Source organism: Squalius cephalus, assembly GCF_949319135.1.
Source record: "Squalius cephalus genome assembly, chromosome: 10".
NCBI classification, from domain to species: domain Eukaryota; kingdom Metazoa; phylum Chordata; class Actinopteri; order Cypriniformes; family Leuciscidae; genus Squalius; species Squalius cephalus.
In genome coordinates, this window is record NC_137131.1 from 21,045,123 (window position 1) to 21,117,211 (window position 72,089).

A 72,089-nucleotide genomic window follows, 5' to 3' on the forward strand; every position below is an offset into this window, starting at 1 on the left:
AACGTTAAATCTGGTGTTAACTCGAGGTTCTAGCGTTTGGCGCCATATGACCGAGATTAAACGCATTGAGACCAGGGATGCAAACAGCGCGCTTTTCGTCGCCTCCCGCTTTTTTCACGTCAGTTTGGGTGACAAAGTCATCTGAAGTCATTCCATAGCTTAATGTGAGGGACAGAAGTCTATTTACATAATTAAAGTATATTGAAACTCGTTTTCCCTCCTCTGCGGCTGTCAATCATTCTCCATTCAGTATTCAAACAGGTTGGATGCACGGTAAAACTCTCTCCAATATGATATTAAATTGACAGACCCAGACAGACTTAATATTCACATATAATGCATAAGTAGATAAAAGGCTGTTGATTTGCATAAAATGACTTTATTTTGTTGGAGTTTGTTTTTAAACGAAGTCACTGCCGTGTGCTTGTTAGATCACACATATCATAAGGACTATGAATCGGCATCAAACGCACAATAACTGGAATTTAAAACTGTGAAAAAAATGATCAATAAAATGTTGGACAGATATACACTAGACTAGGATTTGTGCGCTCGACATTTCTTCACTTTGTGCCGTGAACTTCTAAATGCGCACTTTTGCGCAGCGCTGCACACTGTTACTCCATGTTGCTTTGAGCACATCATTCTGCACCCGCTATGCGCATACGCGCTTTGTGCACTCTGTTTTGAAGCGTTTCATATTATCATGGTTTTGGGCATTGAAAGATAATTAAAAGCCTATATTTTTTATACCTAGCCAGCTCAATACATTTAAAATAAGCATAATTTAATTGTAGCCTATATTATTTCTCTGTAGTGTAGGCTATATAAATATATACACTTCTGAATTCTTGACATTAAAATATAAATAATAAAATTGTGAAATGTATGATTGCCTGATTAAATTTTATAAGAGTGCTAATAGTAATTTGTTTTTATTAATGTTTAGATTTTAGTAATTTTCAAGAATTACTTTTTGCTGCTGATTTATACACTCATTAAGTTTAATAAAAATACATAATACATTCATGTAATATTTAAAGGTGTTAACTGTAATCTTACACTGCAAAGTAATAACTTAAAAAGGATTAAATTCATCACATTTATGTAAGTATCTGGAAATTTGCCGCAGGGCGAGTGCTTCGATAACCTCTCTCTTTTTTGACCATACGTGTGTTTGCATCCCTGCGACTAATGTTTTGCTTTATGTGATTAATGCTTATTTTTCTGCTAACTGTAGTTTAACCATGGAAAAAAAGTGGGAGGAAATTTTCAATTACCTTTTAAAGGGTTCATACCCTGAATAAAGGGCAGAAGCAAAGCCTAAGGAAATACTCCTCGAAATTCAGGATTCACGGTCAGTATTTACCATCAAAATACGTCTATAATACTGACAGGAATATGCACGTGTACATATTTTGTATTATTTATTATTGGTTATGTCAATATTTCTTAAAGATGGAGAACTACTCTTTGGCAGTCACAGAAGAGTCATAAAGACAAAGGAGGAGGCTATGAATTTATTTAAAGAATTTCATGCCTCACCAATTGGAGGACATACAGGAACCTTAAAAACACGAGCTGCCATGTGTTCACGGTTCTACTGGTATGGCATGACAGTGGACATTGACAAATGGGTATGTAGTTTATCTGTTCATCCATAAGCTAAAATTTGGATTTTTTTATACGTCTTTATCTATATTAAAGGGGTGATGAACTGAGAAATCAAAATTTCCTTGAGCTTTTGACATATAAGAGATCATCATACTATAATAATATCCTGTAAGTTTCAGAACTGAAAACTACCTTGTTAGTCCAATAAAAGCTTTTATAGACATCAGGCTCAGCAAACGACTCGTTTTTCAAAGTGGGGAGCTATGACGTCAAAGAGGATAAAACACCGCCTCCACAAAAGAAGATCAACGCCTACTTCAACACGGCCTGTTTAGCCCCGCCCACTGATTCGCCCAAACATGCTAAATAACATAGGACGACATGATGATTGCTAAACCGGATCGAGCTACTTCCAAGCAATAAACATGCTGTTTACTAAATATTGTGCAGCGCCTGTTTGTGGAAGAAGACAGTCTGCATAAGCTTCCTTCGGATTCCAGCATGGTTAAACTTTATTAAATCAGTCAATCACAATTTCCCGACACGGATCTGCCAGCAACATGTAAGTAACCATGTGTACTCTAATGCCTGATCTGCGATCAGTGATTTCTGTGTAATTATTCAAGTTCAGATTCTCTTAAAATCGTTCAATACTGTTTATGCATCAGTGACTAAACGATCAACTTCACATAATTTCTCGTAGTATTATGAAAATAATCTTTTTTAAACTGTTATTAAATTATATACAGAAAGCGATCAAAGAACGATCCCTTTCGCCCAAGCTGTCAATCAAACAGCACAGCGCGAGCCGCGAGAGCTTATCTGGACACTTACCAAACTCGTGATGAAATAATGACACTGTTACACTACACAACGAAGCTTTTACTGTGTATTCACATCGTGTTTGCATTGTGATTTGGTGTAAGCATTTGTGAGAGTGCAAAAATTGCGTTGCAATGATAAGATCTTTATTCAGGCGATCGACTGTCTGTCATCTGCTCAGTCAGTGCTCATCATGCTGCAACCTTTCATGTGATGGAATAGATTTAAATATGCTTTAAACGATACTTTTCACGATTTGTTAATCTCGATAGCTGTAATAGTAAAAACGTAGTAAAAGTTTTCGAGAGAGTTCATATAATACTAGCTATTTCATATGCAAGCATGTCAGCCAATCACAGCAGTGGGCGATTGCACTGCAGTCTCACAGCAGACACGCCCCTTAAAACAGAGCGTTCAAATCTGAGGCTGAAATCAGGCTTGGAAAAATGGCTTTTATTTATAAATTATGACAATTTTTGATGTAAAAATCATACTAACATTATAAGGGCACCCCAGGCAACATTATAAAATAATAAAACAATCCAGTTCATGACCCCTTTAATATTAGATATTAATATTATTAATAGATATGTGAAACTTACGGTTTGTAATTTGAGCTTCTTTTTTTTTTTTTAAGATATCTGAATGTGACCAATGTCAACGGGTGGGACCACCCCTGAATGCAGTTAAAACTCTGGACTGCATCAAGGTCACCATCTTTTGTAATCGACTAAATTTCGACAATGCTAAGCATCATTTTATTTAATCTATTATGCATTCAAATCACTAATAGGTATCTGCTGTTTTGGAGCTCATCGGAATTGATCTCACTGGTCCACTCCAAAAAACATCTACTGGGTATCAGTATATAATGACAGTCACTGACTATTTTTCCAAGTGGGTGGAGGCCTTTCCTCAAAAGACAAAGTCTGCATTGGAAGTAGCCAAAAACCTTTGTACATTCATTTATAGACATGGCTGCCCTAAGCGCATACTGTCAGACCAAGGACGGGAGTTTGTCAATCAAGTAAGCTTTACTTTATGCATTTTGTTTTGATGAAGTTATTTGTGATTTGGTGCTCAACAAATAAAGATTTATTGATTGAAATATTTGAAAGAAGTACTATAAACCAAATGAAAATAATGTTCTGAATTTGTTTTGTTTTTTTTAGATCAACAGCACACTTTGTGAGCTGCTCTCTATTGAGAGGAGTGTTACGGCTGCTTACCATCCCCAAACAAATGGACTTGATGAGAAAACCAATGATAACATCAAACGGTAAGCATTCATTATTCTTGCGTTTATTTTCAGGGTTTTGTTTATTTGGTAGCTCTTCTGATCATTATTACCAGAGTGTATTGAAAGTTGGTCGTTTCTGTCTTGAAATACATTCATTTAGAAATAATTCTAAAAATTATGTTTCTAGGGCACTTAAAAAGCTTGTTAATGATAAGCAGGATGACTGGGACCAGTACCTAGATGCAAGTCTTTTTTCGCTGAGATCCAAAATACACACCACAACAAAATTCTCACCATTTCTTTTAATGTATGGGCGAGAAGCTAGATTTCCATCAGAAGTGCCTGTTGAATTGCCGGTAGGTTTTTTTTTTCTGTCTTTTTCTTGAAAATGGTTTTCTGTTAGGGCCAAGCATCAAGTGACCAAACATTTTAAAAGATAGGCTTAGATAATATAGCTTAAACCAGTAGGGCTGTCACTTTACGTTCGAAAATAGTGTGAATTCTGCCGGTATTCAGACAGTCTAATGCGTACAGATACAGATTAGGGCTACAATCGCCTACGTAGGCAAAATTTGTTTGACGTTTCTAATCGTAAAACACAGCCATGTTGAAGCCTGTAGTGATGTTTCTCATTGATGTTATGGCAGTCCACTCTGCTTATTGTTTTTCGAGAATGTTGCACTCCTGTTTGTCATTGTGCACGAAACTTCACACCAACAAATCATCAGGAATATTGCTGACTTGTGCGCGTCTCAAGTGCCCTCTTTACGTTCGTCCTAATGCCTCTTAGTTGTCCGTGGATTTGCCCTTATTTGACGTTTAAAATGGAAACGTCTTTAGACATGGAAAATCGATTTTACAATCGATTCAATGAACACTTATGTCTCAGAAATCGAACAGAATTTTTTCACAAAAGTGACAGCCCTATAAACCAGTATGATTTGAGGTTGCATAGCATATTACCCCAAAAGGTGCCACTGCTCCTCTTTTACCTTGCTCAGGTTTTCTGAATACCCCAACCACAATATCTTTTCCTGTAACTCCCAGATCCCACATATATCCATTAGATGCAGTAGTAATATATAAATTTGTAGATTAATTTAGTGTAAAAGTCTATACTTTGAAATGTACAAGTCATTATCTATTTTGTTGTAGCTTTCAACAATAATACTCCCTGAAGACTGCAGTGAATTTCTCAGGGACAGTCAGAGAATGCAAGAGAGCACAAGAGAAAAGGTTGAGGAGAATATTGCACGGTCACAAAAAAAAATGACAGAGGCATTTGCAAAAAGAGTTCAGAAAAAGTACAGAAATGTGGAGTTTAAAGAGGGAGATGAAGTACTCTTACTGAACATGAGAAAGAGAAGCAGGAAAGGAGGGAGAATGGAAGCAGACTACACTGGAACCTACACAATTAAGGAGATTTTAGGAAAGACAGCAACTTTACAAACACCACAGGGTGTCTGTCTTAAAACAAAATATAACATCAGTCACCTGAAACCTTATAAAAAAAGTAGTGCCAGCTCTCAGGTCCCAGCTCAAGCCAGCTCTCAGGTCCCAGCTCAAGCCAGCTTTCAGGTCCCAGCTCAAGCCAGCTCTCAGGTCCCAGCTCAAGCCAGCTCTCAGGTCCCAGCTCAAGCCAGCTCTCAGGTCCCAGCTCAAGCCAGCTCTCAGGTCCCAGCTCAAGCCAGCTCTCAGGTCCCAGCTCAAGCCAGCTCTCAGGTCCCAGCTCAAGCCAGCTCTCAGGTCCCAGCTCAAGCCAGCTCTCAGGTCCCAGCTCAAGCAAGCTCTCAGGTCCCAGCTCAAGCCAGCTTTCAGGTCCCAGCTCAAGCCAGCTTTCAGGTCCCAGCTCAAGCCAGCTTTCAGGTCCCAGCTCAAGCCAGCTCTCTGGTACCTGTTTGGAGTAGTGCTCAAGAACAAGGTGCAATAGAAACTCATAAGTTAGTTCTGACCTGTTGGTCGTTGGTTTAGACCGGTTGGTCATCAAGTTCCATGTTTCTCCCATGACCCGTTCCTGGTCATGGTTGCATGTGTTCTTTGTCAAAAATGTAAATGGTACAGTTTTTCATCTAAATATTAACAAGACTAATTTGAAATGTTCTGTGTTGCAGTCCAAAAACTTTGGTCTTCTAAAGATTCAGGACAAGTGGAAGCGGTCGTGGGACCATACAAAATTTATGATACCTCTTTTAGAACACTATCGGGACACGGCTGGCTTTCAGATGAGGTGAAAGTACATCCATGTGATATACAAGTTTAATGTTTCTGTCCTGTGTCAAATTAATTACTAACAACTTATTTTATTTACATAGATCATTGATGCATACCTGCACTGCATTATGAAATTAGCCAAGGTAATAAATGAAATTTCACTCCTTATCTGTGTTTTCATTCTGTTGTTAGAAATACTGGATTTTAACAGACCAATACTGTTACAGATACCTGTGCATTGGTTGGACGCTGTACTTGGGTCCTCTCTCTTTCATCGTGGCCATTTCAGAGTTGTTCAAAAGGTAATATGGTTTTATTACAGTCTATGTAACCTTATACACATGTCAAGTGAAGTATATTTGTATAGCGCTTTTCACAATACAGATTGTATCAAAGCAGCTTCACAGTATTAAATCAAAATAACACAACAAGGTTTGTTTCTAGTGGAAAAAACGTCCACGTTTGGTAAGGCAGACCAATACGCTGATTTCACACAGCCGTTATTTTGAAATCGAAAGCGAGGCTCCGGTGGGAAGAAAACCGGAAGTGTCGCCTTTAATCATAGGAGAGTCGTGAATGCGATGGCGTATTGTTGTTTAATCATGTTGTCAATTCTAAAACTGTACATACATTTCTTTCATACTTTTAGACTATATACAGTGAAATTCATTTATAAATAAAATATTTTTTTTATATAATTCAGAAAGTATAAAAAGAAGCAGGAATGAACTATATACATATCCTATATTGGATATTAACATCCAATAGTGTAAATCGCGGCAGCAGCTTCAGGTTGGTAGTCCAAAGGCATTGTTGTTTATCTTTACTTCCGGGGTTCTTCCCACCGGAGCCTCACTTCCGATTTCAAAATGGCGGCTGCGTGAAATCAGCGTATAGTATTATTGATTGATTAAATTAAATTATGTTTTTATATGATTATATGAATTTATATTTATGAAATTAAGTTTATGAACTAGAGACCGGATTTAACTGTAAGATTAAAAATATTATATGAATGTCTGGCTGAAGAGATGCGTCTTTAATCTAGTTTTAAACTGGGAGAGCGAGTCTGAGCAACGAACAAAATTGACATGTTGTACAAGATTTAAACATTCAAATACTGACAAGAGTTCGCGTGATGCAGCACAATCGGTATCAACGTGTATATTGAAGTCACCAAGTAATATAACACATTGAGATATATGGAAGCTTATGGGTAGCAATATTCAATTTGAAATGTAATATGCAAAATAACAATGCAATATGTAAAATGGCAATGCATTTCTGTATTTAAATTGTAATTTTCCCATACATTTGTGCAACGTTTGGTGCAAAATGAAAATGAAAATTCAATTATAAAATTTACATTTGCCATTTCATACACTAGTTTTAATTATGTAAATTGAATACTAATTTAACGCTTTATAAGTTGCAAAATTAAAATTAAAATGTATTACAGAAATGATCAGATATGTTTATCATGTTCAAGCAAAAACTGTGGCAAAATTGTAATTTAAATGTCTTTTTTTTTTCTTAATTGCATTTACACTCACAGTTAAGACACTTGCGATTGCATTTCCAAAGTGTCCCGCAATGAATGTAGCAAAATTCAATGTGCAATTTGAAAATGCATTCTGAGCCGATCACGTGTCTGCCCCGCCCTGTCAATCACTACGTGAAGAAGTTGGCATCGTACTGGTTCTATTCCAGGCACGTAATATTCCTCGGAAACACTGCCATTTCTCTGTCCACGCTCCACTTCATCTGCTAGTGAATTTAACACTCATATCAGCTCTGCCGCCTCCGTGTTTCCTTCCAACACCTCAAAATACGCACCGTAGCGTATGTTTACCTGTTGCCGAGCCCCGCCTTCACGCAGTGATTGACAGGGCGGGGCAGACACGTGATCGGCTCAGAATGCATTTAGCAATGTTTCTAAGGTGGAAAAAGGCTGTTTTTGTAACATATGAAATATGATTTTCAAAAGACAGGTTGCAGTCTAGTATAACACCCAGGTCCTTTACTGTAGAGGATAAAGTAACAGGACATCCTACTATGTTAAAGTTGTATTGTAAGAGGTTTTGTGGGCGTTTTTTTGAACCGATAAGTAGTACCTCTGTCTTGTCTGGATTTAATAAAAGAAAATTGCGCGTCATCCAATCTTTTATATCTTTAACACACTCTGTCAATTTGGATAATTTAGCGTTTTCATCCGCCCGTGATGAAATAGATTTGAGTGTCATCAGCATAAGAATGGAAACTAATTGGTGTAATGTAGACGCACGAAAGGCGAGAAAATGTTCGTTTGAAAGTGAATGTAAAGAAGACGCGCTCGGCCGTGACCCACAGGTGAAAATGCATGTTGGAACTCTGGATTTTAAGTGCTCTCTTCTATTTTTAGATGAAGTTACCCACAACCTCAACTTGGATTTGTCCTGTAAACATTGGAGCTCACTGGATTTTAGTGGTACTTTTCTTGATTCCGTATTTGCCACAAACTTTATTGGTAGTTTTTGGTGTCTATAAAATCTTTAGGGATTGTTTTAGGAGTAACTAATACATTTTTAAAAATTTCAACAGATTGTCAAAATGGATGAAAAATCCCTCCTTGTGATAGACCCCCCCTGTCAGCTAGAATGCGCGTTCTGCGCCTGCGTGTAAATGAGACAACGGTCTGTTTCTGCAGTCAGATATATTTATATTCATCATTCAAAAAGAGAAACCGACGCTGCCGGCTGCAGATAAGTTACACAAACTGTAAACAAAGCAGTGCGTGCTTACCGTTTTGAATATCAATCCTGCTAAAAAAATTTATTCCACTCCGCTCATGTTAATATTGAAATAGCCAATTCGTCAAGGAACACTCAGGTAACATGACGTGACATTAGAACAGCCTTCTATCTGTGTCGTTTTGACTTCTTTGCTCGCTGTTTTGCTATTATTATCGTGCACTGACTTGTTCACTAACCAGATAATTATTTTATAATAATTTATATAATTATTATAATTTTCCATGTATGACAAGAGGAAGTAAAGAAAAGGAGCTGAAAGGTTATGTGTTATGTTCTTCTGTTTGTTTCCCTTTGTTTTACAAATATGACCTAATATATGTTGTTACTTAAAATTAATGTTTAAATGGCATTTATTTTTGTATTGTGTTATATTGTTATTAGGGCTGGGAAAAGATTAAACGCGATTAATCGCATACAAAATAAAAGTTTTTGTCTTCGTGATATATGTGTGTGTACTGTGTATAATTATTTTGTATATATAAATACACACTTGCATGTATATATTTAAGAAATATTTGTTATTTATATATAAAATATTTAAATTTATATATAATATAAATGATATATAAATATATACAGTATATACATGCAAATACTTCTTAAATATATGTACATGCATATGTGTGTGTATTTATATATACAAAATAATTTTACTCAGTACACACACATATATCACGTAGACACAAACTTTTATTTTGGATGTGATTAATCGCGTTTAATCTTTTCCCAGCCCTAATTTTTATGCTATAAGTGGCGTTAAAAATTATTCTGCACATTATTGTGCCAATGAGTTATGATGTGGGATGTGGTGGGCTGCTGTGGGCCAGAAAGTCCAGGGCCACTTTTTGGTCCCAGTCCGCCCCTGGTGCACAATATTATAAGTGTTCTGAAGCCATTATATAGTATAATGTGAGATATAAATTAATATTTAAGTCGTTAAATTTAAGATCACGTAAACGTTTCCCTCAGCTGCGGCTGTCAATCATTCTTCATTCAGCACTCAAACAGCGCGTCGCGTTCGGTTATGACAGTTAACACGATGAAACTCTCTCCAAGATGATTCAATGTTACTATTATTATACTTGAACTGTAGATAAAGGTCTATGGTTTCACATAAAACAACTTTATCTTGCTGGACTTTATTGCTGTACCTTACTAATCATGTTACTTTCTACCGGGTGTCTGTTAGATCACAACACCAGAGTAAAGTCAGAGCACTATTTGTTCTTCACGCGCACAGTAACTGAAATTTAAAAGAAAATGCTGAATAGACTATTGCATAGATAGATAATGTATAATACACTATGCATCAATATGTATTTTCTTTGTGCTTTAAACTTTTCAATGTGGACTCGACGCGCTGCGCGCTGTGACTCATGTTGCTTCAAGCGCATCATTCTGCGCTCGGGATGCGCATAAGCGCTCTGTGCCGCACTGTATTGGAGCCTTTCATGTCATAATACAGTGACGCAATGAAAGATTATTAATAGCCGTTCTTGTCCTGTCCTGTCCTATCTATTATGTTGCTACCTTATTAAACAGCTGTGCTATACATTTAAAAAATGTCTCAATTTTATAGTAGGATATAAAATAATTGCTATTTTTCAGATTTAGTGTTACACTTATTGTCTCTAATTTGTTCTCCACTAAACATTTTTTTCACAAAATGTTCAGACTAAATTTTATTGCTGAATTATCCACTAATCTAGTTTATAATAGCATTTATGTCAGATTATGATCATATATTTTTTGTTGTTGTTTTTCTTTTTTTCAGTTCTTATCAGTTTAACACAGAGTAATAGAAATTCTACTTGATTAAAAAAAAACTGCAGGCAAGGCATTCGTTTTCAAGCCGAGTTCGCACGCCACTGCGCAACAATACACACAAACTACCGCGTGATGGCGGGTGTTCATAAACTGTGAACAATGGTAGCTTATTTAATATATAAATTAATGTATATGTCCAAAAAACGGGTAATGTCATACTTTCTAGTAGTGCTATCATGGCGTAATAATCTGTTTGGTTGTAAAATGTATTACAGTGAAATGAAATCGAATATATCGTCCTGTGGAATCATTCATTCACAGACAGCTTACGAAGATGTTCAACTAATAAAGATCTTCATCGCTGGCAAATATATGATGCATTGGAAGATTTGCTCTCACTTGACTGTACTGTACGGTCCACTGCCACTTCATCCAACGCTCTTGATGTCCTTAAATCTTCCTGTTACGACTCCGAGTCGAGTGTGAATTGAAATCGTTTCAGACGATTCAGTGCGTGCAGGAACTGAACAGAAACAGATCATTCAAACTGATTCGCGAACCGATTTAGACAGATCTGCCAACTTGTTTGATGAAGTCTTTGAACAGAATCGACTCAAAAGAGTGATTCATTTGTGAATTGAGCATCGCTCAAGCCCAGAAAAAAGATACATTGCAATTACGCATTTAACAACACATATTGCATTAAAATAAAGTAACGAGAGGAACGTCGCCCAACGTAACGAAGTAAAAGTACAGTTTTTTCATTAGAAATGTACTCGAGTAAAAGTAATAAGTAGGCCTACCCACATTCAAATCTACTCTTAAAAGTACAATTTTTCCCAAAAAATACTCAAGTAAATGTAACGAAGTAAATGTACTTCGTTATACCCACCTCTGAACGTATGTAATCGGTGACGTCACTTACATGGAGAACTTACACTTACACTTAAGTTACATGGTTGAAACTAGCTCAATGGTAAACAAATATTGATTAAAAAAAATGTTCTGTGATTTCAGCAGCAACAAAATAACCCATAACAGAGGGAAAACTCCACGACTTCAACATTTCTGAAGAAAGCTACTGCCGGAGAAGTAGGAAATACAGGTAGGTAGGTAACGTTAGGAAATCCAAAACTAAAGAATTAATTACTGATTTTAGGAAACAGAGTCCCCCTCTTCCCCTCACTATCATAACCTATTGAGATAATACAAGAATACAACCTTGGCACAATAATTGATAGTAAGCTATGTTTTGAATCACACACTGATGCTGTTTGTGCCAAAGCCCAGCAGCGAATGTATTTTTACCGTAGACTGAGGAATTTTAACATTGACCCCACTTTGATGAGAATGTTTTATTCTTGTTTTATTCAGTCTGTTTAACCTTCTGTTTTATCTGCTGGTTTGGTTCCTTGTCTACAAAAAACGATTAGAGAGTATTGTTAGGACGTGTAGCAAGATTGCAGGCTTTAACTTTCCCCCTCTCTCACACATTTAGCAGCTACTCCAACAGAGTGGCAAAGAAGGCACTATCTATTGCAGCTGACCCTAGTCATCCTTTGTCCTGCCAGTTCAAGCTACTTCCCTCAGGCCGTAGGTACTCCATGCCCAGATGCAGGTCAAATAGATTCAGAAACTCATCTCAGAAAAGCATTTCACCTCTGCTGTAGCTTATATATAATATAGCTTAGCTATAGCTTCTTACTTGTAATAAACCTGGCATTATATAATAATATTGTTGGCTCTGTGACAAATGGTTTGTTGTGTTCCTAGATCCTTCAATGTTGATGCCCTGGCCTCCACCGTAGCAGAGTTGGGCGGATCATCATCTCTAAGGCGCTATGAACCATATGATTAGTAAGTAAAACTTCAAACATACACTAATGTCTAACATGCACTAATTGTGTTGGTAAAAAAATTATGTTTTGAAAGAAGTCTCTTATGTTCACCAAGACAGCATTAAAAACAATAATATCGTGAAATAATATAACAAATTTTAAATAACTGTTTTCTATGTGAATATATTGTAAAATGTAATTAATTCCTGTGATCAAAACTGAATTTTCAGCATCACAGCTTCATATGATCTTTCAGAAATCATTCTAATTTGATGATTTGACGCTCAAGAAAAATGTATGATTATTACCAGCTTTCATTTTCTCAAAAGCGTAGCAGGATACCCAGGGCTTGGTTTACACCTATCACAATTTCTAGCCACTGGGGGACCATAGGCAGGCTAGGGGAACTCATATTAATGTTAAAAAACCTCATAAAGTGAAATTTTCATACCATGCAACCTTTAAGTGTTTTATACCAGTTTTCTATGTGAGGAAAACGCTTAACTGTACATAGTAGTCTATTTTTAATTAGTATGGTGTTTACAGAGTTATCATTTATTTATTTTAATATCACTGTCTATGCGTTATGTCACGTTCTGCAAGTGCAAATCTCTAAATTCAACTTTGAACTTTGGTATTTTACAGGGGACAAGTTCTCAAATTCACATTTTTATGCTCTTGAGTTTTGCTACTCTTTTACTTTCATAAATAACCTTCCTGATAATGTTCGGGGCTCAGACACACTCTCCCAATTTAAATCTAGACTAAAGACACAACTCTTTAGCCAAGCATTCAATTAACACATCTCATAATCTTGTTTTACAGTTAATATGTGATGAAATAGTAAAAAGTGCACATGATCATCTTTTGCCTGAAATAATATGAACTGCAGCTATGCTAATCTTTCTCCTGTTGCTTCCCTGTTTCTATCTCAGGATGCTCAGCAAGTTCACTAGAGATTACAGCAGCTCCAGTGTGGATCCAGCCTCACTTGTGAAGACTTCAGATGATGGCAACTATAGATGGACATAAAAAAACTGCCAGATATTAAGGTGGGGTAAGCGATATTTCAAAAACGCTGTTGGACACTGTTGATATTTGGAATGAACCCAAACAAACACACCCCTCTCTTCAATGCTCCACCTCCAAAACTCACCAGATTGCCCAGCAGCCGCATCACCTTATTGGTGTAAATAACTAATTTATGTTATTGCATGACCTGCTCAATAAAAGCGCAACACTAAGAACGTTTCAGGAAACACGTTTTTAATTATGATAAGGGCTGGATTTCCCAAACCTTCTTAACGCTACGTCATTCCTAAGTTATACCTTAAAGGGGGGGGTGAATTGCTGTTTCATGCATACTGAGTTTTTTACACTGTTAAAGAGTTGGATTCCCATGCTAAACATGGACAAAGTTTCAAAAGTTAAGTTGTACGTTTGAAGGAGTATTTTTGTTCCAAAAATACTCCTTCCGGTTTGTCACAAGTTTCGGAAAGTTTTTTTCGAGTATGGCTCTGTCTTACGTAAGATAGAGCGGAATTTCCTTATATGGGTCCTAAGGGCACTTCTCCGCGGCCGCGCGTGCACTCGCAGACCAGAGAGAGAAGAGAGCGAAAGCAGTACGTTACCTCAAAGCGCTATGCTCGGCTTTTAGGGAAGTCAATGTCACCAAAGAAGTGGGTTTTTGGTTGGCAGGGCAAGACAACCCTGCACAGATTCCCAAAGAACCCAGCGTTAAGGGAATAGTGGATGGAGTTTGTTTTTTCGAAGCATCAACGGAGGTTGTGCACGACTCTTTGTTCCCTGCATTTCGACGATGATTGTTTTATAAACAAAGCCCAGATCGACTTATTTGCAGATCGTCTAATGCTTAAGGATCGAGCAGTCACGGTGAGTAAACTACTTCAAATGTCTCTCTGTGTTGTTGTTAGATCAGTTAGCACAGCTATAGCACACCGCCCACACGGCCCGCCCCCAGCCGCTCGGTTTTTTCCGGAAAGACTCGGTACAGTCAATCTTTCACTTATAAATATAATAAAACTAAAGACGTTTTGGAGATATGAAGGATGCAATACTACTCTATAGGTACTCAAGATTAACAGGAGATTGAGTGAAAATGAGCATTTCACCCCCCCTTTAAGCTGTACCTTATCGTTAATACGTGTTTCCCGAAACGTTCTTAGTTAATTGTACCTTCTGTAAGTCATACGTTCGGATATTTCCCCACCGGTTAATCAAAGTGTGACAACACCGGTAATACCATAATAGAAGTGACGCGCATGCGATGCGGCGTGCTTGTTTTTCCAGGCACGCATATGCCACAGCGAGGTGAAAACATCTCAACTTTTCAGAATGCCACAAGCGCACCGCAGGTCATGTGACAAAAACCAACCGATCAGCTTTGGCCTTTCCGTAACAACATGGAAAACTCGGCCGAACAGCCGATCATAGCTGTACAGGGCGAGTTTTTATTTCTCATCTCCATAAATATATCTAGTAGTAAAGCTAATGCAAGGGCTAGAAATCAATTATTCCTTTGCTGATACTTCCTTGTCATTATGGAGAGCGCAGTTCATGGTTGCATAGCAACGACAGACGCCACGGGAGCGCAAGTGCTTGTAGAAAGGAGAGAGCGCTTTCCACACGTTTTTAGACGTGATATGTGAACGGCTCCTAATTCAGGATAAACTGAGAATCTATTTGGTTTAAAATCATTTTTGTTTTGTTTAAAATGGAGATCACGATAACATACATCAGAATAACATGTTTCAGTCTACTTAAAAAAAAGATACTCAATTGAATCATCAATTCAAACACTTTTAAAACCAATTAATTCAGTGTCTCATTCATAAACACCTGGGCTGGGTTTCCCGATAACGTTGTCTCTTAGCGTGCTACGAAGACTCTTAAGGTATAACTTAACTAAAGGTATACCATTTATAGGCGTGTTCCCCGAACCATACCTTAGAAAGCTGCTAAAGATATTCCTTCTTCCGTGTGACGTTACCCAGTGCTGCCCGTGGCGATGCTGCTGAATCTGCTGATATCGATGGCTCGAGAATCAATTATTCTCTCGTGCAGGGGCTGCTTCACTGCGTTAACTGAGAAAGCGGTGTTCTTTATAAAAGCAATTAAGAAATGTACGTGGGTTGGGTGAAAATAAACACTGACATTATGGATTCGGATGGCAATAAAATCACAGACTTACCCCTGTAAATGTTTAAAATACCATACGAACCCTTGAGAAACAGTTAGCATCTACTTACAATTTAACTGACAGTATGCTTTCACTGGCCTTTGAAAGCGCTCCGCGGACGTCGCCGTCTTTTAGAACAACTATTCGCTGTATCGCTGCCATAGTTTGAGCAAACTCCCCACAACAATCATTCCCTTTAAATAGACTATTAAACCTATTAAACTATTAAATGGTTTGCCAGCTGATGTACCTTTGATTGTTGTTAGATTTTTAATTATATTATCCAGTGTAATGACAATTTTATTCTTAGCTTTAGTCCTAACTGCTTTTTCTCAATGTTTTTCACTCTGTTACAGGTTGCCAGGAAGAATCCTTCTCTACATTGTTGCTGTTCCTTTTTGATCCTTTTCTCCTGGAGTTCTTTCTGGTGTCATTAAAATGTCTTAACTTGAATTGTGTCTGTTCATTATACTAGAGACAGTTACACACAAAATTAAGAAGATATTTTTCAATGTCAGTATAGCCTACTTTTTTCATATTGGATAGTCAAGTAACTCCAGGGCTGTATATATGTACATAGACATTGAGGGGGACAAGTCCTACACTGCAAAACATGCTTTTCTTACTTAGTATTTTTGTGTTGTTTCCAGTCCAAATATCTAAACATTCTTAAATCAAGAAGCATTTACTAGAGAAGTAAAATGACATAAGAAATTATATTTTGTTTTCAGATAAACAGAGTAATTTAAGTAATTTTTGCTTAAAACAAGCTAAATTATCTGCCAGTGGGGTAAGAAAAAATAATCTTGATTCAATTGGAAAACAAGATTATTTTTTCTTACCCCACTGGCAGATAATTTATCTTGTTTTAAGCAAAAATTACTTAAATTACTTTGTTTATCTGAAAACAAAATAGAATTTCTTATGTTATTTTACTTCTCTAGTAAATGCTTCTTGATTTAAGAATGTTTAGATATTTGGACTGGAAACAACACAAAAATACTAAGTAAGAAAAGCATTTTTTGCAGTGTATAATTATATGTCAATAATAACAATAGTATGTCAATAGTTAGAAATGGCCAAACTGGAAATTCAATATTGGAAATTCTTGCTCCACTCTGTTTTTAGGATGGCAAAAGGGTTTAAAAGTTACATTTTAGGCTGGTCTACCTTACAGAGACCATCCAAATAGATAGCCAATCAAATCATAGAAGGCGGGGTTTACTGTTCACAGAAGCAGAACATGTGTTTCATCAGTTTAACGTTGAAAGAGTGCGAGGTAAGATGGAAGTGTAAAACTACTCCACTTTTTTTTCTTGAATATGGCCATTTTGAGGGATGAAAGTTGCATGTGTTCAGTATCAAAGCTATTTTATCAATTTAAGTCTCGGGGCAATGTTGACTACAGTTTATGTGCTGCTGAGTGAGTGTTGCAGCACGATCTCCGCTCTGTGTGTGTGTGTGTGTGTGTGTGTGTGTTCGTAAGTGCGTGCGTCAATGAAAGCAGCGCATGGTGTCTAATGTAAAGAGTAGCCCGAAAGGTCCGACCTATAAATAAAGGTCCTATAAAACCCATGCAGAGCTGCCAAAAGATTTACAGCTTTGCATCGTTCAAACATCGGCCGGATATCATTTGCGATCAAAGGCCGACGTCGAGGAGACATATTGCCGATGAGCAAACGATCTCTGAGCGACATCGTGCCGATGGAACTTTGTACATCGGGCCAACGTCGGCCCGACGTACGTGTGCTATCTGGGTACTAACTCAATTACTTTTTTTTTTAATCTCTTATGCCTAACTTTGAACACTTTTTTTTTAACCCTTTACACTCTCCCCTGTTTTTTTTTAATGTCTCCTGACATTTGACTGTATGTCTTAAAGGGGGGGTGAAATGCTCATTTTCACTCAATCTCCTGTTAATCTTGAGTACCTATAGAGTAGTATTGCATCCTTCATATCTCCAAAACGTCTTTAGTTTTATTATATTTATAAGTGAAAGATTGACTGTACCGAGTCTTTCCGGAAAAAAACGAGCGGCTGGGGGCGGGCCGTGTGGGCGGTGTGCTATAGCTGTGCTAACTGATCTAACAACAACACAGAGAGACATTTGAAGTAGTTTACTCACCGTGACTGCTCGATCCTTAAGCATTAGACGATCTGCAAATAAGTCGATCTGGGCTTTGTTTATAAAACAATCATCGTCGAAATGCAGGGAACAAAGAGTCGTGCACAACCTCCGTTGATGCTTCGAAAAAACAAACTCCATCCACTATTCCCTTAACGCTGGGTTCTTTGGGAATCTGTGCAGGGTTGTCTTGCCCTGCCAACCAAAAACCCACTTCTTTGGTGACATTGACTTCCCTAAAAGCCGAGCATAGCGCTTTGAGGTAACGTACTGCTTTCGCTCTCTTCTCTCTCTGGTCTGCGAGTGCGCGCGCGGCCGCGGAGAAGTGCCCTTAGGACCCATATAAGGAAATTCCGCTCTATCTTACGTAAGACAGAGCCATACTCGAAAAAAACTTTCCGAAACTTGTGACAAACCGGAAGGAGTATTTTTGGAACAAAAATACTCCTTCAAACGTACAACTTAACTTTTGAAACTTTGTCCATGTTTAGCATGGGAATCCAACTCTTTAACAGTGTAAAAAACTCAGTATGCATGAAACAGCAATTCACCCCCCCTTTAAGATGTACGTGAGTCTGTGATATGTCAGTATGCATGGGTGAAGCAGTTGTAATAGTAAGGGTGTGGATATGTGAAGTACGGAAGAGGGACAGTATTGAGATTACTTTGGAGAGGGTAGCTTGGCAGTAATGAGTTTACCCCTGCATTCTGCTGCTGATAAGATGGCTGTCCCAGTGTACCATGGGTGAACAGTTTCTTTGGCTTGGCTGTCCTTTGGGATCTTCTGACTGCCTCCACCTCCAATTGGTGTTCATCCTCCCCCACTGCCATGTCCACTTGCGACCTGTCCTGTTACTCTTCCTCCACTTGATGTTCATCCTCCACTCTGAAATCCTCAAGAGCTCTGTCCTGTGTGTGTGATGTGTTCTGAACATGATCCTCGGTGTCTATGCCCTCTCTGAGACAGTAGAGTGAAACTCACGAGCTTCAGCCCTTAGCCTTTGATCAGTCTGAGGATGATGCACTGCTTGATGATGCTCTACCTGTTGGGATCTCACTAACCTGTAGCATGGAATCTGCTGGTAAGTGTATTCCTCATCAGAGCTGTCTGTGTTTTCTTCATGAGTATCTGCAATGGCTTGTTTCTGTTTTTTTAACTTTGTTTTTCCTTTTGAACATGGTGCAGGAAGTGTTTCCTCCAGTGGCAGTTCGTTCACCAGCAAAAAGTAAGTTCCTGTGTAACACACGGAGGGTTTTGGGTCCCTTCTCAGGTTGCACCTTATAAACTGGTCCATTATCAACTCTCTCCACAACACGGTGTACTGTCTGCTCCCAGTAAGCCCGCAACTTTCCAGGCCCGCCTCTCTCTGACAGGTTTTTTACCAGCACTCGGTCGCCTGGCTGAAGAACAACACCCCTGACTGCTCTGTCATTCTGACTCTTTCCTTTGGCTGACGATTTTTCACTGTTGTTTGCAGCAATTTCATATGCGGAACGCATCCTCTTTGCCCACTTCTGTGCATATGTCTGTCGATCGGATGACTCAGGCTCTGTCTTTGGTGGGAACAGTAAGTCAACAGGTAAGCGTGGAGGTCGACCATATAAGAGGAAGAATGGGGAAAAGCCGGTGGCCTCATGCCTTGTGCAGTTGTAGGCGTGCACAACATGGGGCAGGTGATCTTTCCACTGACTCTTTTTTTCCTCTTCCAGGGTACGCATCATCTGCAGAAGCGTGCGGTTCAGTCTCTCCACGGGATTACCTTGTGGGTGGTACGGTGTGGTTCGTGAATGACCAATACCAGCCAGCTGCTGTAACCTGTTGAACAAACTGTTCTCAAACTCCTTCCCCTGATCATGATGGAGCTTCTCAGGATAACCATAGCGAGGGATGAAGTCTTGAAATATCTTATCGGCTGTTGTTTTTCCTGATTTGTTCCTTGTTGGGTATGCTTGAGCAAAGCGTGTGAAGTGGTCAATGAGGACCAAGATGTACTCATAGCCTTGACTTTGCTCCAGGTGGAGATAGTCGATGCACACCAACTCAAATGGACTGCTTGTGGATATGTGTCCCATGGGCGCTCTCTGTGGAAGATTTGGGTGTTTCTGTTTAATGCAGCTGCATCTTTTGTTTACATAGTCCTCTATATCCTGCTGCATATTTGGCCAATAAAACCTCTCGCGGGCGAGATGAGATACTTTCTCTGCACCAACATGTCCCATGTCATTGTGCAGGGTCTTAAACACAATGGGTTTCCACTTCTCAGGGAGGACGAGCTGCCTGTGTTGTTCAGTCCGCCTATAGAGAATCCCGTCATCCACTTCTAACTTATTCCATTCATACAGCAGTCTCCTGGTCTCTTTCCTCATGTTTCTTTTGTCCAACAACTTCTGAGATAGCAGATTCCTCTTGCTGTGCTGCCCGGATGTTTTCTGATGGAACACTGGAAATACTCGCAGATGGCACAACCTCTGCACTTCCACCTTCCAGCTGCAAGGCTGCAACCCAAGGTACGTCACCTTCTTGAAGGGCTTTGCTGCCTTGCCATACCGCAGACACAACCTCAGGTGACATGGTCTCCGTGTGGTCTTTCATGCCATCCTGAAGTTTCAAAGGATACCTTGACAGTGTATCTGCGTCAGTGTTCATCTTCCCTGGCCTGTACTTAATATCGAAGTGAAAGTCGGCCAGTTCACCAACCCATCTGTGTCCAACGGCATTTAGTCTGGCAGTGCTAAGGACATATGTCAAAGGGTTATTGTCCGTGAAAACTGTGAATGTTGGAGCATAATACAAGTAATCACGAAACTTGTCACAAATGGCCCACTTGAGAGCCAAGAACTCAAGTTTTCCGGAGTGGAGGTGGTAATTTCTCTCGGCAGGTGTAAGAGTTCTGGAACCATACCCAACACTGCATGAAAAGAGGTGTATCCGGACCAGTATACTCCTGTATACACTGCTGAAATTCGGAAGAATCCAGGAGTATACTGGCCGGATAGCTCAAATTCCATGGGTCTGTATATATCCGTATACATCCGAAATGATACCAGATCGGATGTATGTTGTGGATGTATACTTCCGTGCTACAGCCATTTGTTGCCATGGCAAGTAATCCCTCAAAGGTTTTTTCAAGAGAACATTTTCACACCTTTGTGCACCTTTTGGCCTTCCCCCCTATTGGTCCTTTTCTTTTAAAACCACTCCCATTACCCAGACCACTATTGGAGGACAGGACACATTGAAAACCCAGGAAAGTGATTTGATTGGTTACTTTTAGAACATAGCCCACCCTAGGCCTTATCGCACAGTGATTTGATTGGTTATAAGCCAGCTATGCAGATATTGCTCAGTATACACTAAACCCCCCCCTTACCCCAATTTTAATACATTCAAATATAATTTTAAAAACACACAAAGAACAATGAGAAAGTCTGACATTTTTATTAAGGTAAATAAAACATTACAAAGAGCATTATAAACAAGCATTAAAAAGGAATGGGGGAACAAAAATATTTGAGGGGATGAAAATGTAAAGGAACAAAAACAAATATAACATGAACATTCCAAAGAACATTATAAACATACATTAAAATGAATGGGGAAAAAGAAATGTGAACAAAGGTGTAAAGGAAAAAAATACAAAACGTGGAGATAAGCAACATGCACATCAAAAAGGAACAAATATACAAAGTATACAATATAAAACGAGATCAATAAATAAATATAGAAATTAAAGTGTATATAAAATATATGTAAATATTAATTTTTTCAAACTGCCATGATGCACTGGTGGTGTGACGTAGCGTGGGTCAGCCTCTAGTCTGGTTTGTAGTGCCTGGCAGAGAGCAGATAACTCTGTGGTTCTGTTTGGTGGAGACCTCACCATCCACACTGGCCTTCCATCAACAATAGCATCTTCATCAGACGTCAGTTCTATTGTTGCAGTCTTCCAAAGTTCCCTTTCTGTGTTGGTTTGTACAACACTGGACCTGGTCTCCAGCATCTGCAAAACATAACAGTAATTTAACCACTAAAACACAGAGAGGAGGACAGTTACATTCTGAAAAAAAACAAAAACAAAAAAAAAACTGCTTAACCAGTTTCTTAACTTACCCGTCTCTTTCGTTGATGGTTCTTTGCAGTGTTCTTCATAGTGTTTCTTTTTACTGGGCCTTTTCAGGCTGAGCCTAAGAATACTTCCTCCGCAAAGTCTCAAAATACGTCTTGCAACCTGTTGAATAAATCATAAATAAATGTAATGCCAATAAAACTAAGTAAAACAGAGGACATTAAAATGATTACAACATCTTTAAGATTACCTTTTGCACATTCAGGGTCAACGTCTGTAAAAGTTGTCCTTAATTCTTCGAAGAGATAAGTGGTCACAGCCAGGTTATGTGATGAATTTATTCTGGGGGAAAAAGTTGCAGGCATCATTAATGAAATTCAGTTTTGGTATTTCAAATCCATATAGTAGTAGATTAAACTAACATTTACAGTATACGATACGCAGTCTTACCCGGTTTGTGGATCGTATTTGTGTGGGTTGTTCTCTGAATTATGGAGGCACCTTACAGATTCCTGTAAAGTTTGAAATTAAAAAGCGTTTAAATGGATTCACAATCTGCAAGAACCACAAAACTGAATTTTCAGTTTGAATAAGTTGGCCATCACAGTAAACATAAGAGACAAAACATATCAGTTCATAAATCTTTAAGACGTCACGCAGCGCCTCTGATATCTTTCCGCCTTCTGCCTATACAAGGCCACCAGTGCAGGTGTATGTTGGTCAAGCACAGCATAGAACTGGTTCTGTATGTTGACGTTTGTGATGCGTTGGAACTCAGCACAAAGCTACAAAACCAAAAACAAACAAAAATAATTATATAAAAAGACTAATACTCGATTTGCAACAGAAAACACATTTGTGATGCAACATGTTCAGTTAAAATGGTCACATGCAAAGTGATAGTTCTTACACACAGTGAATAGTGGCATTTGCTGTTCCATTTGAATGTGATACATATAAAAAATAAAGCATAGAAATATGTGTGAAGAGTGGCAGAAAAGATAAGTGAGTCTGTTTTACCTGTGATTCAATCCGAAGAGCCGGCCATTTCCCCAAGAAGTCCTTCACCTGCACAGATAAAACAATCAATATGAAACCAGTCAAATTATGCAATCAACCTCTTTACAAATTAATGATACAAAATTTCAACTGAATGTAACTTACCGATAAAGTTGCTCTCTGGTGACAATGTAGGTCTGCACATGCACACAAAAACAGACAGCAAGATATTTAATTTTTAAAGCAGCACCAGGTAACTTTTCAACCTTCATAATATATTTCCAAGACTCTTGTGATGGTACATCGACTTACAATAGGTTGAATGACATGTCTGCCATAGCCTGGCGGGGTCTGTATAGTTTTTAATCGTACTTTTAAACTTCGGGGTTCGGGTAGTAACCCCCGCGCTCAAAAAGAACTACAAAATTCGACTGCTTTATGGCATAGGCTACCTCACTTCCCCCAACACGTCCTCACATGCTGTTGGACTTGTAAGTATATTGCTTGTTATATTGTATATCACTCGGACAAGCTTTCACTCGTTGGTGTGAGCTAAAAAGCACCTGGCGTTCTTGTTGATGGATTAGCTGCTAGTAACTTCGAACATCGAGCTAGCCTCCGAAGATGTCTATGTCCGACGATTTGAAACGCGTTGTGTTTATTACCAAAGTCCTTTTATATTGTCTCTGTTATTACCCAATCGAACTCGTGTAACTGTCTGTCACACGTTTTACCGTCCACAGCATTACTTGATAGACAAAAATAGGACACGAATGAGCATCAAACAGAAACAATCCGCTTACGGAATGTTCGAGGCGCACATACAATACAGACTGCCGAAAGTTAAACAGGGCGCGCGCAGCTCTTAAAGGGGACACACCTTATTTCCACTCGTTACAGCTTCCATCCGACTGAACAGGGACCGGTATACAGGGGGGAGGGTATCAGGCCGTGAGTGAAGAGACTGCTCTGCGTGAGTGGTATTTACGACAGTAACGTTAAATACAAGTAGTCCACAGAGACTCTAGGGGTCGTTGTTTGACCAAAACGGAATTCCTACCTAGTGTGGCTTTAAGAGACGTTTGATTGATGCTAATGAATTAGGCTCCAAATAAAAGAAATGGTGAAAAATAGTTACAGCCTAAATTAACATTTGAGTCACCTTGATTTTGGGGATGCTCACTGCACTCCTTCCACTTAAACCTATAATAAAAAAAGACGTTTGTAAAGGTTTAATAAAAACTTGCATAGTTCATTCGGTAACTATTATGTCCATAACCTTAACTTTGTTTGAGTAAAAGTTAACATAACTGCTAACGTTAGCCACTAGCTCATTTGGGTGCATGTAGATAACATCACATTGAACTTGCTAGAGCAGGGCGCTTAACACAAACAACAGCAACACACTCAAAAACAGAAGGACTATCACTTGCTGAAAAGAGTTATTGACTAACGTTAACATTATTGCCCTGCCACGACATTAACAGTAGCTGCTAACGTTACACAGGATATTCTGTAACTAGCAGGCGGACTGACGGCAATCGCGCCCGCGGCACCGCGCTTGCAAATTAAAAATAGCCTCGTCTAACAGTCAAATATCACGTGTAATATGATATTCTTACAATATTACAACAAGCAAAGTAGTTTTGAAGTGTTTTGGTTTACTTACAAGTTGTTTCATTCTTGATACCACGTCGCTCGAGAGGGTAGCCATCTTGGAAAGATTTTTCAGGTAACGTCAGCTGCACGTCATGACGTCATATCACGTGATCGACAGTACGCTTTAAAATAGTGAGTAAACCAGCGGTGTTCACTCAGAAATACTGAGGCACACAAACATAAAAATACATATTTGTTCATAGACATTAATAGTTTAAAGGTGGATTAACTCAGCAAGAGATTTTAACTGTAGTGACCTCGGTCTTCAATTCAGTGGAGTAGAAAAGCTCAGGTTCCATCTACCTTTTTAATAAATATCAAGTCACCTTTATTTATACAGCGCTTTTTACAATACAGATTGTTTCAAAGTAGCTTTACAGAGATAACAGGAAAATAATGCAAGAAAGTTTGTTTTCTAGAAGAAAATAGCTTCTCAGTCCAGCTTAAGTCAGTTCAGTGGTGATTCATTTTGTTGTATAAATAAATAAATAAATTTAAATGTGTATATAGCCACTTTGGAGAAAACCGTGATGTCATTGTCCAGCTCAGTTCAGATCTCATATAATAGTGTCAACGCAGGCAGATCAATAATATTGTTGAATATTAAATTAAATGTCCCCAACTAAGCAAGCTAAAAGCCAATTGTGAAAAAGGTGACAAATGTTGTTGTCTGCAATTTGTAAAACTTCACAATAAAATTTGAGATATTCTGAAATGTTTGGTTAATTTTTCTTTATTTGTTCCATTAAATTTATTGCTGGGAAAAAATTAATCGTGATTAATCGCATCCAAAATAAAAGTTTGTGTTTGCATAATATATGTGCGTGTACTGTGTATAATTATTTTGTATATATAAATACACACATATGCATGTATATATTTAAGATTTTTATTTATTTATATATAAATTATTTATATTTAGATATAATATAAATTATGTATAAATGTATATACAGTATATACATTCAAATATTTCTTAAATAAATACATGCATATGTGTGTATTTATACACAAAATAATTATACACAGTACACACACATATATTATGCAAACACAAACTTTTATTTTGGATGCGATTAATTTTTTTCCAGCACTAATTAAATTCCTTTGTTTATTTCATTAAATATTCAGATGTTTTTGTGAACGTATATGTTCAGACTGGGTGTTTATTTTGTCCTGTTTTTATAAAAAATATTTGATTAAGAGACTTTTTTTCATGCAGTGGTTTTAAGGCCCTGACACAGGCGACGTGAGTCAACCCTAGAGTCGGCTTTAGTCATTGCTAGTTCTTTGACGTCGGTTTTGTGTTTCAGGGCCTTAAGAATTGATTTATTTTTTCTGTACAAAAAGCTTGTTTGCTGTAGCCTAACCTAGTAGTCCAGAGATAATTCAATCCTGAAGTCCTCCCTGGCCACCCCTCCCTCTGAGAACAGCCAGCACTGTGTCAGTCATTAACATATGAAAGGTCTTCACACCTAACAGTTGTCAGTCCTCTCACACTCAGCAGTGTTTCAGCTGTATATGTCCGTGAAATTTCACGGATTCCTGTATATGTCCGCATATGTGAGGTTTCCGGGTTTATCTGGAAATATACTGTTCCATGTTACTCTGATCCGCTTTTTCCCACATACATCCGGCAAACATCAAATTACACAGGAGTTTACCATGCCCGTATTTTGCCGGATTTGAGTCTTTTCATGCAGTGCAATGACCCGCAACTTGTTGTCCTGGCGCTGATATAGGACTGCTCCTAATCCTTCATTGGACGCATCAGTGTGCAGTATGAATGGGAGGTTAAAGTTTGGGTAAGCTAAGATAGGTGGATTCGTCAACATGTCAACTAGCTTGGCTACTACATCCCTGTGCTGTGCTCTCCATGTGATCGGGGTTCTGGATGGGAGTTGTCCTTTATCTACTTTCTGAGCTCCACCTTTACTTTTGTTTGTCCGATTTTTGGTGTGACTTCCGTCTGTTTCCGTGGGTTTCTGCAGCAGTTCAAACAGTGGCTTAGCAAGTCGAGAGAAGTCTTGGATAAAGGAGCGGTAGTACCCCAGAAACCCCAGCAGAGACTTGACATCTCCAACTGTGCGAGGCTCTTTTTCTTTGAGTGCCATCACTGCTGCCAAATCCTGTGGATCAATCTTGACTCCTTCCCCAGACACCAATCGGCCGAGGTAACGAACCTCTCTTTTAAACAACTCACACTTGGTTGATCTTAGTTTGATGCTGTGTTCTCTCAAGCGACTGAGAACTTGTCTGAGGTGATGTATGTGATCCTCAAAAGACGTTGAGTAACACAGCACATCGTCGAGGTATGGAGCACAGCATTCATCTCGAATACCTTCCAACACACCCTCAATACACCTCTGGAAAGCCGCAGGTGCGTTCGTCAAGCCAAATGGTATCCGTATCCATTCATACAACCCCCAGGGTGTACTGAAGGCTGTAAGGTGTCTGGATTCCTCGCTCACGAACCCTTGGTGGTATGCGCTGCCTTGATCCAGGATGGAGAACCATGTGTTTCCCCCCAAACTGTCAAGCAGGTCTTGGATTCGGGGCAATGGATGACGATCTGGGATGGTCTTCTGGTTCAGGCCTCTGAAGTCTACACACAGCCGCAGACTCTGGTCCTTTTTCCGGACACAAACAACTGGAGACGAATATGAAGACACAGATTTGCGGATCCAACCTCTGTCTAGGAGATTCTGCACATACTCTTTCACCTCCTTGTATAAGGGCTTAGGTATGGAGTTATAGCACCTTTGAACTGGGTTGTTGTCTACCACATTGATTTTCAGCTGTAAGTCGGGTATACAACCGATGCCTCCTTCTTCTTTTACAAACACATCAGACTCCTCGAAAAGCATCTGGCGCACAATCTCCTGCTGCTGCTGATCAAGATGTTCTAATTTGACCGGGGGGTGCCACTTTTCTTGTGTGTGAGACTCTACTGAGCTGTTCGTTCTGCTGCTGGCACCGCTGCTTGGGCTAACCTGTGCGACACACGTGTATGTATCACTTTTCGACTTTGCTGGCTGCTTAGCCGGGGAGCACAGATTGACTGGTTTGCTGTCAACGATTTCTTCTATACAGCCTAAGACTGTCCTTGGTGGCAGAAAAATGTCATGCTTGGTGGAGTTGCAGATGGAGATTTTCACAGCTTTGGAGACACCACCGGGCACATCAACTAATGCAGGAAATAGTTGTAATCCCTCCGGTAAGACACTTTCTAAGGTGGGTTCAAAAAGCATTGTTCCTCCCTGTGGCCATGATCTGACACAACACTTCAGTTCACATATTTGGCTACTTGGGACTGTAAGACCTTTCTTCCCCACTCTGATGGTGTCATTTGCAGGCTTTTTTTTTGGCTGGAGTATCACTAATTACGGAGACAATAGTTTCAGCTGTATCTCGATGGAGCTTTAATGCCTCTGCTAGCAAATCACTTAGACTGACACTTCCTGGCTCTTCCAGACTCTCTAAAATGATTTCCTCTATCACATTGAACCCTAGCAACAGGCCACTAACACAGCTCTGACTCACTAGCATGGGTACATTAATGGCTACTTGACCATGTCTTACACTTTTGATTTCCACCAATATTTCAGCCCACCCTTCAAAAGGTACATCTGTGCCATTAGCAGCTGTGATTCTGAGTGGATTATCTGGTAGTAGGTCTGTGAGTGGCTGGATTTTAATGTCAGGTAAGTGTTTCTTTAGCCAGGACTTTTCCAGTATCGTAACCTGAGCTCCACTATCTAGTAGCGCATCAATCTGCACACCGTTGAAAGTACAGGTTAGCAAGCACTTTCTGCCTATCAGTTTTGCTAAATGGTTTCCTTTTCTTACTCTGTGTTTCGATAGTGATAGACAATGAGTGGGAGTTATGGAGTCATGGCTGGTTACGGAAGCAGGGGACTCTGGCTCTTGTTTGGTCACTGGTGGTCCCTCCCCAGTGACCCCATCACATTTCCCGCTGGCTTAGGCTTTGACAGGCAGCCCACAGCTCTGTGCCCTTCCTGGCCACACCTGAAACAGTGGTTGCAGTTTGCAGTCCCTTGAGCTAAACATGACTTGCATTTTCCCCTTGTGGCAGACTTGGGTGGTTGCACCGTACTTAACGGGTTGGCCTGTGACGGCACTGGAGTACTAGCTGTAGGGGTGAGAGCCTTCTCTATAGTTTTTGCTAAGGCTGAGACATGTGCTGTCAGTTCGTGTATAGCTGTGCGGTTCGCCTGGACTTCGGCTTGTGTTTGAAGAACACTGGCTTGCACTTCAGCTGGAGGCTGGACTGCATGTTGTCTCTCCTGTTGTTGTGTGGCATTGACTGTGACTGTTTTGGTTTTGTGTGTCTGACCTAGGCGTGCCTGTCTCTCAACCTCTTCACTAACTGACTTTGTCATTATCTCTAAGATGAAATCATCAGTTATACTTGTATTGGTAAGGAGGGGTTTAAGGTCTCGCCTTACATGTGCATATTTCTCACTTATCCCCTCATCAATCTGCCTACACAGTGAGCTATAGCTAACATCAGAATCGGAGTCAGAAATCTGGCCACTGTATATCTTGAATTCTCTTCGAGGCAGTAAAGCAGCAACATCTGTCAACTTTATCACATCAGTTACCTGGCTGGCTACAACTGATAATTTGTCTGCCTTAACATTCACTACTGAAGGTGCCACTAATGATTCAGTCTCTGCCAGTAACTCACGTTGCTCTTCTGCAGCCGCTGGAGGTTGTTGCAGTTCAGTGATGAGATCGTTGAAGACTAGCAAGCGGGTCATGCCTTGGGTCCTCTTGACTTGCCAACTCGTCACCTTTTAAAAAGTCCACGATGAAGTCATAGAGTTCCACCTCCGTTGCATCATCCCCTGGTAGATCTTCCTCCACCTCATCCTTGATGGAGGCTGCCAGCTTGTGGAGTACATCTGTCATGGCGGAGTTGATCAGCTGATGGAGCTGCCTCTGGATTCCCCTTCGCAGTTCTTGTAGAGCAGACATCTCTTCCCCTCAGGAATCGCTGGTGTAGCACGTTGGTCCAGGAACTTGACGTCAGGTTCATTTATTGGTGATTAGCTGCCATCAGGACAAGGCGCTAATCCCGGACGAGCCCCCAAAATTGTTGCCCCCCTGGCCTGGTGAGTGTCAGGGGGGGTGAGTGTGATTTTAGATCCTGTATATAGAAACAATGAGACGAAAACTTTAGCTTCTGTTCAGCTCAACTGCAGTATTTATTCTGCTTCCACAAAGGAAAAAAGTAATGTTTGACTCCTTGAGGTAATAAACAAAATGCTTGTAGCCTCATGTATTTCACAGTACTTTGTGTTAAGATATCACCATATCTTCAGAACAATACCCAAATATATAATGGAATAATAATAACGGAAGCACAGTAAAATAAAACATAGTAATGTCCATACTTTTCATTGTGCTTCATTTGACATGAATTGTATATTGACCAGTTGAACAACAACATTTTTTACTTGTTCTCATTTGGTTCTTGTAATAAACATTAGTTCCATCACATTACACAAATTACTAAATTTGATTCACTTTTAAAGTCAACTACTCTGTTTAAACACAGGAAAAACGTTTAACATGATGTGTTATACACACATTAGCACTAAATGCATTTTCAGATCAAAACGAGACCATCCGCGTTTCTATTGTTTACTTGGTTACTCATAGCAACAGGTCTGCTAGCTTAGTATGGCAGTGTATAGCTGAACATCACTATTTCACACAATACGGCAAAACTACTCAACTCTAAACATTGCACGTACTCACTACAGATTCACAACACTCTTATCTCTTATACTGATATACATGCATACCATTTTGAGGAACATTAACCCACCTGTATATAGAAACAATGAGACGAAAACTTTAGCTTCTGTTCAGCTCAACTGCAGTATTTATTCTGCAGCGCTTGTCTCATAATGGTTTTAAGTTCCTCCCGGTGCTCACCGCCATCTAGTGACCTCTATAAGTATCGCCCCACCATAGTAACAAGTACAATACAATGAAATTGGTCTCTTCGTAACTATTTAGTACACATTATCATAAAAAAAATATATGGGTGTCTATTTTCCCACATTGTTTATTTTTGCGATAAATGGTAGTATAATAAACTGTACTAACTCAATTACCTTTTTTTTTAAATCTCTTATGCCTAACTTTGAACACTTTTTTTTAACCCTTGTAGCGTTTATGGTAACAATCGTAATTAGGTCATATATGAAATATTAGCTCGAGCAGTAAGGAAATTTGGGGAAATATTTAAAATCATAACTCATAGTCATAATTCATAAATTTCACATATGCTATTACATTACCTGCTAATTATCAAAAATATTTCGTTCTATAACTGGTCTCTCATCAGTCATTCGACCAGCGAATGCTTTGATTATACCAGTTAAGAAGGAATATTTATATTATCAAACCTCAGACAAATTCTCTCCTGGCCATGGATGCAAATTGCTGGGTTTATGAATTAAAATAAAGAGCTAGTAGCCAGATCTTATCGCAATTTCATTGACAATTACATTGGTGGGATTGTAACACAGAGTCAGTCAAAGTATAAAAGATTTATTTAATCAAAAATGACACACAAAGGATTATATGTATATAGGAAGTGATATAGGCTAATCTACGTACGTAAAATTACACAAGACCCACGAACGTTTAAACAAAACAAACATAAAACATGACTTGATCAGAATGAAAATAGGAAGAAAGTTATGGAGAAAGTATGGTAATTTACAAACAGAACCTTTTAACCTGTTAAGCTGCAACGCCACTTTTGAAAAATCCCCAGAAATGACATACCCAAACTTAAACAGATACAGTTCATGAACCCTTTGTACTAAAAGCACAAGTATGATCTCATTTGAAAGCTGACACCTGGCAGTTTATTGTAAATGTAGAATTAATTATTGTCATAATGAAAAAAATTGTTATAAATAGCTTCAAAGTTTTGTAAAGTTATTAGAAATTAATTTTTATGAAACATCCTCATGAAAATAAAATTGAAGTTGGCACTGGAGCAATCTAGAAATGCACTACAGCTAAGGCCACATGTCTAAACATTTTATGTTTAAAATCTGAAGATAATAAGTCCAAAACTCTGTATTTAGTTTGTTTTTCAAGACCATGTCATGTGACTTTATTTTGATTAGACTCTAAAAATGCTGCTGATGTTTAGTCATCTTCTAAGTCATCCATTCAGTCTTATTGTCTCTATTGTTTTGTGGTGCAAACGAGCCCCATTCAGTCTCAGTCTCCCCCTGCACACATTCACACCTCTCCAGCCTGGTTATGGCTCGAAATATGCATTTCTTTTGTCTGCATTATAGTTACTAACGACGACTGGCTATTCACAGGCTATTCATAGGGTTTCAATCCCAAATTTCTTTTATCAAAGTTCTCACTCAACATTTAAAAACTGGATCAAATGCCCTGCTTAAATTTCAGTAAGCATATTTAGAAAAAAAACATAAAAGGATAACTGCTATATGTGGCAGGTGCACCTAGAGCTAGCTAGCATGTTAGCTTAGCACACCATCAATACACGACAATTTATGAGATTAAAACCATGTTTGTGCTCCAAACTTAATTTATAACGCAAGTCGAGTGTTTTAAATAATCTTCTGTGATATAATTTCGCTTCAGATAAAAAAATCAGACAGAATATATATATATATATATATATATTATTTTGCACAATGATAAAGTCTATATCGATTAGCATTACATTATAAATATAATCTATTATTATGGAAATACCTGACATTACTCGAAGAACACAGGTAAACCAAATATCATTTCAATCATGTTTATTGTCTTCAAAACATGTTACAGCGATCTCTGATAGCTTTGAATGTGTTTGAGACTTCCTGGAATGTCACATGATCATGCCTCTTCTTCATGTTCTATATATGGACTATTATTGTGCATGTAGCGCCCTCAGGCTGTTGGTATGGATTGAAAACACAATACATCACGATCACAGTATCCAGCGCTCATAATGATTACATCGACGCATTTGGGCATAAATTCAATAAATATTATTCCTGTCTATAGAAATCTGATGAAAACCTATGAAAATATATCAATATTTCTCCAAATCTGCACATTTTTTAGCTAAAGCCCTGAGGGACGTTGTTTTGTGTATCGCTGTCATGACGACAGCACGGGAGTTTTTTATGAATGAAAGCGGTTGACGCGCATAATTCATATTAAAGGTATCGACTCATTTTTTCATTTCATAACTCCTGACACAAATTAAGACATAACTGTCACTATAAGTTTTTCAGAATACAATAGTGGTCAAATACTGAAACTTGAGTCTTATATCTTTTTAATGATGTATAGTTTGTCAATGTATAACATTAAATCTAATAGTAATTTTTAACTAAATAAAAAAAAAAACGCTTCAGTGCGCCGACGCACTGGTGAAGCTTAACAGGTTAAGAGACAACTGTGAAAGCCGCTTCGAGAGAGATCATTTTATACGTTACTTGCGATTCTGTTCCTTTGTCTGTGTGAAGCTGGGCTTCGAGACCACGTGCGTATCTTGGCTGGACCGTGTCTCATCGATTTGTAGGCTTGCGTTTCGCGTGAAGTTCTTAAAAACTCACTGAATGTAACATTACCGAGAGGTACGGAAGTCTCTTCCCGGTGCGGGAAGGGCGAGAAAACTTGGTTACAGGACGAGAATGGATTTTTACATCCGCGGTTCGTTTGGATGAAGGCCCTGTCCCTTCTTCCGCTCCGCTGCTCGTGGTGCAGGGAGGGGTGAGAGTGCAGAGTTCAGAGTTCGGAGTCACGAGGGTGAGAGCGTGTGAGAGCAGAGAGAGAGAGACGTCTGCTTGTGTTGTGGTTTTAAAGCAGCGCGGGGTAACGCCCTGTTTGATGACGGGACCCAATGAAATCTTTCGGTTCTGAGGCGGGAGCGTTTCATTGTTTGTGAACCCATACAAAAATGTAATATATGGCCATATATGTACTTATATTTTAAATAGCATGACATATATCTATACATATATTTGACTTGTATGAGAACACAATATATGCCTGCAACATATATCTATACATATATTTGACTTATCTGAGAACACAATATATGACTGCAACATATATCTCTACATATATTCGACTTATCTGAGAACACAATATATGCCTGCAACATATATCTATACATATATTCGACTTATCTGAGAACACAATATATGCCTGCAACATATACATATATTCGACTTATCTGAGAACACAATATATGCCTGCAACATATATCTATACATATATTCGACTTATCTGAGAACACAATATATGCCTGCAACATATATCTATACATATATTCGACTTATCTGAGAACACAATATATGACTGCAACATATATCTATACATATATTCGACTTATCTGAGAACACAATATATGTTCAACATATATCTCTACATATATTTGACTTATCTGAGAACACAATATATGACTGCAACATATATCTATACATATATTCGACTTATCTGAGAACACAATATATGACTGCAACATATATCTATACATATATTTGACTTATCTGAGAACACAATATATGCCTGCAACATATATCTATACATATATTCGACTTATCTGAGAACACAATATATGCCTGCAACATATATCTATACATATATTCGACTTATCTGAGAACACAATATATGACTGCAACATATATCTATACATATATTCGACTTATCTGAGAACACAATATATGTTCAACATATATCTCTACATATATTTGACTTATCTGAGAACACAATATATGACTGCAACATATATCTATACATATATTCGACTTATCTGAGAACACAATATATGACTGCAACATATATCTATACATATATTTGACTTATCTGAGAACACAATATATGCCTGCAACATATATCTATACATATATTTGACTTATCTGAGAACACAATATATGCCTGCAACATATATCTATACATATATTTGACTTATCTGAGAACACAATATATGACTGCAACATATATCTATACATATATTTGACTTATCTGAGAACACAATATATGACTGCAACATATATCTATACATATATTTGACTTATCTGAGAACACAATATATGACTGCAACATATATCTATACATATATTTGACTTATCTGAGAACACAATATATGACTGCAACATATATCTATACATATATTTGACTTATCTGAGAACACAATATATGCCTGCAGCATATATGAACATGTATGTGTCCAAACATGTGAAGAAAATATTTGAGTTCATCCATATATGATACCATATATCTGCATATATTACAGTATAGTATTGGTTTCTCGCATATATGGACAACATTAATTATAAATATGTGACATACATATTTGTTTTCAACATATTTAATAAATGTATGTAAACATACACTGTAACCCTTTACTGTAAATTTACAACGAATTTCTTACAGAATTGTAGGCTACTGTATTTCCATAATACAGTATTAAGCTGTATCTTTTACAGAACAGCTGTAAATATACAGCACATTTATGTTTTCGTCCTGATAAATTCGTTAGGCCTACCATCATACTGACTGAAAAGGCATTGCATTGTGGGATTGATTTCTTTCGCGCTCAATTCAGTTCAAATGTGACGCATCATGCGAGCAGACAGTTAGGCAGCTACAACAGGCAAACTCGTTTTGTCAGCGGGATTCAACTGAACAAATAATCATTCCTGTTATCAAGATAAACAATGTCTGCGAATCTGTGAGCAATTTTAAAGCTTTTTTGAGGTTCGGTTCGGTTCGGTTCGGTTCGTGTTTCAAACATTAGTTGCCTGTGACGCAGCAGAAAATGGACGACGTTAACGGTAGCAGCTACCTGAAGACGGATGGAAGAATTTGTCATTGAATAATCTAACCTGCGCGTGACGATAAGTGGGATTTAGAGTTTGAGAAGATGGAGAATTGTTCAACTGAGTGATACGGTAAGCCAATATATAAGTTTTTTTTTTTTTTTTTTTTGCGTTCGCATTTCTACATTGTTTTCACGTATTTGGTTTGATTTTGCGAACGCGGTTTACTACCGTGGCCGCGCAAGCAATTCACTGACTCTGTTCCACCTGTTTACCAAGTAACGTTAACTTCGACATTTCATATAATAGACAACCTTTACCATGCTATTTGCATGACGTGCATTTGATATTTCTTTCGTTTTAGGCATTTGTAATCTGATGGCCATTGTTAATGTAAGTGCTTTTAAGTAGTGTTACAGTTATAGTCTATGTTGTAAAAAAAAAAAAAATGCTGTCAAATTCTGTCAGTTCTGTGATCGTGCTTTTGAATCGTTGTCAGAATTTTGCTAGCACATGAAAATCCATGTTCCTAATGCTGTTTTCAAATGTAGTAGGCCTGTTCCTGATTGCCATCCCATGGTCCTACAACTAAGTTACTCCCTAATTCAAAGAAGTTAGACGGTGTTATCCTTCAAGCAGATAAGTAGAGATTATTCAGCAAATCTCATTAATTTGTAATATGTTTTATGTTTTGGGTTCTGTTGATCAAGGTTGTGCTGTCCTTTTTAAAAATTGTTTCAGAAATTTGCATCGCTGATGTCCAGCAATCTACATTTGCCAGAAAGTCCACGACTTATTTCCTGGTATGTAAACATTAAAGGGGTAGATTAAACCTAAAATGAAAAGCCATCATTTACTCACCCTACTGCAAAATATGTTTTTCTTAATTAGTGTTTTTATTTTGTTTCCAGTCCAGATATCTACAATTCTTACATGAAGAAGCATTTATTAGACACGTAAAATTTGTCTTGTTTTCTGAAAGAATAAGTCAAAATTAAGTGAGTTTATGCTTAAAACAAACAAAATTATATGCCAGTGCATTTTAGCATTCTAACCAATTTTAATTTTTAGTTGAAAAATTTAATTCATAGAACTATGAATAGACAACTACATCGAACCACAGTGGAACCCACAGTAGTTATTTTAATTATTAATATTATTTATTTATTCTTTTTTTTATTTTCTTTTTTATTCCATTACAGGTCAATCTCTAAGCAACCAGTGCTGGATATTAAGTTTGGAAGGTCAAGGTGTGTGTGAAGGATCACAGCCTCTTCATCACTGGCCTGGCAGCGCTGTTTGCCTCCTCCTATAACTTCAGCTTGCAGTACCAGGAAGAGGCAGCACCTTGAGTTTGGTCAGAGGTTAGTCATTGGCATATTTGCCATTCATATATATGTATATATATATATATATTAGACTGAATTGTGTCACTAACCTTGACTTGACAGTATTTATTATGTTGACTACTGGTATGAACAATATGGCCCTGGTTTCCATACAGGGCTTAGCTTAAGCCAGGTCTAGGCCTTAATAAAATTAGGGTATTTAATAGTGGTGGAAATTTTGATTCTTTCCAGAGACTCGTTCATTTTCAGTTCGTTCACCAAAATGATTCGTTCAGACTCGTTCACTGATTCGTTCAGTGACAATTTCTTCATAAATACTGCAGCAGGTGGCGAAAAAGAGTGTATTTTATGATATGTTTTAACGAACGTATTTACTTGTTAAAAAAAACTGATTTGGCTTTGTTAAAATTTGTGCCTTATTTACTAAATTAATAAAATAAGTCTAAATAAGAGGTTCAGATGACCAAAACAAGGTTTTCTTGCATAATTAACATTTTAATTGTTTGGTCTGACATACACATTCATAAATCTGGGATTATATTAAACGTTGAGTTATGTTATGTATGTTAAATATGATAAACAATTATACGCACACCTATAACTGCGCTTTGAATGAGATTGAATCACATGCTAAATGACCGATCTACCCAGTACTCTCATTCACGAACGAAAGTACCAGTTTGATCAATTCGTTCACGAACGAGATCTCTCTCTCGTTCAGACTCAAAACAGAGCGATCTCGGTCAGTGACGGGCGTATTCGTTCAGTAGATCCAACCAATTACATGCCCCTTCACAGCCCTAACTGAAATGTTATTTGCTAACGTTACGCAAATGAGACCTAACCAATAGTCATATTTTTTGGTTTGTTTTAGTTTTTAGAGAAGTGCATATGACATGAATAAAACGTAATTAATTCATTTTTGATCATACAAAATGAACACAAGTAGTAAAGTAAATTTTTCAAAGTGCAAAATACCACAAAACTAAGTCTAAAACACACAAACAAAAGAAAAGAAAAGCAGGTAAAGAGAAGTGTAAATTTAAATCAAGTAAACCGTCAAGTACAAAATGACAATGTTAATTTGTCTTTGTTATATTTAACCATGCTTGCGTTATTAAACTGTTTTCATTACAATGGTAAAGTGTTAATTTCCTTCTTTGATGCAAATATGCTGACTACACAAACCCATCTCTATCGGTTCGCCACCATTATCGTTCAAACAACTGGTTCTTTTCGTTCACGAACGACATGTACCAGTTCGTTCACGAGAAGATCTCTCTCTCGTTCAGACTCAAAACAAAAGCAACTCGGTCACAGTCAGTGAAGGGCGTATTCGTTCACTACATCCAACAAATCACATGCTCCGTCACATCTCATACTCGAACGCTATTGGCTTGAGGTTTAGTCATTCTTGACAGATTGAAAACACAGAGCTATCCAGTTCACTGAGCTGCGCATGCGCTGCAATAGCGCCGCGCGGCGGTGGAGGGAGGAATTTCAGTGAACGAGAAATATGAGTCAATGGATTACGTGAACGAGAACGATTCGTTCACCTAAAAGATTCGTTCAAAAAGAACGATTCGTTCACGAACGTAACATCACTAGTATTTAAGCAGCTTTTATAATAATGTATCATTAAAAAAAAAAAAAAAACATTACTGGTGTGCATCTTGAGATAAAACAGTGGCAGTCATATATTTTAAGATATATCGGTGCAAGTTGTTTTCAGTTGAAGGATTAGTGAAAATTCTGTCATTAATTACTCGCCCTCATGTCGTTCCAAACCTGTAAGACCTTCGTTCATCTTCAGAACACAAATTAAGATATTTTTGATGAAATCTGAGAGGTTTCTGAACCACCCATAGACAGCAACGTCTTTGCAACTTTTAAGGCCCAGAAAGCTAGTAAAAACATTATTTAAATAATCCATGTAACTAGTGCAACCTTAAAGGAGAACTCCGGTCAATTTTAACATTGAGCTAATTTTTTTGTAAATTTGGAGTGCTGTCAATACAGAGAACAATGACAAAAATCGGTGTTGCCTACACCGTGTTATCCTCTTTTTAAAATTTGCACCCTGTTGACTTCAATTTTTAAACCTGCTTTTAGCCTCTTAACATCCTTGATGTGTCATACAAGTGCCCAGCCATGTGAGTGATTCCTTCAGAGTGAACACGGGTGAATCTGACTGCAGTAGATGTGAAAGATATCTTGTTGAAACATCTACAAATGTCCGTATATAGGTGAAAATGCCCCTTGAAATCAATTTAAGGTGGCAAATATTACCCCTTAATAAAAAATGTTAATTTCTGTCACTGCTGTAAACTGACCACTGCATAGAATATGAATATCTTTGTCAGTCAGCTGTCAACAGGCCTAAACAAGCCATGGCACCAAGCACAGAAACACAATCCGTAAATTGTTATCTAATTATTATCAAGAAAACTTTGAAAATATCGATCGAGACATATTTTGTCAATATTGCTCACCCCTAATGCATGGTATTAATTTTGATTTCTTCGGGTCTTAAAAAGGTCTTAAAAAGCCTTAAATTTGACTTTAAAAAATGTGCAGAAACCCTGCTTCATAATATTTAGGTTGAACCACTGTAGCTATATATTTACCAATGTTTTTACCACTTTTCTGGGCTTTGACAGTTGCAATGATATTGATATCAATGGAAGGACAAAACTATCAGATTTCATCAAAAATATCTTCATTTGTGTCCCGAAGATGAACAAAAGTCTTGAGGGTGAGTAATAATGACAGAATTAAAATTTTTGGGTGCAGACATGCATTTAGTCTGGTAAATCATGTTGTCATATATGCAATAAACATTGCAAGGCTTGCAATTAAGTTAAATTATTTCTGTCACAAAGGTTTGGGCTGGATTCTGGCAGTGTGTGCTCTATATAAACGGAGAATCTAAAGACTGCCTTTCCACTGATACTCTGATGGCACCGGATGAGGGCATGATATTGTTAATGAGCTGGGTGATGAGTAGACAAAAGTTGTAGAATAAAACTTTAAATCTGGCAACCCCACTTCCAAAAATTTAGTTAGTTGACAGTGTGCATGTAAACAGACACATTGAGTTGATGTATTTTACCAGGGCAGAAAAAATATCAGTTATTGATCACAACATCCAACATTGCATTTTTTTTTTCACAACATCCAACATTGCATTTTTTTTATTTTGTTCATGTTGTTCAGTTTTAGACCGCTTTTGTGCTGTCTCTCTTTGTCAAAATATATACACTCAGTTAATAATATTTAATTGTTGTTTTTTTCTGCCTTTTAGACGCTTTCTTGACATCAATCCTGAACGTGGATCAAAAACAAAGAAAGGACAAGTAACTTCAAAGAAAACTGGCCAAGTTGTGCAAAACAAGAACACCACTGTAAGCCTACAGGTGTCCTCACTTCTGCGAAACCTTGCAGACTTTGAATGGGATTTCGTTTGCACTTTTATGGACTTCAAAAAAGAAACAGCATTTCACTGTCGTTATAAAGCTTGGAAGAGCCAGGACATTTTTTAATAGAACTCTGATTGTATTCGTCTGAAAGAATAATGTCATATACACCTAGGATGACTTGAGGGTGAGTAAATCATGTGCTAATTTAAATTTTTGGGTGAACTATTCCTTTAATTAAGTGCTAACTGTTACCTGTTTAAGTGTTAAAATTGCATTTTATGTTTAAAAAGTAATTCAGCCAACATGTTCACAGAAGGCAATTTAACTAAATAAATGTTTTAAAACCCAGAAAATGTTTTCTTTTTCCTAGTGTGACTACTCTTATGAAACCTTAAAGTATAATATTTTAATTATGTAATAATAAAAGCAGTATTCCCTGTAAAAATACAATTTATTGCTGTCGACAAGTTTAATGTAAAATGTGGTATATACTGTATTTGGTAATTACAGTGGAGTTACAGTGTACATGCATGTAATTACAGTGTACATGCATGTGATACTGATGCATTTTTAAAGCTGTGGCATATGGTTATGGTACTTTGTGGATGTATTTGTCAAAAATGACAAAGAAAACACTGCATTATTGTATTAAAATACTATATTTGGTATTCACACAATAGACAATCTCCAACTATAGGCATTTAATTTCAAGGCATTCAGATATAAGGTTTGTATCCCTAATACATGTGAAAGTATGTACTATATAAATAAGTACATATATGCATGTATAAATATATGCGTCATATATGCGTGTATAAATATATGCGTCATATATGCGTGTATACATATATGCGTCATATATGCGTGTATACATATATGCGTCATATATGCGTGTATACATATATGCGCCATATATGCGTGTATACATATATGCGCCATATATGCGTGTATACATATATGCGCCATATATGCGTGTATACATATATGCGCCATATATGCGTGTATACATATATGCGTGTATACATATATGCGCCATATATGCGTGTATACATATATGCGTCTTACATATATTTCACATTTATGTGCATATACGGGAAAATATATGGCACTTACATGAAAACGGCCATTTTTGATATATTTTGAAATATATGTTTCATATATGTATATGTGTTTTACATATATGAATTTTGCATATATTCTCATATATGCAGCAGACATACATGGGCACTAACATTATATATGTAATTTACATATATTGACATATATTACATTTCTGTATGGGAAGGAACGCCTCTTCTGATCGTACACAGAAAAATGCATTAAAACTTTAATACCACATTATGTCTAGGAATAAACATTTGTGCGGAATATAGTTTCTATTTCTGTATAAAGAAGCTCATTACGATCCGTAGGATATCACACCCGACATTAATATCAGTTAATGAAACAGATACATCTCAAATGTATCAACACACGTGTCCATTACATCTGCAGAAGGGCATAAATATCTCAATTTATCCCATCACATCCCATAGACAAGAAAACTACATAAAAACATTTTGATAATGATTCATGCGTGTGTGTAACTTGTGTTTTAGGAGTTTCAGAGTGGTTTGGTGTGTGTGTGTGATTCAGAGCGGGTTTTCTGTTGAGATCGGAATGTCAGTAATGTCTTTGAAGCTCACACTGTGGAAAGGGGGGAAGTGAGTCGTAAAAGGGGGTTCAGTTACAGACTTTGCCAAGTCTGTGGGAATTAGAAAGTGTTTTCACTTTTAATTAGTATATAAATTAAAAGTCCATTTTTACCCATTGAGCCATAGTCGCTACACCCTTTACACATAGCCTTCTTCCTGGTTCTGGTAAGAACTCGAGCTGCTGCATTTTGGACCAGCTGTAATTTGTTTATTAAGCGTGCAGGGCAACCACCCAGTAGAGCATTACAATAATCTAGCCTTGAGGTCATGAACGCATGAACTAATTGTTCCGCATTTGTCACTGAGCGCATATGGCGTAATTTAGATATATTTTTAAGATTGAAGAATGCGGTTTTACAGATACTAGACACGTGACTTTCAAATGAAAGATTGGTATCAAAGAGCACACCCAGGTTCCTAACTGACGATGAAGACTTAACAGAGAAGCCATCAAGTGTTAGACAGTATTCTAGGTTATTACGTGAGGAAGTTTTTTTGTCCAATAATTAGAATTTCTGTTTTTTCAGAATTTAGTAGTAGGAAATTGCAAGTCATCCAATTTTTTATATCACCTATGCATTCCGTTAATTTTGTGAATACTACTAGATTGAGCTACTAGTTAGATTGAATGCATTTTTTTTTTTTTTTTTTTTGTAGATTAGTCATTTGAATAATTTAAAAATATTGTTTGTTAAACCCAGCAGCTAAATTTTCAAATGTTCAGTTTTGTTATTTATGTCTTTAACTACTATGTACTTGCATCCAAATAAAGTTAGATACAATGTACTTATTATGTTCCTGTTGTATTGAAAACCCCTTTTGCTGCTATTGACCCAGCTAGATATGTTATAAGACTGTTTTGCTAACATTCCTGCTATTTCTGAATATTATTATTATTATTATTATTATTATTATTATTGTTATCCAAAGTTATCCAAACGTTAAGGGAACTTTCCATTTCATCATAATTTTTCAACAAACATTATAGGAATGTTATTTTTGAATGGATTCTGAACATTTATTAGGAACATTAATTAAAAAAAAAAATGTTTTTTGTTCTGTTTTTTTTTTGTTTTTTGCTAATGTTTAGAGTAATATGTTGCTAATAACTTTGAGAGAACCTTGCCAGAATATTAGAGAAAGTTCTGCAAACATTCACTGTTAGCTGGGGAGGTGGAATACGGTTAAAATTAGGGACATGGGCCAGTTGCATGTTAAGACTGTGTCTTAAGAACTCGAATGACCAACTAGCAGTTAGTTAGGGGTAATCAGTCTTATTTTTCAACCAATCTATGATTTTATGTAACTGACTTCAAAAAGTTATGAACAGTCTTTAATAAATGGATGACTAACTTTTCATGCAGCAGTTTATGCACCTGGCCCCAGGTTTCATGGTATGCTTCAAAAAGTTCATAAAGAGATCTTAAAACTAATCTATAAGAATCGTAGCCTGGAAATCCAGACCAAAATCTGAAAGATTAACGGTCTGGCATCGACTAATGAAAATCGCCAGCTCGAGGGGCGGCACCAAGCATGCATTTGAAAATCTCACTCCACACAATTGGAGAACACTACACCAATCACAACAAGCCCCATACGCTTAGCTACCAGCGGAGCTAACTGGTAGATTAGACTCTTGCCGTATCCGGTCGGCAACACAGAAAAAAAAAAAACCCTTCTTGCAAAGGAACGATTCGAGCGCCGTCTTCTGTTCCTCTTTTAGATAAAAAGCCAAGTCTAACTTGTTCATTGTAGCGGCCAAAGCCGTTTCAAACAACTGGTGTTCATCCATAGCCATCTTGCAATGTTTACTAATTACTTCGACGTCACAGCGCTGTTGTCATCTGTTTAGCTCGCCTATATCAGATAACCCGATGTAATTGGTGCAGTTCGGATACAAGGGCATATTTAATGAACATCATTACTCGACGCCAGAGTAAACTCGCTGAGCAAATTCAACTTGTGCTCTCGCGAGAACTCTGGATTTCCATGGTATAAGAATCGAGCAGTTTAGTCCAAATTTCCTAAAGAGACTCAATTTTATATGATGAAGAGATTGAATTTATGCTTTTATTCACAAATAAACATCGATCAGCGAACATAAACAGAAGCTCAACCATACTTGCTTGTCAAGAAAAAACAAACCTCATTGGTTCTTGTGGAAGCTTGTAAGACTTGATTTTCCTGCTAAGACAAAAACTGAAATCAAACCCTCTGCAATAAAGTAATGAAATGCACCCTGAACAGAAAATCTCAAAGAAAGAGCATAGGACAGTGCCTTGCCCAAACTTATCTCCTTGTTTATATCCCCCCTCTCCCTACTCCCTTCCTTTTCCCCTGATTCAAGTCACTGAAAGTTCACTGAGAATGTCTACACACTCACCTAAAGGATTATTAGGAACACCTGTTCAATTTCTCATTAATGCAATTATCTAATCAACCAATCACATGGCAGTTGCTTCAATGCATTTAGGGGTGTGGTCCTGGTCAAGACAATCTCCTGAACTCCAAACTGAATGTCAGAATGGGAAAGAAAGGTGATTTAAGCAATTTTGAGCGTGGCATGGTTGTTGGTGCCAGACGGGCCGGTCTGAGTATTTCACAATCTGCTCAGTTACTGGGATTTTCTCGCACAACCATTTCTAGGGTTTACAAAGAATGGTGTGAAAAGGGAAAAACATCCAGTATGCGGCAGTCCTGTGGGCGAAAATGCCTTGTTGATGCTAGAGGTCAGAGGAGAATGGGCCGACTGATTCAAGCTGATAGAAGACCAACTTTGACTGAAATAACCACTCGTTACAACCGAGGTATGCAGCAAAGCATTTGTGAAGCCACAACACACACAACCTTGAGGCGGATGGGCTACAACAGCAGAAGACCCCACCGGGTACCACTCATCTCCACTACAAATAGGAAAAAGAGGCTACAATTTGCACAAGCTCACCAAAATTGGACAGTTGAAGACTGGAAAAATGTTGCCTGATCTGATGAGTCTCGATTTCTGTTGAGACATTCAGATGGTAGAGTCAGAATTTGGCGTAAACAGAATGAAAACATGGATCCATCATGCCTTGTTACCACTGTGCAGGCTGGTGGTGGTGGTGGTGGTGTAATGTGTGGGGGATGTTTTCTTGGCACACTTTAGGCCCCTTAGTGCCAATTGGGCATCGTTTAAATGCCACGGCCTACCTGAGCATTGTTTCTGACCATGTCCATCCCTTTATGACCACCATGTACCCATCATCTGATTAGAATTAGAATTAGAATTAGAAACCTTTATTTATCCCACAATGGGGAAATTCGTTTGAGGAGAAAAATACAGCATGACATGAGGAGAGGTGAGGAGAAAAAAGGCAACCCCCAGACTATGCTCCTGTAAGGAGTACAGTTTGGGAACAGTAAAAAACACCTCAGCAACATTAGCACATAATCAGTACACTCTACAACAGGAACACACAAGACTTGCAACAGGGGAGGGGAGTGGGGAATGGAGGTAACCCAGCATAGGCAAGCAGCCATCCGGTCCTGCAGCCATTCTCGGCGCTGGTCAGACCCGCCTGTCAGACTGGGGGTACAAAGCGTCGAAGGCGAGGGATGGGGGGTGGGGAGGGTGATTGCATATCTGTATATATGTAAGAGTTCGTGTATGTGTAGGCCTGGAGAGTCGCTACGCCTGGCATCCTAAATCTAGGTGCCTCAGTCCGCAGGATGTCATAGCAATACAATGTCCTCCACAGAAAGAGCTGCCAGACACACGACCCGCCACCTCTCCCACGCGTCCATCGTGTAGCCAGCTGCGAACATTCCGGCAGGGCAGTCAGGTTCCCCCGAACCCAAGCTTCTCATCGAGAAGATGGTGTCAATTGCGTTGAGAGACCAGTTGATCAAATCCATAATTTCTTAGTTTGGAGAGCAGTGCGGAGAGAGTCTCTCAAAGTACAGTAGTCTAGACGAGACGAGAGCAGCAAAGCAGGGGAGATAAGGGAGAGGAGAGGAAGAAAATGCGACCGCCTTCGTTGAGAGCCAAAGAGAGAATAGTGATGGCTACTTCCAGCAGGATAATGCACCATGTCACAAAGCTCGAATCATTTCAAATTGGTTTCTTGAACATGACAATGAGTTCACTGTACTAAAATGGCCCCCACAGTCACCAGATCTCAACCCAATAGAGCATCTTTGGGATGTGGTGGAACAGGAGCTTCGTGTCCTGGATGTGCATCCCACAAATCTCCATCAACTGCAAGATGCTATCCTATCAATATGGGCCAACATTTCTAAAGAATGCTTTCAGCACCTTGAATCAATGCCACGTAGAATTAAGGCAGTTCTGAAGGCGAAAGGGGGTCGAACACAGTATTAGTATGGTGTTCCTAATAATCCTTTAGGTGAGTGTATATACAGTGCAATGCATAAGTGAATACACCCATGCTAAAGTTGACTAAAAAGAGGAATAAAAAATCATATTTTGGAAATTGAATTTAATGCCTTAATTTAAAAAATTAGGAAAAATCCAACCTTTAAGGACACCAATTTTCTTTGTGAATGAATAATGTATCGTAAATAAATAAATGTTCTTCCTTAAAATACATGGTGCATAAGTGAGTACACCCCTATGTTAAATGCCCATAGAGGCAGGCAGATTTTTATTTTTAAGTATTTAAAAAAAAAAAATTTTAGGATACTATGCATCCTGATAAAGTTCCCTTGGCCTTTGGAATTAAAATAGCCCCACATCATCACATAGCCTTCACCATACCAAGAGATTGGCATGGTTTTATTTCAGTTAGCCTAAAAGCTAGTTTGATTTGCATTGAGAGATGATCTTATGGAAAGTACCCAATGTACTCTATTTCTTCTACCCCTGCTGCCTTTACCTCTAGCAACAGCTCTCCTATGTACACTAAGAACACGTCCACCCCTGCCACCCCCATCCCCGTTGGGCAAATGGTCAAAATGATCTGTTTGTGCTTCGTGAACACTTGCGCCTTGCGCAGCGGCACCATTGCGCGGCAAAGTTGTACCGGTAGAGGCGCGGGCGGCACCATTGCACGGCAAATATGTACTGGGAGAAGCGCGCGCGGCACCATTGCGCGGCAAAGATGTACCGGGAGAAGCGCGCGCGGCACGGCAAAGATGTACCGGGAGAAGCGCGGGCGGCACCATTGCGCGCGCGGCAAAGATGTACCAGGAGAAGCGCGATCATTAGACGGCCGATCGTCATTTCCAAAAGGCAAATATTCCCCTTCAGAGTCAGAATCGGCGAATAACATTTGCAACACATCCTCACGGTACAAGTTTTTATTAGCCATTTGACGATTTTCTCTCACAAATCTCACAATTTACTCAGACGCTCTGAACTGAACTGCTTCCGCATCAATGACACGATCGCTCACTTGCTCTGCTGTTTCCTCCAACACTTTGAATAGGAACATGACGTCATTTTGATCTTGAATCGAAGTATTACATGTCTGCCATCTAGTGGTAGGGAATACAAATGAGATATTAATAATAATAATAATAGATTTTATTTATAACGCACTTTTCATTCCGAAGAATCTCAAAGTGCTACACAAAAGAACAACAATAACTACAGAATACTAAAAACCATAAAAACAATAAAACAATCAGCACATAAAAGCCTTTCTAAATAAAAAGGTCTTCAGTTCTGCCTTGAAAGTGTCCAAGCTCTGTAATTCTCTCAGCTCCCTTGGGAGGTGGTTCCAAAGCCGCGGTGCAGCTGAACAGAAAGCTCGGTCCCCCATAGTATGAAGTCTGGTGGTCGGGACCTGAAGAAGTAGGTGGCCTGATGATCTGAGAGTGCGGGAGGAGGATTTCAAGGTGATGAGTTCTTGTAGATAAGGTGGTGCATGTCCAGTGATACATTTGTGTGTGTACAGCAGAATTTTGAAGTCGATCCGGAATGAAACAGGGAGCCAGTGGAGTGAGTGCAAGATGGGAGTTATGTGATCATATTTTCGGACTCTCATGAGGACTCTGGCAGCGCTATTTTGAATGTATTGTAGCTTCTGCATGTTTCTGGCAGAAATCCCAATGAAGAGTCCGTTGCAATAATCCAACCTGGTGGAAATAAAAGCATGAACAAGCTTCTCTGCATCCGGAAGAGTTAAAAGAGGACGTAGTTTGGAGATATTTCGAAGGTGGTGGAAGGAGGTTTTGCAAATATATTTAATGTGTTCGTTGAAAGTCAGCTGCGGGTCAAACCTAACCCCTAGGTTTGTAACTGAGGAGGAGAAAGTAATGGCTTGGTCATCCAAGATGAACTGAGATACGGGAGAGGAGTGGATTTGGTGCGGGGTTCCAACAAGTAGTGCCTCAGTTTTAGCAGAGTTTAGCTGGAGGAAGTTACTTTTCATCCATTCCTTTATCTCCAGAAGACATGTGCTGAGTCGCGACAGGGTTGTGGAGGGGCTCGGAGCAGTTTTAATATAAAGTTGCAAATCGTCCGCATAACAGTGGAAGGATAGTCCATGTCTGCTGATGACAGAACCGAGTGGAAGCAGGTATCGAATAAATAGGATAGGGCCGAGAACCGACCCCTGCGGAACACCACATGTGACAGGGAGCAGCCTGGACTCACATTCTCCTAGTATAACTCGTTCAGTCCTGCCAGAAAGGTAGGACTGAAACCACTGCAGTGCTGTTCCCGATAGTCCAACTGTATTGCGGAGGCGATCCTGAAGGATGGTATGATCCACTGTGTCGAATGCGGCTGTTAGGTCGAGTAGAATGAGCAGCGATGGTGATCCTGAATCAGCTGCCATGAGAAGGTCATTTGTCACCCTTAGCAAAGCTGTTTCGGTGCTGTGGGCCGAACGAAAGCCTGATTGAAATACCTCATATAGGTTATTGTGCTCTAGATGGCTGTGAAGCTGAATGGCGACTTCCTTCTCTAGGACCTTTGACAGAAAGGTGAGGTTAGAGATTGGCCTGTAATTTCCCAGGACCTCCGGGTCTAGGGTTGGTTTCTTAAGTATCGGACGAATGACAGCAGCTTTAAGGGCAGGAGGGACAACGCCTGTTATTAGTGAGAGATTAATAAACTCAGTGATGATTGGGCTGACACTGGAAATTAGTGACTTGAGCAGAACAGTCGGAATGGGATCCAAGATGCAGGCGGATGGCTTCATTTTTTTGATGGTTTCCTCAACATGGCTCTGCTGAACCTCGGTAAAGTACGGAAGGATTGTCAATCCACCGGAGAGTGGGTTGGAGGATGGTGGAGACAGTGAAAGAGAGCCAGATATTGAAGAGCGGATATTATTGACTTTCAATCTAAAAAAGTCAATGAAGCTGTTGCATCGCTCCACTGTGGTTTCAGTGGATAAAGATGATTTCGGCTTCAGGAGATTGTTTACTGTGGAAAAAAGCTGTTTAGCATTTCCAGTGTTCTTATTGATGAGATTGGAATAAAATTTTGAGCGTGCACCCTTCAAGGACTTAAAATAAGCCTTTTGATGGTCGCGGAATGCAAGATTGTGAACAGTTAGACCAGTCTGTTTACAGCGGCGTTCCAGGATACGGCCCTCAGTTTTCATTTGCCGCAGTTCCTGTGTGAACCAGGGGGCAGAGCGTTCAAAGTTGACTTCCCGTGTCCTGACAGGGGCATGGAGGTCAAAAACACTGCTCAATGATGTATTGTAGTGATCCACTAGTCCGTCCACTGTTCTAGAGACTGGGCAGTTTATATTAGATTGAAGGTCTACAGTGAAGGAAGTTGGGTTTATTTGTTTCCAGTTCCGGAAAGATATTTGGCGCTTAGGTCTGATGATAGGCAGTGAGAATGTAAGGGCCATAGAGACCAACTTGTGATCGGACACACCCAGGTCTTTTACCTCCAGGCTGTTTATGGGGGCCATGTCAGTAATGACAAGATCTAAGGTGTGGCCCTTGGTGTGCGTAGGAGCCTTCACATGTTGCTGGAGACCAAGACAATCAATTAGACTCATGAACTCTGTTGCAAGATGACAGGAGGGTTTGTCAATATGGATATTAAAATCACCAAGAATAACAATCCTGGTTGACATGGAACAGAGTGATGTGAGTAGATCATGTATTTCAGGGAGAAATGAGGAGTGTGGTTTGGGGGGACGATATATGAGAAGCACTGTCATGGAGTATGGAGGTTTACATTTGAAGGCTAAGCATTCCATTGAGGTTAGATCAGGCAGTGGCAGAGGAGAGAGTTTCAGTTCATCCCGATGGATGACGGCCAAACCACCCCCACGTCCAGAGCTGCGTGATTTTTCCATATATACATAACCCTGGGGGCAAGCTTCATTGAGTACTGAGTGGTCGCCTGTTTTGTGCCAAGTTTCCACTAGGCACATGAAGTCTACTCCTCTATCCAGAATATGGTCATGGATAAGCAGGGATTTATTGGTAAGGGATTGCGTGTTGAATAATTCCATAGTGACAGGAAACAGAGCTGATGGTGAAAGTCTCTGTAAGCTCCGCAATACACTGTGGTCCACTCCGTGTTTTATATATCTCCCACCGCTAGAGGCTCTCAGGAGCGGTGTAGGGTTACTATATACTCCAAGCTCGGCAGTGTTCTGATGACGCCGTTGTAGCGCGACACGCGCAGCTGAAGACCAGATGGAGGGGATCGTCGATGCACCATGCAGGAGGTAAACAAAGTCTTTCCGAGCACTTCTGTGGCAGTACCGGGGTCGGCGCAGAAGTCCAAGCTGTCTTATGGCTGTGATGCAAGGTGGAACAGTGTTCCAGTTGAGACTCAGCAGTTGAGAAATGGAATATTTCAACATCATGCCAGACGCTGGTGGCGTTAGCACAGTGTTTACACTGAAGAGCAAAAGCAGGTACGTTGCTAAAGCACCCGGTCAGAAAGTTGTTGCGGTACACTGAGAAAACTTGTAAGGGTCATAAAATAGTCCTAAAAACCTAAAAACCACTTTGTTAAAATACGCTAAATTAATATCAGAAGTGGAGAAGCGGCGAACAGACAGCGCCAGCGTCCTCTCCTCAACCCTCATATTACATATTACACCATATTAGGATCTACAGCCTGTTTTATTAAGTATGACGTCTTGTCGCAATTTTGCGACTTTGGCGCTTAGAGGGTTAATATGAAACTCAGTACATGTAAATATCTCATCCGGCCGAACAACTTTCCTTTGGTAAAGTTTTATGCCAACCCAACAGGAAGTCAGCTATTATGGGTTGTTTGGAGAATGCTTGCTCTGGAATTTGAAATAATCCTCCTAGGCAATTCTTTCAATTGCCACCAAACTCGGTCAGCATAAAGTAAAGACACTGAGGATGCTAAATTGCGGACGGATTTTTGATATCTCGAACGGTTTTGCTATGGCGAGGGATTAACCCTCTGGGGTCTAAGGTGTTTTTGGGGTCCTTGAGATGTTCTGACATGCCCTGACATTTGTGCTTTTTTCAGTTGCTTATAAACATATTAATGGCAAAAAAAATTACACACTATTTAGCACAAACAGGGCTACCATAATATGTGAGCAACAAGAATGTACATGTCTGCATTTTTGAGAGAATAATGTTTATGCGTGGTTATTGAAAAAACTAAAAACTAAAGTTTCTGAAATAAGACCACAAAACACATACTAAATATGTGCCAATAAGACTTTTGTCTAATGGATGTCATCGCCTAGTGTTTTTTCTTCAAAATGATGTGAAAATCACCCTGCCTAATCATTCACATAACACAATACATTGATTTGAATTTTGCAAAGCACTTTATGTTTGGAAAGGCAATATGAGTGGACGTGGGCGTCAACGATCATGCATATTTAGTGGTTCACACCTGAGGAGACAATGGGGCCCGCATACTTAATTAGCCATTCATTCAGGTGAGTCACTGAGCCACAAGAATGCAAGAGCAACAGTTGGAAGCATCTCAATTCTTTTTTATTTTTCCACATATTGTGCTTGCAATTTGGCCTATAATATCCAAGGAAAACATGTCTAGTAATTGTGCAGTTAAAGCTGCCGTCGGCAACATTTTTTTGATCAAATTCAGTGAAATTGACACTATAATCCGACAGAACAACATAAATAAGGTGGTTTTAGAAAAAAAACCCGAGCTTCTAACTCCACCTGGAGCATGTTATTTGTTTTGCAAAAATCCACCGCTCCCGTCTCATCGGGTCCAATCAGCGCAGGGGGGTGTGAGATCTGACTGTCAATCACAGTTCGTGCACACGCCACAGATCCCCTCTCCCTCGCGCAGACGCGCACATTACAATATCACATGCACACGACACGCCTGAAGTTCGCCTGAAGATTGTACGAAGCGTGATGGGCGGAGAGAAAATCTACTAACAAGCTTCCAATTCCTCGGTTATTGCTATCTATGGATAGATTAGACAGGGCAGCCTACCTCCGAGTCCATGGTGTTGATCGATGCTGAAGAGACGGACGCGTTCACAGAAAATCAGGTACACACCTATTTTTTACAGTCTATGGTACACACGCACTGACGATGGGCGGGTGCTCGTTGGTAGTGGGGGAGGGGCATGAGAGTTGTAAACATTCAAAATTTTGGCTGTCCACTCAATCTGCCAGACTTGCCGACTGCAGCTTTAATTCTCATACTGTATTTTCAGTTTTGGAATATTTATCCTCTCCCCAAATTTGTCACTAATAAAACACAATAAAAATTATTTAAAGAAAAGGCTTATATTTACCTTTTAATAGTTTGTTTACATCTACCTTGTAAATATATATTTTTATTAAAAAGGTTACAATTACAACAACAATTCAAGTGTAATCTTTCTTTGTAAAAACTAAAGTATACATTTTATCATACATATTTCAAAGTTAAGGATTTGATTGATTATTTGATTACTTTATTTTTGACAAAACATACTATATTTAACATGAGCAAAAATTGGCAAACAAAAGCTTATTTGAGGTGGCAGATATTTTACAGTAAAAATTTATAATCTATCCAAAACTAATCAACGAAATGTTGTCTTTCATATGTCTGTAACATAGGTCTTTCATTTTTATTATAAGAAATATAAATGTTAATTTGCAGTTTAATACGTTGCTTATACAAATACATTTTATTTCAACATATTTCAGTCGATTTTTACTCAGTATAGCAATACAGTTTGCTAAAACCGAAACATTCATGCACAAACAGAAACGCCTGACTGTAACGTTGTTTTTATGAAATATTAGGGCATATAAATGTTAATTTTCAGTTTAATACATTGCTTATACAAATAGCCTACATTTTATTTCAACATATTTCTGTCGATTTTTACTCAACTCAGTATAGCAATACAGTTTGCTAAAACATCATCATTCATTCACACAGAGACGCAATTTAAATTTAAACTGTCTTTTTGCGAGCTGTGGTAAACAGCGCGCATCTCTGCGGCTGCCGTTCATTCATTCACAAAAACGCGATTAACTTGAGAAGGAAAAAAAACTTACTACAGTATTCGGATCCTCTCTCCTCGCAATACCCGCAACTCTGAGGTAGATTTTCCATTATTATTATTCCTCACAGCGCTGCCAGATGGTGTAAACACGTAGGTTACAATGATATGATTAAACTTGTGTTTTCTCGAGCTGATATGGGGGGCGTTCACAGGTTTGCTTAGATTGCCTCAGTAATTTGCGTGTGAATAGCACGCGCTCTCCGTGGGCGGGTTCACATTACCTTTGAATGAGCTCTAATTAGCTCGACTGGAATCACTCTCTTTTAATACAGATTTCACAAGATGAGAATATTTGTTTTTTATATAAATTACCTCATTTAAAAGAAGAGAATTCAAGCTTCATGCCTGTGTGTCTGTATGCCTGTTTGACTGAGTATTCGCTGAGTTACAGTTCATTTTCGGACGCGTTTCAGAATGGTCTTCACTGACAGAGAGAAGGCAGAACTCGCATCACGTTTATTTTCCTTTATTTGGCAAAAAGCACAACACTTTGTTTGGTCCCACTTTATATTAAGTGGCGTTAAGTACTATGTACTTACATAAAAAAAATAAGTACAATGTACTTATTGTGTTCATGTTGTATTGTAAAACACTTTTGCTGCTATTGAGGTGTTATACGGGTAAGGTTGGGGACAGGTGTGGTGGATTGGGTAGGTTTAAGGTGTAAGGGAAGGGTCAACTGTGTAATTACAAATGTAATTACATAAATTAATTACAGCTGTAATTACATGCAGGAATTTTAAAAATGTAAGTACAATGTAAAAACATGTAGTTACACAATAAGTACATTGTATCAAATGATTAATTTCAATGTACGTACATGTAAGTACATAGTACTTAAAGCCACTTAATATAAAGTGGGACCCTTTGTTTTTATTGTGAGTATACACAAAAATAATACACATTTAACAGAATCGATTGATGTATGAAACTTGCTTGTAATATCAAAGTCCACAGAGCAAAATTAATTTCTTTTGAACTGAACTGAAAAAAAGCGAGCTGGTATCGCCGGCGATACCGTCGACCCCAGGGGGTTAAAGTAATGTCAAAAAAGGAAACACTAAAAGCCTCATATCTTGTAAAAAATATAATTATACAACATTTATTCCTATATAAAATTATACAAATATCAGAACTAAACCCATTTTATTCTCTTTTTTTTTTCAATTTAATATTTTTTTTAAGTTTAAAAACATCCAGAATGTTTTCTTAGTCCAAAAAATAAATAAATTATGTCATTCATAGTGCTATACTGCCCTCTTGTGTTCAAAATCAGGTAAGCCTATTGTATCTATATAGAAATTTACTAGGTATGTGACGGTGAGAATATTTTACCACCGGTTAATCAACGTGTGACACCGCTGGGGGCTTTTGAATCGCTAACTTAAAAACGAAAGTAAAATATGTTCATCCGCACAGACATTGATAATGGTGCGGAGCAGAGCGAGTGTTTTCAATGAATTCTTATGGAAGTAGGTGAGGTGACAATCGGGTTGAAATTGTATATGGTGTGTGGATTGTGTGAATATAATGCATTTAATACAAGATCTGGCAACTGGTCAACATTAGACAAACATATTGGTCCGATTATTCATAAAGGAGTTTAACAGCAAAATGCTATGACCAGCAACAGTATGACACTGTTATTTTACAGTATAATACCACATTTTCCCATGCACATGTGAGTTTAGGAAGACATTTTAGTTTATCTGCATGAGGTCATTTTGCAGCTCTGCCTAGTATTATTTTATATGTAAACTACCTATTACTTTTAAATATTACATTTTAAACATCCAGTGATGTTTTTGTGATTTAAATCGGATGAAGCGACTTTGGACTTTGACCACAGGAACGTAAGCCCATTGTACAGACTGTCATCACATCACATTCAAATGGGTAAGAAACTTATATTCAACTTGCACAGTTTCCTTAACTTTATCTGAGTAAAAAAATAGTGTGAAATGTTTACTACTGCTTTGCTACTTCCAGCAGGATAATGCACCATGGCACAAAGCTCGAATCATTTCAAATTGGTTTCTTGAACATGACAATGAGTTCACTGTACTAAAATGGCCCCCACAGTCACCAGATCTCAACCCAATAGAGCATCTTTGGGATGTGGTGGAACGGGAGCTTCGTGCCCTGGATGTGCATCCCACAAATCTCCATCAACTGCAAGATGCTATCCTATCAATATGGGCCAACATTTCTAAAGAATGCTTTCAGCACCTTGTTGAACCAATGCCACGTAGAATTAAGGCAGTTCTGAAGGCGAAAGGGGGTCAAACACAGTATTAGTATGGTGTTCCTAATAATCCTTTAGGTTAGTGTATATGTATGTAATTATGTATACCTGTTTTAAGGCATATGGTAAAAGTCTATCTAATGATGAATGAGAATAAATCTTAAAGTTTATCTAGTGTTGTGTTGTTCTCTTTTGTAATCTACATAACATAAATTGCAGGGTATAATATGTATTTAAAATTGAGATGGGGTTGTGAGTAGTAACACAACTACACAACTAGTATGATGAGCGTACAGTGATGGCAAAGGCTCTAAAAGTAATGGTGCGTTCAACCCATGTCGGAAAGATCGTATTTATGAGTTGAACACACATGACCTCCATCACAATGTCGTTAATATGAGTGGAAAGCTTTGGATTTTCTTTTAGCCCTGATGTTTATGAATTGAGGGCATGTCAGTGAGAAACATGGTGGAATATTACTTAAAGGTATTAGCTTTAATAAAAGCATGTTTTAAGGTCATCTTTTGTTTGAGCCATTTGTTTGCAAGCAATTTTCAGTGTGTTTTTTATTTTAGAATGCAAATTTTAAATTGTCAGATTCTAGTAGTGTTACAATAATGATCACATTTTAGAGTACTTTAATACACTTTATAGTAATACACAGTTTGTGTATGTGCAGCCGAACACCTGACAGTATTATACTGTGCAGCCTATATTTTCCACAGCACAGTACTATAATATTTTTACAGTAATAAACCGTTGCTTCAGATTACAGCATTCTACAGGTAAATGTAGCTGCCTGTAGTTTACTGTAAATTAACGGGAAAATTTGTTCAGTAATAAACTGTTGTTTCAGATAACAGCAGGTCCACTGTAAAATTACAGCATTCTACAGGTAAATCTAGCTGCCTGTAGTTTACTGTAAATTAACAGGGACATTTTTTACATTTTCCCGGACAATGGTAGGAAGACTGTTCCAAAGTTTTGGCGCTAAATAGGAAAAGGATCTACCGCCAGCAGTCGATTTTGATATTCTAGGTATTATTAACTGGCCGGAATTTTGAGATCGCAATAGACGTGAAGGACTATAATGCGTTAAGAGCTCGCTCAAGTACTGCGGAGCTAAACCATTTAGTGCTTTGTAAGTATTCAGCAATATTTTAAAATGTATACAATGTTTAATAGGGAGCCAATGCAGTGTTGACACCAATAATTTTGTGGACCAAACCGTGACAGATCAACGTAGCAGCTATTAAAGTCCCCATGAAATCAAAATTGACCCTATTTACTTTGTTAGCGCATATTACTAGTCTTATGGTGAACAATTAATCCGTGCAAGTAAATATATATATATAAAAAAAAAAAATCTTTAATCAAAATCTGAAAAGTTACTTCCGGTCTGGAATGGCGTCTTTTTCTGATGACGTAGGTTTGACGGCTTGGTTTGAAAATGCTTAACCACTCCCCTCAAACCGTTAGTCTGCTATGAGCGAGAGATTGAGAGGAGGAGCGCTAAGTAAAACCCTGCCCTCTGTTCAATATTCCGTTTCACTTGGAAATACGTCATAACACTGGAGAAAAGTCGTTTGCAACTTCCGGTTCACGGGGACTTTAATGTTGCTCCTACGAGGAGCTACAACAGATGTAAAAGGGCCATTATTTGTATTTTTCAAGGAGGCTGTTTGATAGAGGAATATGTGGAGGAGTTTACGCGTTCTCGCAAATCAAGCAAGCAAGTTTGAGCTTCCGTTTACTAGGGATGTCCCGATACCACTTTTTGCCGAACGAGTCCGATACCGATGCTTTCATTTTTGGTACTCGCCGATACCGATACCGTGACCGATACCTGAATTTTCACTGCATTTGTAATTTTTAAATGTAGCCTATTATTAGATAAACCAAAATAATATAAATCATATTAGTTGGCTTAATTTGTTCATCAAATATATATTTCTTTCAGTTATTTTCATGCTTAATTAAGCCTGCTAAAATGCATTGTATGAGCTTCTGTTACTGTCACTGTTCATTCTATTGCTCTATCATATTGTATCTTTCATTTAATAGCACACAGCACATATTTAGAGCTGCTTCAGCAGGGCTCAGTGCTGAGGGTCGGGTCAGCGGTTCAAATGTTTGTCAAAACCAGTGAAATATCAATTATTTAATCCAATTTTGATACTACAACAAAAACTACCTGCCTAATTAATGTGAATTTAAAACAAGTAAGCAGTCAGTAACAAAATAAGAACAAACAATCGAATTACAAATAGGACAAATAAATACAATAGAACAAAGAAAGACTACAAATGAAATAAACAGTGTTTTTAGAGTTTTTCAGGTAGATCTAAAAGGTACAGAAATTTGAATAAAGTAATCAAATGTGAAAAAAGCATATTCATTACTGTATAAATTGGATATAGATGGATATTTTTGTAAAGTTGAAAAGGGTAGCCTATTTAGTCAAGAGCAGTGAGTATTTATTTGTCCTTTGTGTGATTAACATTAAAACACAGAAGCAGGATTATTAGACTGCTGCCCCTTTAAGACCGAACGCACGGACCGCATTTGAACATGCTACGTTCATTTGAGATATAACCGACTTTGTTTACTATAGGATACTGGCCAAGACAGGCGTTTTTACAGAATTTTGTGTGAATTCGTCCGTACAAGCGCAAGACGTGAAAGACAATAATTCAGTATTCGCGTGCCGTGACGCTGGTTTGCGGGGCGCGCGCTTTGGATGTTTGCGTTCATGGAACTTCTTGACCTGCACGTCCTGTAATAATGTAGGGAACCACTCGTTATACTTAAATCAGGTAACAGTTCATGTTTAACTTTACTTACATATACGATTTAGTTTAAATCCAAATAACATGTGCTGAGTGAATGATCAGCAATCAAGAGCATTCAACATAAGTGCGCTCGCTCGCGCTCTCTCTCTCTCTCTCGTCAGTTAACGTTAATAATAAGCTACATGCCTCGTTTTATTTTCTTTGCCATTGACATCAGACTGAACAAACTTTCCACTGTTGTCTGTTTAAAGGGATGTGCTCGACCAGCTCGCGTGTCTATGCCTCAGTTCACCTCCACAAAGCACTCGCGGCGGCCAGTTTCGTTTCACAAAATGTAGGCTACGTTACACATTTACGTGGTATCGGTGCGTGGTATCGGCAAATTTTTATGAGTACGAGTACGAGTATATGAGGGCAGTATCGGCCCGATCCCCGATGCCAGTATCGGTATCGGGCCATCCCTACCGTTTACCATATCTGATGTGCGCGTTGATAAATGTTTATATGTGAATAAAAGCCTAAATTAAATCGGTTCATCATATAAAGAGATCATGTCTCTTTAGAAAATTTGGACTACACTGCTCAGTTCATATGAATTAATTTTACAATCTCTTTATAAAATAATTGCTTCCAATAAATCCGTTATTGTATTATATTGTTGCTTGTTCTATTTTTTAGCCTACTGTTATTAGAGGAACTCATAGTGTGTATTTGTTATTGTGTGCTTATCTCAGTCCTGAATTAATCACTGGTGTATAACAGTTGGCAGCTCTTTTATTAAGAAAATCTGCTGCAGATTAGGTTTGATTTGTTAGTGTTGCTTTTTCAGAGCTTGTCATGCAGAGAACCATGAAATATCTTTCCATAATTATCTGCTCTGGACCATTGAGTTGGATTGAAATCAAACAGATACAGAGGTATAAAAAATAGGACAATGAGAGAGAGGGAACGTGAAGAGAGTACAACTCTGTTTGCTCACACTTACGGTATATCTGTTAAAAAACACTATGTATCGCCCGCCCTTGCATAAAGACAGTAAGGAGTATGTTGCCATGATACAGTATAGTGTTAATTAAGAGGTGCTGTGGAGGGTGGCTGGTGGGGGGTAATGGGCCATAGGGGTAAGACAGGCATTGAAAGTGAATAGGAAAACCAGTTATTTCCCATAATTACCCAGTAATTGAGCTTTTTTTGCTGTGATTGGTTTATTTATGAATAATAGAGGAGAAGCATGTGAATGTTTTTTTTTTTTCTAACAATTAGTTATTGGTATGATTGTTTTACAAACAATTTGGCCAAAGCATCAATTTCCACCATAAAAGCATTGTCGGGGAAAAAAATAATGAATTAATTAATTATCAATCAATCAATCAACATTTATTTGTATAGCGCTTTACAACAACCGTCAGGTATCCAAAGTGCTTCACATCATAGAATAAAATCAGACAACATATCATACAATAAATACATATAACAGTAAAATCAAAAAGAAAAGAAAAAGTTGAAAAGAAACAGGAAAAAGGAAATTGTCACACCACTACTGCGTATTAAAAGCCATTCTAAACAGGTGGGTTTTGAGTTTATACCTAAAAAGAGTTTAATCTGCAATTGTACGAATATCAGGGGGTAACTTGTTCCAGAGTCTCGGGGCAGCAACTGCAAACGCCTGATCACCCCATCGCTTATACTTCGACCTTGGGACTTCTAAAACCAGTTGGTTTGAAGACCGTAATGACCGGCTGTGCTCACGCAGGGTTAAAATCTCAGTTAAGTACTCCGGGGCCAGGCCATTTAGGGCCTTAAAAACAAACAACAAAATCTTAAAATCTATTCTAAACTGCACTGGAAGCCAATGTAAAGTGTAGAGGATGGGAGTGATGTGTGCACACCTAGATGTATTTGTTAAAAACCGAGCAGCAGCATTTTGCACAAGCTGAAGGTGAGAAATGGAGCTTTGATTTAAACCAACATAAAGAACATTACAATAATCCAACCTCGAACTAATAAATGCATGAATCACCTTTTCTAGATCATGCCTGTTAAGAAAAAGCTTAACTTTAGCTAGAAGACAAAGCTGGAAAAAACTCATTTTGACAACATTGCTGATTTGCTTGTCAAATTTCATGTTGCAATCAAAAGTAACCCCCAAATTTCTGACAGCAATGAATTAATTATTGAATAAATAAAAAATAACAATGCTAGTAATAAAATATCAATAATAATGACATTATTAATACATCAATAAAAGTGTTAAACAATGGTAAAAAAAACAACAACAACTTGTATTTACATCCATATTTAGATGTAAACAATGTTACTATAGATTATTTTGATGTTTGATTTTATTTTATTTGTTTACCTAATTCATCTGCTAAATAGAAATCAGTTCCCTATCAGTCAGTCACCTCAACGTTGTGTCGAGACACAAGGGGGTCGCACTTGACTGACTGGGACTGGTTACGATCTCTGTCTCACATGTTTGAGTCATGTCCACACTGAGAAAGCTTTCGTGGATGGTTTATGTTGTCACTGTGAGAAAATGACCATGGCAATGTTATGGTCGCATCTCACTTTTTTGGTCAGAAAAGGAATCACTTCAGCCGCTCCGCGGTCCGTGACGCAAGCGCTGAGGGCAATATGTGGGCAACACTAGCTATGTTTCCATCAACACGTTTTTATCCAAATTATGTGATATCGAATGAAAAATGCCTTATGGAAACAGTAAAATTCGATTGAATTTCGTGAATATCGACTCAAATGAAATACGGTTGGTCTCATCGGATTTTATCTTGATCGATATACGGCTTATGCGATAAACGCTGATGGAAGCGTTATTTGCCGAATAAATAATGAATTGCGATTAAGTTTTAGGTCATTTTATGGTTGCAACCCGGAAGAAGTTTTAGTTTATTTCCGCTCTGTTTGCGCCTCCTATGTTTGCACACATGGCGGGTATCAAAGACAGATGTAAGTGGACAAACGAGGAGACGAGATGCTTTTTGAATTTAATTTATGAGAAAAATATAACGGCTATTTTAGATAGCAAAAATCTAAGAAATGCCATAATTTATCAGGAACTCGCGAAGGAAATGGCCAACAAAGGTTACGACAAGCCGTGGGACGTCCTCCGGAGTAAATGGAAAGCGCTCAAACAGCGATACATGGGTCAAAAAAGAGAGTTGTCTCGCAGCGGTGCCGGAGGGAAAATAAAAGGCAAGTTCGACCTTTTTGATGAGATGGATCAGATCCTCGGCCAAAGGCCCATCGTAGCTTCCTTGGCTTCTAATACAGCTCAGGTAAGATATCACGTTATCATTCTCATTTACTTTGAGGAACGCGTTAAGCTTTGATCCGGACTGTACGTCATTTCACATTTGTATCTTGTTCATTTTAGCCGAGACTTCAATTACTGATGAGAAACAGAGCAATGATGAGGGAGACGTTACAGAATCTACAGGTATGAATATTTATTTTATTTTCTAATTAAATTAATGTTTCAAGCGTTAGTGAATAAACCCCACATATATAGCCTATGTTTAAAAAGAAATCAATACTGGGGCTTTATATTGTGTATGGTTATGGTTACTCAAATTGTTTTACCATATAAATGAATGCATAAGCTGCACATTATGTATCCCTGAACAAGGGAAGGCAAAGCCTGACTTGAGTTAGAAACAACAGCGACTGTTCAGCTGTTTTTCAATAAAAGGCAATAAAACAAACTACATGAGGAAATATAGCACTGTAAATAACAAAGTGCAACCAAAACATTTTATGCAAACTTAAATAAACAACATGTGTAGATATAATGTGTTGTATGATTAATACAACCAACCATATTTTCATGAAACCTTCCCCTACATCAAAGTAAAAGGGTCATTTGTGATAACTTCACTCTGACTAAGAACATTATTCTTTTTACAGAAGAGTCAGGAGATGGAACATGCAGCTTGAGTGATGCCAACGTGTCTGCAACTATGGAAGCACAAGACACATCCTTGCCCATTGAAGAATCGGCCACACCGAGTAACCCACCAAGATTATGGCAACGCCAGTCAAGAAAGAATGATGCAGGGGAGATGAGATCCTTCTACATGTCCTTTCTCGATCAACAACGTGAGCAGGCAGCACAAGATCAAAAATCATTGGAGTCCATCACCACAGTCATTTCACAGGCAGTTCAGTGTCTTGAGCGGTGTGCCAATGCAGCCGAGAGGCATGCAGAAGCCACTCAAGTCATAGCTGGGATGAGCCAACAACAAAGTAGGGGCAATTACAATACATTTCAAGGCCAACACCAATTTACCTACAACCACGCTCCCCACCCACCCACATCTGATGCTGCACACTCAACTCCTCACTCTGAACCTAACTTGCCATTCACTGCTTATCTTAACTTACAGTAGAGTAAGTTGTTAAAGGTGGAGTCAGCGATTCTGGAGAATGCTTGTTGTCAACATCAGTAAATATCTCCTCACGATCCGCTATCGGTCCAAACTTAGTGTCCAAAAAAAAAAAAACAGTTCAGTTGTATTTTTAAATGGCACTTTTAGTGTGTTTGTTTGTACAGGAGGGTAGGGGAATGTTGTAAGTACTTTGGTATCTACTACATGAAAACAAAGATCCACTATATCTTTTGAAGCCTTAAACACAGTTTAGGAGAAGAGTTATTGTCTTTGTTTAGTATTTTACAATACAGAAAAATTAATTGAGCATTGCGTGTTTCTTTTGAATTGTACAATGTGGAACAGTTCGCATTATATATGTTTATTTTTTCAATGGAAATACTGTACTGAAAATGCACTGATAAGATTTTGTTGGCAGCCAGTTGTGGCCATTCTGTGCCAGCTTCCCGATAAGAAACATGCAATAAAGCAGAAAGACTAGTTTGTTAGCAAAGTGTAACCCGTACACGTGCTAAATTTGTCTCAACTTACAAACGGACCAGTGGGCTCAAAAGATTAGGTTCGTCCGGGGAGAGAGATGACACAGCAGCAGTGAATACTCAAACAAAAGGATGAGGTAAGAAAGTTTGAATTTACTGAATTTGTTCTTTTCTTTTTACCTTGTTGTTAGATTGTAATGATTACTCAATTTGTTGAACATGGACCCATATAACCTCACACAGGCGTAAGGAAAACAATAGAAAATGAAACAAACAAAACAAAACAAAATTTCATTTACTCTTGAATGTAAATACTCAGAAAGTCCAAAAGTTGGATGTTTCTCAATGAACAGATCAGTTCGTAAACTCAGTCCAAAAGTTCGTGAGACACTTAATTCAGTCGTCCTATTCTGTCCTGGATAGAACAGAATAATTTGATGTGTGGTTCTAATCCTACCGTTCAAAGATGAGCAAGTTTTCTCTTTCACAGGGAAATCAAAGGATTCGTTAAATGGGCGGCTCGCCAGTCCAACCCCACCGTTACGCACACAGGAAGAGCTGAGACAATCCACAATTCAGGAATGATTCACACTCCGTTCGATTCACATGCGGAATGGATCACACTCATCAGCTGGACATCACAGCACTCACGTGGAAACAAAAGAACAGAAGAACAAAAAAAAAAAAAACCTGGCCAAGGAACTCGTTTACATGTACATCGGAAGAACCAGGGAAGTTCCAGATGATACACGTTCTCAAAATGTCATTCTCGAGCATAAACTGCTTCTCTCTGAATCATCAATTCTCGACTCAATCGGAGCTTCAAATCTCCCGCAGCAAAACAAGCGTCTGCTCGTGTCAGAGGTTCACGGAGAAAAAAAAGTTCTAGAAGGCGCTGCTCTCTAAAAGTGCCGCGATAGCGGAATTTTCCATGACGTCATTCAAAATGCGATCTCATTGGAGGCTTATGTAAAGGGAGATAACGCTATTGGACATATTTATAACATTCAATATTTTATATTTCTCCATTTCTATATAATTAATTAATTTGTTTGCAGTCTTATATTTGATCTGAAAGCAGTTTTCATACTTTAACTCTGTTGTTTAATTTGAAGTGCATTTTGTCTCTGTCCACTGGTAACCTGGGTTACACTTTCCCCCTCTGAATTCAGGCACGTCCTCGGGCATGCTTGGGGTTGACTTGTCACGACTATAGGAAAAGCACCAGACATATTCAAGGACTGATCACTGATGGATGTGGATTCTTCCAAGGAACTGGTAAGTGCAGAACTTAACCCTTGCAGTAAGGACTGGATAACTAGTGTTAGGGGATTTCCTAGTTTATGATACTGGAATTTGTTAGGAGGCCCACGCTGCCTTTTGGAACGTCTAGGGTCAATAGCTCCAAGGTCATCATCTGTAACGGGCTGGTTACTTGTAACATCCTGGGCAGGTGAGATTGTGTCATTGGATTGTGTTTCCTCCGTTACAGTGTCCGACAGACCTGAAAACTCCAGCACATTTCCATTCATAGGTGCTAACAACTCTGGGGGCTCAGTACTTTCAATGCATTTGCTTCTGCAGTTCTCCACTTCAACAGTGTCTCCATCTTGAACAGGTATACAATTTTCTTCATTTTCTGATTTATTATCTGTGGAGTCTTCTTCTAGTCTGATGTCAGGTAAGGTTTCTTTTACAAGGTCTACGGCAGCCGGAAGGGTTCCAGTGTCAGGTAAGGTTTCTTTCACAGGTTCTACCACAGCAGCAGGGGAATCGAGAAACTCTGTTTCAGGTAAGTTCTCTACGGTCATAGGATGTTCTGGAGGTGAAATAATTTTTGTACTAAACTCCAATTGGCGTCCTGAATTTCCAATATAAGAGTCATCCTCTGATTCAGACTGACCACTCAGATGTTCTTGAGGAACTGCTTCACGTGCAGAGTGGGATCTGGTTCTAGGCTTACGACTAATTTTCAGAGGGTCTGTTCCTTCGATTTCATTCAGGGGTAGGAACCCACAAGGCAGTAGCAGATTGCGGTGTAATGTGCGAACTGGTCCATCTTTCCCTTCTGGACAGACTGTATATACTGGCATGTCACCTGCTTTCCGGACTACCACATAGATCTCAGAGGCCCATTTATCTGACAACTTGTGTTTCCCTCTCAATCTGACATTTCGCACAAGGACTCGATCACCTGGTTCAAGGGTAGAGGCAACTACATTTCTGTCAAAACGTCTTTTGTTCCGATCAGCTATTTTGGATGCATTGTGAGAAGCAACTCTGTAGCTTTCCTCTAATCTACTCTTTAGGGATTTCACATAGTGCGAATGGGACTGTAATGGGAAGTTGGTATGAAGTCCGACAGCAAGGTCGATCGGCAGTCGAGGCTGCCTCCCAAACATTAGTTCATATGGTGAGTATCCAGTTACATCGCTCCTGGTGCAGTTATATGCATGCACCAATGGTTTGACGTGATCTTTCCAATGAGCTTTGCTTTTGTTCTCCAGGGTGCCTAGCATCTGTAAGAGGGTCCGGTTAAAGCGTTCCACCGGGTTCCCTCTAGGATGGTAGGGGGTGGTTCTCACTTTTCGGATGCCAGCAATTCTACACAACTCTTGGATGGTATGAGATTCAAAATCTGGCCCCTGATCGCTGAGCAGCTTTTCTGGAAAACCGTAATGGACAAAGAAATTATCCCACAGGCATCTAGCAACTGTTTGTGCTTTTTGGTTACGGGTAGGAATAGCAACAGAGTACTTGGTAAAATGGTCTGTGATGACCAAAATATTCTTGGTGTTACTGCTGTCTGGTTCCAGCGACAGAAAATCCATACAAACTAGTTCTAAAGGCCTATGGGTCTGAATATTCACCAAGGGAGCCGCTTTCTGTGAAGGAGTCTTCCTACGAACACAGCGCTCGCACCTTTTGATTTTTATGTCCACATCGGCTGCCATCTTCGGCCAATAAAATCTGGAACGGAGAAGATCGAGAGTTCGCTCCAGACCCAGATGCCCCATGTCATCATGAAGACTGGTAAGTACAATTCCTCGAAGATCTTCAGGTAAAGCCAGTTGGTTCAACACTTTGTCTCCATCCATCCTCTTCCGATATAACAACCCATTCTTCAGCTCAAGTTTGTTCCATTGTCTCATCCACAAGGTTACTGCAGGTAAGTGGAATTTCAAGTTTGAAGGTTTGTTGTTAGACTCCAAGTACTCAATTACCTCTTTAATTTCAGGGTCAGCTCGCTGCTTCCTGATCAGATCCTCTTCAGACAGGCAAGGAATCTCTGGGAGACCATGGCCATCTTCTTCCTGGATTTCTGGAGGTAATGCCTTTGCATTCATGCTCAGAGACTCTACCAAGGTCAAAGGGAAAGACTGAAAATCATGGGATTGATTGACTTGATGTTTTTCACAGATGGCCTCCACTACTTCAGGTAAGATTGTCTTGGTGTTGCCTTCAAGATCTCCAAGATGATGTAGAGTGAACTTTCTGATTCGTTCTTGCTCTTTTTTAGATTCCCAATCATCTGATGGTTCACCATTGGGACGACGTGACAATCCGTCCGCATCTTGATTTTGTGCTCCAGCTCTGTATTGGATCTTAAAGTTGTACGTTGAGAGACTGGATAACCATCTATAACTAGTAGCATCTAGTTTGGCAGACGTAAGGACATAGGTGAGGGGATTGCTATCAGTGACCGCTGTGAAGTCTGCCCCATACAGATAGTCATGGAATTTTGTGGTGATTGCCCATTTGAGAGCCAGAAATTCCAATTTGTGGGCAGGATACTTGGCTTCACACTTTGTTAATCCACGGCTGGCAAATGCTATGACTCTCATGTGTCCTTGCTGTTCTTGATACAAGGCTGCTCCTAGTCCTGTAGCACAAGCATCTGTATGCAATAGGTAAGGTAGACAAGGATTTGCGTACCCAAAGACAGGAGCAGAGGTTAACCTTTCCACGAGGCTTTCAAATGCCTGTTGACACTCGGTAGTCCATCTGTCACACAGAGACTCTTTTGGATTAAAGTAAGTATGATCTTTATCTTTCCTTTTTCCCTTTCGAACCGGAGGATAGCCAGCTGTAAGATTGTTGAGCGGCTTTGCAATCTTGGAGAAATCTTTAACAAATCTACGGTAATATCCTGTAAATCCTAAGAAGGATTTTAGTTCCCGAAGGTTCTGGGGCCTTGGCCAGGTTTTAATGGCCTCAATTTTTGATGGGTCAGTTTCTACACCGTTCTGGGAGACAATGTGGCCCAAGTAGCGCACAGATGTTTGAAAGAATTTGCATTTCTCGGGTGAGAGCTTCAATCCGTATTCTTTTAGACGATTCAGGACTTGTATCAGTCGGCGCTCATGCTCCTCAAGGGTTTCAGAGAAGATGATAAGATCATCGATGAAAACTAAGACTTCTCTTCTATTTAAGTCACCCATGCAGCGCTCCATGAGCCGCTGGAAGGTGCTTGGCGCATTGGTTATCCCTTGTGGCATACGGTTAAACTCCCAGAACCCGAGGGGGCATACGAATGCTGTCTTCTGCTTGTCCGCTTCATCCATCTCAATCTGGTAATACCCGGATTTTAGATCCAGAACAGAAAACCACTTGGAACCAGTTAACCTGTTAAGCTTCACCAGTGCGTCGGCGCACTGAAGCGTTTTTTTTTATATATAGCTCAAAGTTACTATCAGATTTAATGTTCTACTTCGACAAACTATACATCATTAAAAAGATATAAGACTCAAGTTTCAGTATTTGACCACTATTGTATTCTGAGAAACTTATAGCGACAGTTATTTCTTAATTTGTGTCAGGAGTTATGAAATGAAAAAATGAGTCGATACCTTTAATATGAATTATGCGCGTCAGCCGCTTTCATTCATAAAAAACTCCCGTGCTGTCGTCATGACAGCGATACACAAAACAACGTCCTTCAGGGCTTTAGCTCAAAAATGTGCAGATTTGGAGAAATATTGATATATTCTCATAGATTCACATCATATTTCTATAGACAGGAATAATATTTATTGAATTTATACCCAAATGCGTCGATGTAATCATTATGAGCGCTTGCATACTCTGATACTGTGTTTTCAATCCATACCAACAGCCTGAGGGCGCTATATGCACAATAATTGTCCATATATAGAACATGAAGAAGAGCCATGATCATGTGACATTCCAGGACGTCACTGATACACAAAGCTACAGAGTTCGCGCTGTAAAATGCAGATACAGATGTTTTGAAGATAATAAACATGATTGCAATGATATTTGAGTTAACTGTGTTTTTCAAGACATGCCAGGTATTTTCATAATAATATATTATATTTATAATGTAATGCTAATCTATATAGACTATCATTGTGCAGAACAGTATACAATAGTATATTTTCTGTCTGATTTTTTTATCTGAAGCCAAATTAGATCACAGAAGATTATTTAAAATACTCCACTTGCGTTATAAAAGTAAGTTTGGAGCACAAACATGGTTTTAATCTCATAAATGGTCGTGTATTGATGGTGTGCTAAGCTAACATGCTAGCTAGCCCTAGGTGCACCTGCAACCTAGAAGTTATACTTTTATGTTTTTTGAATGCTTACTGAAAGTTTCTTTATTCAAGAATGTTCTTTATTCTTTATTTAAAATGTGAGGTGAACTTTGAGAAAAGAAATTAGGGACTGAAACCCTATGAATAACATGTGAATAGCCAGTCGTTAGTAACTATAATGCAGACAAAAGAAATGCATATTTCGAGCCATAACCAGGCTGGAGAGGTGTGAATGTGTGCAGGGGGAGACTGAGACTGAATGGGGCTCGTTTGCACCACAAAACAATAGAGACAATATACTGGATAGATGGTTAGAAGTGACAATAAACATCAGAAGCATCTTAGCGTCAAATCAAAATAAAGTCAACTGACATGGTCTTGAAAAACATTTAACTAAATACAGAGTTTTGGACTTATTATCTTCAGATTTTAAACATAAAATGTTTAGACATGTGGCTTTAGCTGTAGTGCATTTCTAGATTGCTCCAGTGCCAACTTCAATTTTATTTTCATGAGGATGTTTCATAAAAATTAATTTCTAATAACTTTACAAAACTTTGAAGCTATTTATAACAATTTTTGTCATTATGATAATAATTAATTCTACATTTACAATAAACTGCCAGGTGTCAGCTTTCAAATGAGATCATACTTGTGCTTTTAGTACAAAGGGTTCATGAACTGTATCTGTTTCAGTTTGGGTATGTCATTTCTGGGGATTTTTCAAAAGTGGGGTTGCAGCTTAACAGGTTAACATGGAGAACACTTCCTCCAGGTTTGGGAGGGCATATGCATCTCGTATGGTTTGAGAGTTTAGCTTCCTAAAGTCAATACATAGCCGCACTGAGTTGTCTTTTTTCCGGACCACTACAATGGGGGATGCGAATGGGGACTCAGACTCTCGTATAATACCAGCTGCTAACAACTCCTGTAGATGTTTCCTGACGGCATCAATATCTTGTGGGTGGATGGGACGAGCTCTATGCTTGAAAGGAGTTTCGTCACTCAGTTTAATTCGGTGCTTCACCTTATCAGTGTGTCCATAATCCATTTCCTTCAAAGCAAAAACTTCAGGCATGGAGTTTAACAAGGCTGATATCCGTTCTTTCCATTCGGAGGGCAGTGGGGAGTCTCCAAAATCGAGAGTTATCTGAGGACTTTCTGGTGTTTCAGAAACATCACTTGTGAATGGCTTGTTTATCACCTGCTGGACAGCATGCATTTCTGCAATCACAGACCGGGGAGGGATTACTATGTTAGTCTGGGTTTCATTCTTGACTACCACAGGCAAGGAGAAGAAACGTTTCACAGGTAAGGCGTGCAATCCACTAGCAACTAAAAGACCACTTGGCAGAGAAGATATGGTGGGAGGACTTATAACAGTCAGTGTTTCTGCTGGAAGGTAATTCAGACAGACGGCTCCATCAAGAACAGTAGTGCATCCTGCTGGCACTGTTTCAGGGACTGCCCCTTTTAATGTCACACACCCAAGGGTTTTGGCACATGATTGTCGATGCCTCACATCAAGTGTCTTCAGTACAGCTGCGTACCCTTTAGAAGCTGATTTGGGGCTGACAGTCTCTTTTTGAACGTAACTGGAGTAAAGCACATCCAAGGTATTTGTACCGATGAGGACTTGTGGTACATTTACCAAATCTGGAACCACCAGTGCTAGTGTGGTAACCTCGGTATCTGTTCCTAGGAACTCTTTGGGAAACATTAAAGTTAACTCCACATACCCAAGGTAAGGCACGGATTGTCCATTGGCTCCCTCCACTTCCAGCAAAGACTCCAGGGGTTTCATGGGGTAATGAGACAAGTTATTTTTGTAAAATGAGAAGGGGATTGTAGTCACCTGGGAACCAGTGTCTAAAAGGCAGTTCACTTTAATTTCGTCAACATAGATTTGGGCAGTACATTTCATTCCAATTAGTCCCTTTGGCAGTTGGCTTTTAGGGCAATGATGCTTTGTCCCAGTCTCCATATGCCCTGCTACAGAGACTGCCTGGTGTTTAACTGAGTAGTAGTGGTTTGGTTCTTTAGGTCCCACTGGGCTTGTTTTTCTCTCAACTGGCGCCTCTTCTCATCTACCTTAGAAGGGTTCGGTTCATTTTCGCAGTTGATGGCAAGGTGTCCCTCCTCACCACATCTAAAACAGTATCCAGGACGAGGACGAGTGAACGTCACTGAACCACTTCTGAGTTGATTGTTCTCATCCCTCTCAGTTTGCCTATGCTGGAATTTTGCAGTCTTGCCTGACCGATGTTGTGGTATGTCAGGGGCTGACAACTGAGCCTTTAACTCTGCCACTTGCTTCTTCAGTCCCGCTATTTCCTTAGCTGCTGGGGTTTCTTTTGGCACTTTACCAGAAATGGATGTTCTCATAGCCTCTACTTCTGCTTGTAGTTCTACTAGCTCTTTCTTTAGCTGGATCAATTCAGAATTTTTGGAATAATCAGGCTTGCACTTCTGGTAAGTTGAGGTTTGCATAGCAGCCACTTGAGCATTAATTTCAGATATTTGAGCCCTCATAGTATCCGCCTCTTCAGCTGCTCCACCAACTGCATCATGGGAGTATGTTGACATTTGATGAGTAGCAGTTCTCATTTTGGGGGCATTACTCTGTTTGTTCAATCCAAAATGATTTCTCATTCTGTCTTCTTTTGAGGCTTGTCGGTCTTCTTCCGTGCGAATTTGCACTACCATCTCTGCAAAAGAAGGTGGGTGGATCTTTTTCTTCTCTAGCTGTAAGCTGGAAATTAACCCATTATCCCAGCATCCACGGCAGAACTGCTTTATCAGACAGCGGTTTTGCTCACTCTCCGCAATGCCTCCTCTCCTTACAGTAGTGCTCAGCATAACTTGCAACCGGTGCAAATAACTGGAGGGCTTCTCCCCTGGGTTCTGTAGCATGGTCATGAATTTTGCTAACAGCTCATCTCCATCCTCCACGGATCCGTAAACAGACTCTAGCAACTCCAAGTAAACTGAAGGTAAAGACTGGGGACTCACATGTTTAATGACATCAGCTGCCGGGGGGAGCAGACTATCAAGTATTCTCCTTGTGCGAGACAAGTCCGAAATGGAGGGATCATCTAAAAGAAATTGAACACTTGCCTGCCATGTGTCGAAGTCTGGCTCGTTTACAGGCCTAGGAACTTTCCCAGAGAAAGACCTGAGACGGAAAGAGGTAGGTTGTAATGTAGCAGTGTCGTTTGTTCTGACAATGTGTTCAACTACAACTTTTTGCACGCTGGGCGGATCAATCATGTCCATTGTAAGTACTGGATGGGGTAACACTGTAGGTGCAGGATGGCTAGTTCTAATGCTGGGTCTTTCCTTGGACAGGTTTTGTGATGTCTCAGATTCATTTGAGGGAGGGGCTACTTGTTCTGTGGTCACTCTCTGTAATTTGGCTGGGGACGACAGTCCATCCAGTGAGCTGGTTGTGCTGCTATCACGAGTTTGAGAGTCTGCAACATGTGGATAGTTAACTCTTTCACC

General features: G+C 38.9%; 1 protein-coding gene and 2 long non-coding RNA genes across 3 annotated transcripts; all 3 read left to right on the forward strand.

The window, feature by feature from the left end:
• Positions 1-4,870: 4,870 nt before the first annotated feature.
• LOC307165985 (uncharacterized protein) lies at positions 4,871-9,714 on the forward strand (the record flags this gene model as incomplete). The annotated part of the gene is made up of 5 exons (XM_079884069.1): positions 4,871-5,597; positions 5,788-5,903; positions 5,989-6,030; positions 6,115-6,189; positions 9,649-9,714. Exons 1-5 carry the CDS (start codon positions 4,889-4,891, stop codon positions 9,712-9,714), a joined length of 1,008 nt encoding a protein of 335 aa, XP_079740195.1. The 5' UTR covers positions 4,871-4,888.
• Positions 9,715-11,942: 2,228 nt separating this feature from the next.
• On the forward strand, positions 11,943-15,888 carry LOC307165542. The gene is made up of 4 exons (XR_013822497.1): positions 11,943-12,039; positions 12,220-12,303; positions 13,220-13,336; positions 15,840-15,888. It is a non-coding gene; the product is annotated as an uncharacterized lncRNA (long non-coding RNA).
• Positions 15,889-35,908: 20,020 nt separating this feature from the next.
• Positions 35,909-40,299, forward strand: LOC307165290. Its single transcript, XR_013822452.1, has 3 exons — positions 35,909-35,987; positions 39,194-39,288; positions 39,838-40,299. It is a non-coding gene; the product is annotated as an uncharacterized lncRNA (long non-coding RNA).
• Positions 40,300-72,089: the final 31,790 nt, after the last annotated feature.